Source organism: Styela clava, chromosome 14 (genome assembly GCF_964204865.1).
Source record: "Styela clava chromosome 14, kaStyClav1.hap1.2, whole genome shotgun sequence".
Taxonomy (NCBI): Eukaryota; Metazoa; Chordata; class Ascidiacea; order Stolidobranchia; family Styelidae; genus Styela; species Styela clava.
The window spans coordinates 17,154,877-17,226,965 of NC_135263.1; the positions used below are offsets into that span (position 1 = coordinate 17,154,877).

At 33.0% G+C, this 72,089-nt stretch overlaps 3 long non-coding RNA genes across 4 annotated transcripts; all 3 read left to right on the forward strand.

The window, feature by feature from the left end:
- Positions 1-12,773: 12,773 nt before the first annotated feature.
- Positions 12,774-30,081, forward strand: LOC144432156 (uncharacterized). Its single transcript, XR_013480423.1, has 12 exons — positions 12,774-12,875; positions 13,436-13,490; positions 14,471-14,597; positions 15,449-15,510; positions 16,499-16,625; positions 17,459-17,520; positions 18,300-18,388; positions 19,746-19,872; positions 24,939-25,028; positions 26,495-26,621; positions 28,451-28,540; positions 30,007-30,081. It is a non-coding gene; the product is annotated as an uncharacterized LOC144432156 (long non-coding RNA).
- Positions 30,082-35,471: 5,390 nt separating this feature from the next.
- Positions 35,472-40,687, forward strand: LOC144431946 (uncharacterized). The gene is made up of 4 exons (XR_013480290.1): positions 35,472-35,564; positions 37,031-37,157; positions 39,004-39,093; positions 40,560-40,687. It is a non-coding gene; the product is annotated as an uncharacterized LOC144431946 (long non-coding RNA).
- Positions 40,688-43,978: 3,291 nt separating this feature from the next.
- Positions 43,979-63,252, forward strand: LOC144432157 (uncharacterized). Of its 2 annotated transcripts, XR_013480426.1 has the most exons (7): positions 43,979-44,103; positions 48,235-48,296; positions 50,033-50,121; positions 51,489-51,584; positions 58,133-58,171; positions 58,949-59,063; positions 62,981-63,252. It is a non-coding gene; the product is annotated as an uncharacterized LOC144432157 (long non-coding RNA). The 2 variants fall into 2 exon arrangements; XR_013480425.1 differs by lacking the exons at positions 48,235-48,296; positions 50,033-50,121; positions 51,489-51,584 and having other exon boundaries at positions 44,020-44,103.
- The last annotated feature ends 8,837 nt before the right edge of the window (positions 63,253-72,089 follow it).

The window sequence follows — 72,089 nt, forward strand, 5'->3', positions numbered from 1 at the left end:
ATCTCAAACCAGACATATTGAAATGAAAGCAACTTCAAAAAATTCCCAATTATCAGAGAGGGAAAGAATAGTTAATGTGATAATAGTATTCGTTTATTCAAACGTGGATTTGCTACACACCTCAGATATGCAGCAATGCCTTGGCCGCACTTTAAGCCATGTTGTTTAATTTGGAACGACGTTACGCTCATATTCGATAGTGCCCCGCAGATAATTTTTTTTTCCCGGCATTCGAAGCATCGTTTAAAAGATATGATGATAAGGAATAGAAGTAGGTGTTAGCATATATACGGAAATTCCTTATGCCAACATTATAGCGGTTAGGAAGTGCCTGTTGAATGTATAGCTAACTGTACAAGAAGGATATGAGATATTTCAATGATAATGTTTAGATCGGAATCATAGCGCATGTTTGTAATTTAAAGTTATTTCTACGCTTAAAAGACGAGAGTTGTTGCAATTGTTTAAAAATACGAATGCTAATTCATTTCCATCCATTCTGTGTTACGGGAATGCGCGATAATGCGAATGATAAATTAGGATTCAATCTGTCAAGTCTGCAATTATGAACTCGTTGGGAATTTAAATTAAACGATTTTATGTCTGAAGAAAGGGGAAGCCTGTGGTGAACCCATTTCTTTATATTAGGTCACTCTGTGAAAAATGAAATAGCATGCTAAGTTTCCGCAATCAAAAGTCGTAAAGCTTTTGTTTTGCCCTTTTTCACACTACTTGGTCATGTGCTATAATGTGAATGATTAGAAATTAGAATTCAATCCGTCAAGTCTGCGAATGCGAAATCGTTAGGAATTTCAATTAAACGATTTTATGTCTAAAGAAAAGGGAAGCCCTGTGGTGAAGCCATTGTTTTATATTAGATCGTTATGTGAAAAATAAAATTGCATGCTGAGTTTACTCAATCAAAAGTCGTAAAGTTTTTGTTTTGCCCTTTTTCACACTACTTGTTCACAGTTCGACATAATTGATCGTGAGGCGTGGACATCGGTATATATATTGTGATTTAGTACTGTTTGGAAGTATAGTGTTTGTTTAAAACTGGAAAAGGAATGTCTGGTACTAGTTGCGCAGGTATCCCTATTAACCGTTATTTAGAAGAATAAGTATAGGTGTATTAAAATAAAAATCTTATCAGATTCCAAGCAAATATTGAGCATCGGTGGTAGAGTAGTGTATTTTTGGTACTTTGTTTTAATTAATATGTTTCAGATTTTTGGTTCAAGTAAGGCACTGCAAATAATATTAATGCAATCAGTGTACCTCAAATGTATATTATATTACTTACTTTTTTTATGTACGTTTCGTTTTGCGATATTATAATCCTTGTTACGTAGTTTTGAACGACAAATTTAGCGTGAGAAATTCTCATAAGAGTTTGTTTTATTGAATCAAAGTTGATGGAAGAAACACACGATCGGAGTAACATTTCATTTTAATTTGAAGTCGTCGATTGTTAATAAATCTGGTTGAATCTCTATTCAATTGCAAATTCACCAAAAATGTTATCATTACAGTTGGTTGAAAACCTCTCTATCTATTATAACGGAAAAGAGTAAGTGAAGTACATAATTTTGGGCAGTCATAGTTTGTTTAATTGAAATAATATATTTTGAATATAATTAAATAGTACAACCAGCTATGAGTAAGAACAATTTGTGCTGCGAGTGAGTTTCATTTAAACTTGAATGAACGTTTTAAGATTTTGTAGTAAGTGATCTAATCTATATTTTGAATATAACTAAGTAATGCAACCAGGAATGAATAATAACAATTCTTGCTGCGAGTGAGTTTCATTTAAATTACAAATAAATGGAATCTTTTCCTTACATATGTACAGATTTGAGAAAAACTTAGAAAGAAAATTGGACGTTTTGAAATTTCAATAATCCGTTAGTAGTAAAGCAAACAAGTGTTGATTTTGTTCGTTGTATTCAGTAGTAAAATCGACACAAGGCTGTAAGCCATGACATATGATATTTAAAATATTAATTATAATCTATTATGTAAAATGGAAGTTTGGCGTGGAATATTCGGAATGGCGGTTTGAGATTATAGTTATAAGCAGTTAAACCCGTTAATGACGGCTATAATTTATTGTCAATACGCAGATAGTGATTTCGATTATGATAAACTGTTAAATAAAAGAATTTTAAAGTGATCGAACTAAATGAGAACGGCGGCGCTGGAATGTGTGTAATCTATTTAATATTCTTATTAAGGCATAAAAGAATATTAGGAGGTCGCGATATTCGATAACATACTGCTATACATACGTCGATCTTTCATTGCAAGTCAATGAAGTATTTTCTTTACATATGTACAGATTTGAAAAATATTTAGAAAATAAATTGAGCGTTTTAAAATTTAATAAACCGTTAGTATGAAATTCAGCATGTGTTTATTGCGTTTATAAAATACTTTTAAAATGCTCAAACAAAATGAGGACGGCGGCGCTAGAATGCGTGTAAGCTATTCGGTATTCTTATTAAGGCTTGAAGGGTTATTCGAAGGTCGCGATATTCGATTACATTCTGCTATACCTACGTCGATCTTCCATCAGAAATAAATGAAATATTTTTTTTAGATATGTACAGATTTGAAAGAAATTTTGCAAAAAAAAATTCAACGTTTCAAAATTTTAATAATCCGGTGGTAGAAAATTGAACAATTGTTAATAGCGTTCATTGTCTTTAGTGACGAAGTTTAATAAGATAACTGAATTTTTACCCGTACCCAAAGCTTTTAAAAACTTTAAATACTTTGGAAAATCCACTCAAGTCTGTCAGTCATAAATATACGAATCGTAAGAAATGTAAATATGAATGACATATTTGGTATAATTGCAATTAGTAGTTTTTTTGATTCCAAACTAATTCTTACTTTGCTCGCGAAACTTTGCGTAAATTCAAAGAAACGACAATGTTATAATGCGATCATCGGATGTATTAAATAACTGAACGTAATTAACAGATGTCCATCCACCAACGATCACTAACTAAACTCGGGGTGAAATCAGTTAATGAGATTTACATGCTGGAAATACATGATAACAATTGCATAATATGTCCGATCATGACGTCTTCGGAGTGCTATAAGTACTTCAAGTAGGCGATGATTTGAACCCGTCAATGTATGCTACTATTTATATCCACGACGCAGATCTGAGGCATAGTTGAAATGTAAAAATAAGCAGTTTTAGTGTGTATTATTAATTTAAAACAGGATGAACATATTTGTCGTTTCTCTTGCTTCCGACCTCGGTAAGACGAAACTTTGCAGAAACACATTAGTTTTAGTGTGCACATAAATTCTGAATTTATTTAACAGAAAATTTCAATAATATGTTGTTTAATTGGATTGAAATCAGTTAAGTATACACATGATCGAAGCATCTTTATGTGTATCTTAAAAGAAGTTTTATGAAGGTTGAAAGTATAACTAAAATAATGGTATTGTATGGCATTCTCAAGAAATGTTCTCATTTGATTTGGCGATTTTGAACTCCTTTAGCTATTTCGGACGGAAGCAGCTATGAAATGGAAAAATTGTAGGAAGTCATAGCATGTGTAAGAAAGAAAATATTTTCACATTACGAATATGAAATCATCACAGTAGCAACATATACTCGTATAGAGAAAATTAAACGAAATCCTAACAAAATTGCGGTTGAAAATGTCTAAGGGACGAAAAGTGGGCGTTGGGAGTGATATATCAACTATTTTTATACTCATTCAGTAAAACAGTACTTTTAATATCTTGGGATAACAGAGTTGTTAGCGTTGTAGTCTACATGAGCTTCATTTACTAGACTTTGTTACATTGTTTTTCATTTCATGTTCGGGGATGCAGGCGGTGTTTTTGACTACTAATAATATTTTATCGTAATTAGACGCAACCGCAGGTGACATTGCACACAACAGAGTTAACCTAATGACCCCTGGTGTTCCTGGGTCATTTTGACACCCTTCTATAATTTTTTTAATATTTCACCAACCAAAAATGCCAAAGACACCATTAATGTGTCCCTGAAAAGCTTATTTTCGTCGCTTTCCACTAAAACGCGCCCACATTACGTGGCGTAAATGCGTCCGACCATATGCCAGTAAGAAGAGAGAAAATTCAAAAAATTTCGAGAAAAAGTTTCTCACTTTTAACGCTGTGGTCGACACGTGATTGATATGCGAGAGAAAGAGTTCTCTTTTAGAAGAGCTATACGTCACCTTCAAGATAAAACAAGACTGGGATTTGTAAGTGAAGTGATATTCGTTTTATCGAAGAGCATTTGATCGCGTGCTGTCTGGTATCTTTGTTTGTTTATTATGAGCCGAAGAACGTTGCTCGCGCGTTCAAAATACTTCGTTTTCAACTAACAATAGATTATTTGGTTATTTTTAAGCTTTGAAATACTCATACAAATAAAATTGACCTTGTTGCAAAATAAAAATTATACATAAAAAAAATATGATGACATCACCGTAATTAAGAACACTCGGATCAAGCATGGGTAATTTAAACTCAAACATTTTGAGTTTTGAAATTGGTTTTGTTCACATGCAGACCACTATGAAATACTATTGACCCCCCAAAATACATTTAATTTAGCCATAAACCCAAATTATGACACAGATCAGCCATTTATGGCCGGGCCGAAACCCTAGAAGAAATATGGCATTTTAAATATATACTCATCGGCTAATGATTGAACATTTGCAAAATGTACTGATTGAGATTTGAACGCCGATACTTTTGTAATGGGGATATTTTGCTTAAAATAATTTTAAGTGCTGAAAGATGAAATCAATTTTTGAAGAATTCAGGAGCGCAAAAAAACGAAAATAATATATTTATGTTTGGCAGTTTATTTATGGTATTTTGGAATAGTAATCTTTCATTTGAGTGATCTTTCATTTGATCTTCAAGACGAATAGCTACGAACGCAATTATATTATTACGCTAATGCATTTCAACTGCCCGCATCGTCATTAGATTGAACTTTTATGCGAATGCGTTTTGTTGATAAATGACGCAGGGCAAACCGCATTCAAATACTCACAACAAACGTGTATTATAATGTGGCTTAGCCTAAGCCCTGATCTTGATATGAAGCTCCGGCTGTAAGACGACACTAACCCGCTAGCATGGGATGTAGTAGGAGCAGATATTAATTCGGTAGGAATGTAAATTCGTCGCATAATAAAATGGCGGTGTCATTTTGCGTAGACTTTTCTGCAATGATATAGGGATTGAAGAAATATTAAGGAAATGTTAGGAAGAAACGTATTTGATTGAAAAATGAAATGCGTACATATAGATCTAGCATTAGGATACGGTTTCAGAGTTGTTTTGATTAAACAGCATTTTGAAAACGCGGTTTCATATCAATAAGGGTTTTGATTTTTTAAAGATATCTTAACAAGTTATGGTGCTGTTAATAATTTTGTAAATTGAAATCTCTTCATTTTGTGGTGTGATAATATGTTATTTTTAATTCATCGATGTAATGTCTCCAGGAGGACATCGTATTAAAAATCGTAGTGAAGTTTGTTCGTATATTCTAGATATGCATACATTTGAATGAGGGAATGAAATAATTTAGCTATAAAATGTTGTCAACCCGCTTTTAAGAAATAAAACCGAATGATGTTAGTAATGTACGACATAAAAGAAATGCATTAAAAATGAACTGAAGTTTTGTAGCTGTCGCACATATTAAAATAATAATAAAAATGTGCATGTTACACCTATAAAAAAAACTAAAGCGCTACATGTCGCGTTCAAACTGAAATAGCTTAATATTATTATAATGACTGGTTTCAGTTAAGAGAAAACGTAAGATTTTCTTGAAAAATCAGAATTAACATATTGTGACACAAAGGAAATAGTGTGTATGTTTACTTATAAATTGATTAGGTTTATAGTATGATATGCGTTAGAAAATATTTTGAATACCCTGGTTAATTAGATGAAGTTGGTCAAAAATATAATTAAATGTTTGCGATATTGACGCTTCATTGAAAGAAAAAGTGAAAGTTTGGCGTGGGAATATTGAGTTCAAAAAGTTTTAATTGCGTCACGGGAATGCGCGATAATGCAAGTGATAAATTAGGATTCAATCCGTCAAGTCTGCAATTATGAAATAGTTAGGAATTTAAATTAAACGATTTTATGTCGATTTTTCTTCAATTAAAATGGAAGCCATGTGATGAAGCCATTGTTTTATATTAGGTCACTCTGTGAAATATAAAATAGCATGCTGAGGTTACTCAATCAAAAGTCGTAAAGTTTTTGTTTAGCCCTTTTTCACACTACTTGTTCACGCGCGATAATGTGAATGATAAATTAGTATTCAATCCGTCAAGTCTGCAATTATGAAATCGTTTCAAATAATATTTCAATTTATCTTAGTTTACATAAGTTGTCGCAAGTCATTCCATTCAATTTCAAAGATAGGTAAATTATAGAAATTGAAAAAGCCACTTGTTTAGAGAAATATTTCAATGAATTTTTCGTCAACTCGACTAATATAAAGCAATGTTTCAATGAATTAACGACCGACCTATTCGTTTATATTTAATTAACGCGGTTTTTGAAATGAAAAGATTTTATAATAATCCAATCAAAATTATGCTAAACTCTTGTCACGATCTCATGTAAGCACGTGTTTGCAATACATTGGCTTAATCGGATAGCAAGAACGTGAAAGGCGATACGATAACTAAAATTCTGACAATTTCAACTTGATCTGCAAAAGGTAACCGACAGCAGAAGCATGGAAATGTATATATAATGTAGGCGAAGAGATACAACATCATGATCAACAAGGTGAAATGGTAAACAGCGAATACTTACATCTTTTGAGTATTGATCTGGATATCAGTGCTGATTGCACTCAATTTTGCCGTGCTCGTCTCTGTCTTCAAAGTCGTTTGTTAACTTATACTATTTTTTCAATAGATTTTCGTGGAAAAACCTAAACAACTTACCTAACTATGTCTGTACTAATTAGAGAGTTGGACGTTAATGACTTTGAGCACTTGCAGCGTATAGTTGAAAACAATTATGAAGAAAAAATGATTGAGGAGATTGAAAATTGCCAAGTGGTTATGGAAGAAGGTTTCAAAATGATAGGAGAACTTCTTCATACAAAGAAACCAAATAGAGCTGCAATGACAACCAATGTTCAAACGAAGAATCTTGGCAAAAGATCGAATCATGGTAACATAACGGTAAATTACTACCGAATGATGTACATCAGATTTGGCACAAGAATGTCAGTGTTAATGGTAGAAGCTAAGATGGAGGCTATTGTTCTGCGATTGGAAAACAGGCTCCAAATGGGACAACATGAAACAGTGATCGATCCAACATGTCGGAGCGAATGGCGAGGTCTGCCCGTCATTAAGACAATACATCCAATCCTACCTGCAACAGCTCCTCAGGTCCCAAATATTATGAAACTGCCAGAAGGGTTACTGGAAACGACCACAATGCAATCATTCTGTTTTGAAGTGGACCACATAAGAGTGGTACACGCCAATTTTGTGGAAAGCTGCGATCACAGGTATTGCGACGGACGTTACGGAATTGAATGTCCAGCCAGTACCGTTGACATGAAAATGTGTGTTGTAAGAATTGGGATTGACATTCCGGGACTTGACGTGGAATGGGAGCCTTACAGTAGCAGAACGATCGCTCTTGCCGTTTTCGATCATTCACTCTTGAAGGTGACTCCAAGTAAATTGAATTATATTGAAATGTTGCGGTTTTTGAAGAATGCATTGCGACTACACAAACGATTCCGTGTATTAGGTTGGTTCAGGCCGGGAAAAAGTGGATCGGACACTCTGACAAGCAGTTTCAAACTGCACATAAGCGAGCTCAAAATACTTGGTGCCGAATTGCCACGGTGGGGAAGCGGAGACCTTGTGTTGTCGGAGGGCCATAATGCGCCTCCCAAAAGAGCACGAACCAATGAACAATCTAGTTCTAGTTCTTAGAAAATGTATGCTTTATTTCTCATTTAAAAATTTTATTTTCTCCGTGTGATTTGTGTCGAATCTACGTATGCCAGCATAATAAAACTTATACAAATTTGTACTTGCATTACTTATATATAAAATAGAAGTGGTTTTATGTGCAAAAAGAGCTTTCGTTATTGATGTGTAATTCGTGACAGTGGACTGGTCTTTTCGTTTTGTGCTAGTGGCGTTTTGAAGTCGTGAGGGAGTAATATTTACAGGTTATTTCCATTGCGACTTTCATTAAGGTACGTCCGAGATTCAAAAAAATTTGAAGTGCCTGACAAGCCAGTTTGACAGCGTTTAAGCATTTCGAGCTATCATTTTTTAATAAGTCTAGAAAATTAAAAAAACGAGTCATACACTGAAAACGCGTTCCATGTTTGGCCTATACAAGGTAATTGAAGTGAAGATCACGACAAAAAATGTTCGTCACGGTGGAGTGAACACGGGCCGTAAAATTGCTAGAAGTCGACATCCATCAAGAATTGTCAGTTTATGATGTGTTATTTGAACTACTTAACGAACTAAAGTGGCTGGGGGCCACGCGCCGGACGAATTTCCGCCATTCGTCCGGCGCAACGACCCTGGTGCTTCCATCAAACTCATAATGAAACATCCGCTTGTTTACACTCAAATCTCTTCCTTACATTTCCCCTCGCGGGTAGCGTAGCGACCTTCCCCTGGGTACCGGTAAAATTTCAAACTACAGTTGTGACTTGTATCCCTTGGTAATTCGATTCACGTTGAGACTGGAGGCATGAATCTTTATGGTCACACTCCCTCAGGATTAGAACTCAACCGATATATCGGTCCGTATTGGGTGTTTGCCGACATATCATATCGGCAGTAATCGGCCGATATTTATATCGGCTATATATAACAGTTAAAAAACCTAAAAATGTTCGTAAAAGTCGTTTTATTTACTGTTGGTTGTGATTATTTTTAATGGATAATAATAACTTATGTGGTTTATTGTTTTTTATAATTAATTTACACACATGAGGGGGCACTAAAGTCTTCGGTACTTGGGGGACCAGAGGTGCATATTCGCCCCTGCACCCACTGTAAGTTTTTCCTGACTACCTTCCTGTGTTTTGGCCACTATGTCTGACCCTGGCCTGCTCTACATGGTTTACAACTACCTTCGTGTGTTTTGGCCAATATGTCTGCGTTCTGCCACTGGCCCTGTCTCTTGCCCACCATAGTACCTGAACTACTCTAACTTTCTTCCCGTGTCATGGCCATTCTGCCTGCTTTCGGCCACTGAACATATCTCTACTACTCTAACACCTACCTGGATTTGAACCCATAGACTTAAGCTGAACGGCACTTAGTCACTACCCCTGCGCTACGGTTGCCGACGAGGATACCACCGTCAAAATATTACTTAATTAGCAGCTTTTCGTCGAGGCTAATTCGGTAATTAACATGCTGCGTTCGTTCGCGCCGTAGCCTATATGATGCACATGAAATACATCCGACCAAGAGTGTAAAATCTTTCAACATCAAAATATATATATATGTTTATTGTATATTATCACTAAAAGTTTGTAAGGAAGGGACAAAATTTCCATATTCATCCCGCGGGGTGATGAAAGCCGAAATGACGGCGTAATCAAACCTGAGTACCACGCCCTCTTGCCAGGTTACCAGTCCGTGTCGGTTATGAGATTAGTAAATCGGTTATGCTGTCCAGTTAGTCTAGTTATCAAACATGGAATCATTTATGAATGCAACCCAGTGATTTTGAATTTTTTTTTATTGGTGAAGCATAAACCCAATAGAACATTTAAGCAGCCCGGGGAATCCGACAGTGCGATTGTTTAGTTGTTTGAATGGTAGGCTAAATATAGCAAATCTAATACTGGAGACACAAAATGATTTTTATCCAAGTGTCGCAAGTTTTATAATAGTGGCAAATCTAATAAGATTACAAGTTGGGTTGCGCGAGACTAACTTACTATATTTCCAACATGTTGTTGACTAGGTCGAGTATATCATGTATTTTCATAGTCTTTCTTGTCAGTTTAGTGTGGTGGCCTGTAACTTTGCTCAGAGATCGGTCTCCTTTATTTCTGATTGAGTGCGCGTGATGTTACCAAGTTAGGCTTTTTCAGCTCATCCTCCCATTGGACACTGAGTGTACATATGGATTGTTACAAGTCAGTGTAATAAATATGCATTATTCAACTGGAGATCCAGAGTCCAGACCTTAGTCGCGCTTGAATGCAGATCCTAACCTAAACTAAAACCATAAAGGCACAAGTAAGCTTTCCTTACTACTCCAACTTAGAATGGGCTGGAATCGCTTCTCTTGTGTTCTTACTTAGCTTATTAAGTTGGGAGAGAGCCTTCAAATGATCAATGAAATTGTGCATGAACAAAATCCAACATTCCATGTTATGATTGACACGCATCATCCAACTGAGCAAAGTTTGGCCAATTTTCCCAACCAGTAAAAGCTAGACTAGCCCTACTCGTGGCCACAGTTATGAAGTTGAGACGTTGAGCCCTAGTTTTGTGGAGCTGATGACTTTATGTAAATGTTTAATCTATGGCTGCAAAAATGATATATCATAAGCTTTTTTCGCCGGTGATGGGAAAGCCTGCAAGAAAGACATCTCTTTCATGTGGCGTTCGCTTAGGGCTAAATTGGTCTACATGTCAATCACGCCATCATAAAGTTGTCCCCCAACTAACGACCGTTGAATATTGCGTCACCGTCGGCCTAAAGCTGACTAACTTTTTGCGGGTGGTGGCATTTTCGTTAACCGTCGGCCTACCTTTTTGATTGACGTTCAATATCAAATTTACAGCTTTTGGTTTTGCTGTAGGCAAACATGTAGGCCTGAAGAATAATGGCAAAAGGTCAACTTTTCTTCCTCCACCTCTGCCTGGTTTTACTCTAAAATGCGGAAAAAATTACTCATGCTTGCTCAACTCGATTCAGCAGATAAATAATAATAAATAGAGCAGATAAATAAACATAAAGTACTTCATTGTTACGTGACATTAAAGGCGAACACTACACAATGAAAAGTAATCGACATAGAAAGGTAAAATGAATTTGTTGATTCATATACCCAGCATTTAAACTAAAAAATAACAAAAAAAATATCCAATCATATTTTAGGTATGTTTAACACAATTATGTTAGTTTTCGCGGCTCAATTGGCAACTCGCGTCATTACGTCGTTTTTCTTTATCAATTTCATTTTTGGTGTTCCGCGAGGCGACATAAAAAGTGCAAGTGTTCCGTGGCGAAAAAAGTTTTATAAACGCTGGCTTAGGATAGAGAGGAAGTCGTCAGCAATCCTCTGTTACTAAATTATCCCTTACGGTATTTGAACCTGCGAATCCAAGCGGGGTAAGAAATCAAGCGTATTACTAATGCTTAGAACGACGCGCCACGCAACTCGAACGTAGTCAGCTGCAGTGCACTGGCTGACATAGATACTAAATGCATTAAAATACGTGTATACCCTTCCCTGGATCAGGGGTGGGCAACTTCTCTAGTCGGCGGGCCAGATGTGAGAAGTCCTCGGTAGGACGGATTATTCCAAAAAATACTTCGGTATCCAATCTTTGTTAAATGCTCGACACCTTCTGTCAACTTTACTTATCTTGGGATATTCCATGGTTAATAAAGTGCTTCATACGAACATAGGGTCTACGCGATCTATTCGTTTACTCAAAATGGCATTATTTACATTTAAGAAGCAGCAAATACATCCGAGTTATCAAATATAGTAGTTTCAATTCACTCATTAATATTGAGCGGTAAGTAACAATTTGTTTTTGTTACGTTCTTATTGTTGGGCTACGTCAATAACAGTCTACCTCTTCACGAGCTCAATAGCACCAAATATTTGAATGGTCTCGAATAAATGATCTATATATTATCAGTTATTTTCGTCGGTATGCTCTTGTCTTGAGCAGTCAATTATTTACTTCACATAGAACCGTGATGCTGTTGCTGATGTTGTCTCCGCCGTTTGGTTTGGGCGAAGAAATTACTAACAACGTCACATTATGACCTCCCTTTAAACGACATCGCCGGCACGTTAATGTACGAAAACTTAAAATTATTCTTGGCTGCACGAGTCAATGAGCTAAGATTTGTACGCCAATGCAGAGAATGCATTGATATTACGCTAAACTTGTACGCGCCGTTATTCTTTCATTGAGTTGTGGGAGGGTTACATTTTTGATGGCATTCACGTGCGCGTTTACTCTACAAATATAAACAGACAAATATGATTTCTGGATTCTTTGTACTAAGCTTCGTCACTGATGCAATAATGTGTGATCTGAGATAAACACGCCTGTCACGTTTTAAGATAAAAAATAAGTAATTATGCTGTTAGGGTTTTGGGTTAGAAACGATTTAAAAATTTGAATTTCCGGCTGAATCTGCATCCCTCACCTTAACTGAATATTTACTATTTCTATTTAATTCGAGCGCTGGCGGGGTGTTGTTTTGGGTCGGGGCTTGGTACAAAAGATCCTGAAAATATTACTGTGAACTAGGTATTATACGATGTATGAAGCAAAGCCCAACCGTCATTTGCATTCTGCATCTTTGAGATCACGCGTCAGAAGCGTGGTCGGTCGGATCGTAACGACAACCTGGAATAATTAAAGTAATTAGTTAATAACATTTGATTGCAAACAATCAGTTAGCTTTTTTCGTCAAATATTTTTGCGCGGGAAGCCACAAGCGACATCGCTTTTGGTCAGTCACAAATGTTCGTGGTAAGATGAGGTATGATTTTGTGTAGGATGTATGGATAGGCTGACTGTGGGTTATGACAGTGAGTTCGAAGCAATATTCAGGTGAGCTAAATGTTCTTTATACCTATTGTTTTTATTGCTATTATATTGCTTTCATTTTACTATTATATAAGTGGTAAATTAGAGGTTTTCGGGTCTATACGAATTGGAGTTCTTAACCAAATACAGAAGTCTAGATTGATGGATGATTCTCTTTTGTATCAAACTCACTAACAGCGGGTTCCATCGTTTCCTCACAAATAGGCCAAACTTTAAAGCTATATGGCAATACATAAACTTATCATATTTAGAAAGTTAAACGTAATGCACTGATCTACGTAACTACGTAAGCTGCATTCAACATGGTGCGCGTTACATGAATGTAATGCATAACTTTTAAAACTTTTGCAAATGTAGCGCAAAATCCATGGTTTAATATAGATTCGTCATAGCCTTTTAACTTTAATATATTATTGTGCATAGATTGGATCTTTGTACAAAGACCCTACCACCGTTCAAAATAAGAGAATTAGTAATTATCCAGTTTAAGTCCCACTGTCCATTGAATATGCTAGCTACAGTTCTGCGACAGTATATTTATCAATATCTCCCATTTTTTCCAGGTGCAGAAATATTAAAGATTCAAAGACACAAAGTAACGAACGAGGAATATTACAAGTAAATATTATTTGAACATTTTATTTGACTTTCGACGTCTATTGATTCCTGTATACCACTGTTTTTGTTTAAAATGTTAAACAATTCGATGCGAGCGCACCGCGTCTCGGGTCTTGCGATCAGATTCAGCATTGTTATGCCACTTATTTGATCGCGTGTTTTCGCTCGAACTTGTAACATTTAGATTTTGCACAAGTTAATTGTATTTCGAAGCAGAAGTCCAAAACAGTACTATAAATATAATACCTTGTATCAAATTGGTGTACTCTTTGCGACCCCTAAAATTCGTTGCGCGCTTCCCTGCTTGATAGCGTTCCCCAGTTTGCGATCCCAACCGTGAACAATGTGATAATGCTACAAGTTACTGATCAGAGGTAATTAGTCATATACTCCATGAAACAGTTATAAAACTACATTGGGTATTTTATTGTTATTTTAATATTTGCAATTTGAAAACTACACCTGATATGTTATAAAGTATATATTTGAAATTTAATGGCAATCGCTGAAAAAATTTTCTAAGTTTTGGATTTTATAAAATTAGATGTCGAAATTTACCCGTTACTACGGTAGCACCCTAAATTTTGCGATTTGTAATGTTTTATAAAGCGGTATTAATCGGTCTAGGACAATCATAAAACAAAACTTATGGTGCTATCCGTTTTATTTTTAGTATTTTGTATTGCCGCTTTTCAATTTAGAAAATTTGGGTTGCCACCATTGACACCTACCAGTAATAAAAAATTATTTTTGTTGTTCGAACTCGCGAACTCGAAGACGGACTCATTTGAGACCGCGGACTCGGGTTGGGAAACACTATTCTAAAGTATAAGCATAGCTTCTCTGCTTCTGTCAAATTACATTTTCTGTAACTTATAAACTTGAAAACCTAATAATGACAGAGTTCGAACAACTATATATAATTCAAATCAATATTATTCAAAGTTTACCTACATTTTATCCTTTCATATAAATTTCAGCTTTCTGAAACACTTCTTGAAAGCGGGAAAGACAATTTATCAGCATGCTGAGGCTAAAGATATGCTGGAGGCATTTGTCCGATTATGAATCACTGAGAGAGGTGGCTGCCTCGAGTCTAAAGAGCAAGTATGTTATCATAATCTTTTGAATTTTCCTTATTTACATTCATCACCATTATTCACAGATCCCCACAATAAATTTTGAAATTGTTATCTAGTACTATTCCTAAGTAAGTTAAAATTACTTTACTTCATTTAAATGGTAAACATTTTTGATAGGCTTAATACCAGACATGAATAAATTAAATTTCATAGATAAATTAAATATATTAGGGCTGTAAACTCAGCAAACATAATATCAAATTTGAGGTCGAACACCCTTTTGGTGTTTTTGGAATACTGAAAAAGTTCTTTTGGCATTTTGGTAGTATCGCCGATAGTTTTCATCAGCGTAACTTGTTTTTATTTAACAATTATGCGCTTATTCTCTCTGAATCACAAATTTTCCTTGGCATATGCATGTATTGTTCCACGAGGCCGACGATAACTTTTTTTTTCTTGTGTGGAATTATGAGTTCAGTGTACGAAACAAGTTAGAATACTATATTATAAAAATCGGTGAAGAGAAGCTAAGAAAAAATGATAAAGAGATGAATCCGCAAACCAATTTCTTGATTGAAAAGCGGCATCAAAAAATATTGAAACTAAAATCTAAAACGAAAGATTTCACCATAAGTTTTGTTTTAGCAGTCTCGTAGCAGATTGAAAACGATTTTTAGACTTTTAGATTTATATTTTTAAATTTTTTTTTTTTGGATCGCGCTTTCTAATCCCAAATGGATAATTACTAATATGTCATTTTAAAACGTGGCGGCAGCTTTGTGCAAAAGATCCGATAGATTCAGTCCCACTGTCCATTGAATAGGCTAGCTACAGTTCTGCGACAGTTTATTTATCAATATCTCCCCTTTTTTCCAGGTGCAGAAATATTGAAGGTTAAAGATTCAAAGACACAAAGTAACGAACGAGGAATATTACAAGTAAATATTATCTGAACATTTTATTTGACTTTCGACGTCTATTGATTCCTGTATACCACTGTTTTTGTTTTTTGAATGTTAAACTATTCGATGCGAGCGCACGCGTCTCGGGTCTTGCGATCAGAGTCAGCATTGTTATGCCACTTATTTGATCGCGTGTTTTCTCTCAAAATTGTAAGATTTAGATTTTGTACAAGTTTCAATAATTGTATTTCGAAGCAGAAGTCCGAAACAGTACTATAAATATAATACATTGTATCAAATGGGTGTATTCTTTGCGACCCCTAAAATTCGTTGCCGCTTCCCTGTTTGATAGCGATCCCCAGTTTGCGATCCCAACCGTGAACAATGTGATAATGCTACAAGTTACTGATCAGAGGTAATTATTAGTCATATACTCCATGAAACAGATATAAAACAACATTGGGTGTTTTATTGTTATTTTAATATTTGCAATTTGAAAACTACACCTGATATGTTATAAAGTATATATTTGAAATTTAATGGCAATCGCTGAAAAAATTTTCTAAGTTTTGGATTTTATAAAATTAGATGTCGAAATTTACCCGTTACTACGGTAGCACCCTAAATTTTGCGATTTGTAATGTTTTATAAAGCGGTATTAATCGGTATAGGACGATCATAAAACAAAACTTATGATGCTATCCGTTTTATTTTTAGTATTTTGTATTGCCGCTTTTCAATTTAGAATATTTGGGTTGCCACCATTGACACCTACCAGGAATAAAAAATTATTTTTGTTGTTCGAACTCGCAAACTCGAAGACGGACTCATTTGAGACCGCGGACTCGGGTTGGGAAACACTATTCTAAAGTATAAGCATAGCTTCTCTGCTTCTGTCAAATTACATTTTCTGTAACTTATAAACTTGAAAACCTAATAATGACAGAGTTCGAACAACTATATATAATTCAAATCAATATTATTCAAAATTTACCTACATTTTATCATTTCATATAAATTTCAGCTTTCTGAAACACTTCTTGAAAGCGGGAAAGACAATTTATCAGCATGCTGAGGCTAAAGACATGCTGGAGGCATTTGTCCGATTATGAATCACTGAGAGAGGTGGCTGCCTCGAGTCTAAAGAGCAAGTATGTTATCATACCCTTTTGAATTTTCCTAATTTACATTCATCACCATTATTCACAGATCCCCACAATAAATTTTGAAATTGTTATCTAGTACTATTCCTAAGTAAGTTAAAATTACTTTACTTCATTTAAATGGTAAACATTTTTGATAGGCTTAATACCAGACATGAATAAATTAAATTTCATAGATAAATTAAATATATTAAGGCTGTAAACTCAGCAAACATAATATCAAATTTGAAGTCGAACACCCTTTTGGTGTTTTTGGAATACTGAAAAAGTTCTTTTGGCATTTTGGTAGTATCGCCGATAGTTTTCATCAGCGTAACTTGTTTTTATTTAACAATTATGCGCTTATTCTCTCTGAATCACAAATTTTCCTTGGAATATGCATGTATTGTTCCACGAGGCCGACGAGAACTTTTTTTTTCTTGTGTGGAATTATGAGTTCAGTGTACGAAACAAGTTAGAATACTATATAATAAAAATCGGTGAAGAGAAGCTAAGAATAAATGATAAAGAGGTGAACCCGCAAACCAATTTCTTGATTGAAAAGCGGCATCAAAAAATATTGAAACTAAAATCTAAAACGAAAGATTCCACCATAAGTTTTGTTTTAGCAGTCTCGTAGCAGATTGAAAACGATTTTTAGACTTTTAGATTTATATTTTTAGATTTTTTTTTTTTTGGATTGCGATTTCTAATCCCAAATGGATAATTACTAATATGTCATTTTAAAACGTGGCGGGAGCTTTGTGCAAAAGATCCGATAGATTCAGTCCCACTGTCCATTGAATAGGTGCAGGTCCATTGAATAGGTCCATTTTTTCCAGGTGCAGAAATATTGAAGGTTAAAGATTCAAAGACACAAAGTAACGAACGAGGAATATTACAAGTAAATATTATTTGAACATTTTATTTGACTTTCGACGTCTATTGATTCCTGTATACCACTGTTTTTATTTTTTATTTTCAAACAATTCGATGCGAGCGCACGCGTCTCGGGTCTTGCGATCAGAGTCAGCATTGTTATGCCACTTATTTGATCGCGTGTTTTCTCTCAAAATTGTAAGATTTAGATTTTGTACAAGTTGCGACCCCTAAAATTCGTTGCCGCTTCCCTGTTTGATAGCGATCCCCAGTTTGCGATCCCAACCGTGAACAATGTGATAATGCTACAAGTTACTGATCAGAGGTAATTATTAGTCATATACTCCATGAAACAGTCATAAAACTACATTGGGAATTTTATTGTTATTTTAATATTTTCAATTTGAAAACTACACCTGATATGCTATAAAGTATATATTTGAAATTAATGTCAATCGCTGAAGAAATTTTCTTCGTCTAAATTTTCTAAGTTTTGGATTTTATAAAATTAGATGTCGAAATTTACCCGTTACGTATTTTATTAAAACGTACGTATATTTTTGAAGAAAATATTCAGAAATGAGTGTTACTTTAAGAATACAAAATGAGGTACAATATGATACACTAACTAACCTATCATTTTAACTAACTCTCATTTTAACATAAGCATAGCTTTGCAGTGTCTCTGTCAAATAACATTTGTGTGAATTAACTACCTGAAAATGCCATAGTTCAATAAAATTTAGTTTATTTCAAATTTAGAATTGGCTTACACAAAATCACGACATATATATTGATTTTCAGCGTTTTAAAACAGGACACCAAAAGAAATTCGTCAAGTGCCAGGTTTTCATCACTGAGTGAGATGGAGGCCTATCAAGTCTGAAGAGCAAGTATGTAACCAAATCATTTAAAATCTTTCAATTTACCTGTCTATAAATAAATGATATATTGCATTTATTTCGGGAAATCTACAGACAAATAATTACTTTTAATATATTGAGTATAAGCTTAGTTTTGTTTCGTCTGGCAAATGAAATTTTCTATAAATTACAACCTCAAAATTTCATCCTAACATGATTCGCACAACTACCGTTATATTCTAGCTATTGAGTCTGCCGAGTGAATAAGGCGGGGGTCATTTTTTAGAAATAAAATTTGGCTTTTTTCGTTCCCACCCAATAGTCGAGACACAATGTTGCATTACATCAAATATGTAGTATATCATATATGTAGTATTTAGTATAATGGCTATTTCTGTCACACAATATTCAGTCCATGACAACGACAAGAATTTAAAATGTCTTTCTATTTTAATTTAATTGTGTTCATGGTAACTCGCGGTTGCGTCGACTTACGACAAGATGAAAGCATTACTTTTTTAAAATTCCACGGCAATCGGCGAACATAATAATGTGCGAATATATTGCCCGATTATATTTAGTTTCGATACATTTTTTTTGCGATCTTGCGAATATGTTATCGCCGTTAAGGAAATCCTACTTTCTGCTATAAAGTTCCAGAAAGTACAACTTGATTTAGTACATATTTAAAAGATATTCAAAGTTTATTAGTAAATCAAAAATACATATTCATCGTCTTGCTTTACTATTAAGTTAATTGTGATGATTTTAATCTGCAATTGTGTTGACGAAATAAAAGCAATACTACTCAGAAAATATCAAAGTGGTAAGTTCCCGATTATATTTTTGATTTTGATTCGTATTTTTGTGAATTCGTCAAATCTGAGCTGTTCGTACAACACCTACGGCGCTCCAGTACTGTACGTACCAATGTAGGGCAAAGAATCCTAAGAAAAAATGCCCTGGTACGTACGTATACTACGGTAGCACCCTAAATTTTGCGATTTGCAATGTCTGAAAAAGCGTTAATAATCGGTCTAGGGCGATCATAAAACAAAACTTATGGTGCTATCCGTTTTATTTTTAGTATTTTGTATTTTCAATTTAGAAAATTTGGGTTGCCACCATTGACACCTAACAGAAATAAAAAATTATTTTTGTTGTTCGAACTCTCGAACTCGAAGACGGACTCATTTGAGACCGCGGACTTGGGTTGGGAAACACTATTCTAAAGTATAAGCATAGCTTCTCTGCTTCTGTCAAATTACATTTTCTGTAACTTATAAACTTGAAAACCTATTAATGACAGAGTTCGAACAACTATATATAATTCAAATCAATATTATTCAAAATTTACCTACATTTTATCATTTCATATAAATTTCAGCTTTCTGAAACACTTCTTGAAAGCGGGAAAGACAATTTATCAGCATGCTGAGGCTAAAGACATGCTGGAGGCATTTGTCCGATTATGCATCACTGAGAGAGGTGGCTGCCTCGAGTCTAAAGAGCAAGTATGTTATCATAATCTTTTGAATTTTCCTAATTTACATTCATCATCATTATTCACAAATCCCCACAATAAATTTTGAAATTGTTGTCTATTACTATTCCTAAGTAAGTTAAAATTACTTTACTTAATTTAAAGGGTAAACATTTTTGATAGGCCTAATACCAGACCTAAATAAATCTAAATTTCATAGATAAATTAAATATTTTAAGGCTGTAAACTCAACAAACATAATATCAAATTTGAGGTCAAACACCCTTTTGGTGTTTTTGGAATACTGAAAAAGTTCTAATAACGTACGCGATGGCATTTTGGTAGTATCGCAGATAGTTTTCCTCAGCGTGACGTGTTTTTATTTAACAATTTATGTGCTTATTCTCTCTGAATCACAAATTTTCCTTGGCATATGCATGTATTGTTCCACGAGGCGACGATAACTTTTTTTTCTTGTGCGGAATTATGAGTACAGTGTACGAAACAAGTTAGAATACTATATTATAAAAATCGGTGAAGAGAAGCTAAGAATAAATGATAAAGAGGTGAATCTGCAAACCAATTTCTTGATTGAAAAGCGGCATCATAAAATATTGAAACTAAAATCTAAAACGAAAGATTTCACCATAAGTTTTGTTTTAGCAGTCTCGTAGCAGATTGAAAACGCTTTTTAGACATTGTAAATTTCTGGTATGCTAGGATTTCTTTAAAATATGTACACCTATACAATATAGTAACTGAAATCGAAACACAGTAAATTGTTCGCGCAATGTACCTTTTGTCTATTTTAATACTAACGATGGAGCCCAATACGACTTTTTCTCGGTAAGTGACAATATATAAGATAATTAATTCAAAATATGTCGATCAATTTTTTTTTGCAATATTTTAAATTACAATCGTTCGTATTTTGTCCATATCTTTAGAATAATTTTGAGTGCCGAAAAAACAAATCAAATTTGACTCACCTCAAAATACGATTCCGGTCCACTTATATTTACCGGACGTATTTTATGCAGTTTTTAAATAGTGATTTTTCATTTTATTAATCGTAAAAGTTTTCTCGACTAAAATTCGAGTAACGAAGAACACCATTAAATTACTATGAAATTACTATGATAAGACATTTTAAATGCTTGCACCGGCTATGAATTGAATATGTTACTCGAAAAAGACTTTTTATCCACTAAGATCTAACTCATGTCATATTAGAATTTACGCTCGTTCTCCTATTTCGACGCTACTGATGTCAAATTTTGTTAATGATGTTATTACTTCTTTTGACAGTCACAAAATTAGCCAAGTCATTATTTTAATAAGGAATCGAATGGCTCGCGGAGCCCCAAGTTTCTCTCACGGAGCACTTTGAGAACCTCTGCACTAATAGACCAAGGAAGAAATTTTCGTAAGAGTGTTTGAAGTATTGTTGTACATGTTTAATAGCTGCGTTTTAGGCAGAATATTGTACAATTTTAGCATCTCTTTGAAAATTGGCTGTTTGCATCTAATATTTAAATATTCACTCCAGCTTACCATATTAGGATTTTGTGGCAACGCTCCCAAATGGCCAAAAACTTAATATGGATACGCTTATCGCGATAGTTACCTTATGCCTGGTTTTAATCTAAAATGCGGAAAAAATTACTCATGCTTGCTAAACTCGATTCAGCAGATAAATAATAATAAATAGAGCAGATAAATAAGCATAAAGTACTTCATTGTTACGTAACATTAAAGGCAAACACTACGCAATGAAAAGTAATCGACATAGAAAGGTAAAATGAATTTGTTGATTCATTAACCCAGCATTTAAATTGAAAAAAAATATATATATCCAATCATATTTTAGGTATGTTTAACACAATTCTGTTAGTTTTCGCGGCGCATTTGGCAACTCGCTTCATTACATCGTTTTTCTTTATCAATTTCATTTTTGGTGTTCCGCGAGGCGACATAAAAAGTGCAAGTGTTCCGTGGCGAAAAAAGTTTGGTAAACGCTGGCTTAGGATAGAGAGGAAGTCGTCAGCAATCCTCTGGTACTAAATTATTCCTTACGGTATTTGAACCTGCGAATCCAAGCGGGGTAATAAATCAAGCGTATTACTAAGGCTTAGAACGACGCGCCACTCAACTCGAACGTAGTCAGCTGCAGTGCACTGGCTGACATAGATACTAAATGCATTAAAATACGTGTATACCCTTCCCTGGATCAGGGGTAGGCAACATCTCGGCGGGCCAGATGTGAGAAAATGAAATCCTCGGTAGGACGGATTATTCCAAAAAATACTTCGGTATCCAATCTTTGTTAAATGCTCGACACCCTCTGTGTCAACTTTACTTATCATGGGATATTCCATGGTTAATAAAGTGCTTCATACGGACATAGGGTCTCCGCGATCTATTCGTTTACTCAAAAAGGCATTATTTACATTTAAGAAGCAGCAAATACATCCGAGTTATCAAATATAGTAGTTTCAATTCACTCATTAATATTGATCGGTAAGTAACAATTTGATTTTGTTACGTTCTTATTGTGGGGCTACGTCAATAACAGTCCACCTCTTCACGAGCTCCATAACACCAAATATTTGAATGGTCTCGAATAGTTGATCTATATATTATCAGTTATTTTCGTCGGTATGCTCTTGTCTTGAGCAGTCAATTATTTACTTCACATAGAACCGCTAATGTTATGTCTCCGCCGTTTGGTTTGGGCGAAGAAATTACTATACAGTAGGCATCGAAACAACGTCACATTTTGACCTCCCTTCAAACGACATCGCCGGCACGTTAATGTACGAAAACTTAAAACTATTCTTGGCTGCGCAAGTCAATGAGCTAAGATTTGTACGCCAATGCAGAGAATGCATTGAAATTACGCTAAACTTGTACACGCCGTTATTCTTTCATTGAGTTGTGGGAGGGTTACATTTTTGATGGCATTCACGTGCGCGTTAACTCTACAAATATAAACAGACAAATATGATTGAATTGCTGGATTCTTTGCACTAAGCTCCCGTCACTGATGCAAAAATGTGTGATCTGAGATAAACACGCCTGTCACGTTTTATCTCTCACCTTAACTGAATAATTAATATTTCTATTTAATTCGAGCGTTGGCGGGGTGTTGTTTTGGGGCGGGACTTGGTACAAAAGATCCTGAGAACATTACTGTAAACTAGGTATTATACGATGTATGAAGCAAATCGCAACCGTCATTTGCATTCTGCAACTTTGAGATCACGCGTCAGAAGCGTGATCGGATCGTAACGACAACCTGGAGTAAATAAAGTAATCAGTTAAAGACATTTGTTTGTAAACAATCAGTTAGCTTTTTTGTCAAATATTTGAGCGCGGGAAGCCACAAGCGACATCGCTTTTAGTCAGTCACAATTGTTCGTCGTAAGATGAGGTATGATTTTGTGTGGGATGTATGAATAGGCTGACTGTGGGTTATGACAGTGAGTTCGAAACAATATTCAGGTGAGCTAAATGTTCTTTATACCTATTGTTTTCATTGCTATTATATTGCTTTCATTTTACTATTGTATAAGTGGTAAATTAGAGGTTTTCGGGCCTATACGACTTGGAATTATTAACCAAATACAGAAGTCTAGATTGATGGATGATTCTTTTTTGTATCGAACTCACTAGCAGCGGGTTCCATCGCTTCCTCACAAATAGGCCAAACTTTAAAGCTATATGGCAATACATAAACTTATCATATTAAAAAAGTTAAACGTAATGCACTGATCTACGTAACTACGTAAGCTGCATTTAACATGGTACGCGTTACATGAATGTAATGCATAACTTTCAAAACTTTTAAAAATATAGCGCAAAATCCATGGTTTAATAGAGATTCGCCGTAGCCTTTTAACTTTAATATATTATTGTATATAGATTGGATGTTTGTACAAAGACCCTACCAACGTTCCAAAATAAGAGAATTAGTAATTATCCAGTTTAAGTTACAAATGCAGATTGAGCTGGGAATTCAATTTTTAAATCATTTCTAACCCCAAATGAATAATTACTAATATGTCATTTTGAAACGTGGCGGGAGCTTTGTGCAAAAGATCCGATAGATTCAGTCCCACTGTCCATTGAATATGCTAGCTACAGTTCTGCGACAGTTTATTTATCAATATCTCCCCTTTTTTCCAGGTGCAGAAATATTAAAGGTTAAAGATTCAAAGACACAAAGTAACTAACGAGGAATATTACAAGTAAATATTATTTGAACATTTTATTTGACTTTCGACGTCTATTGATTCCTGTATACCACTGTTTTTGTTTAAAATGTTAAACAATTCGATGCGAGCGCACCGCGTCTCGGGTCTGGCGATCAGATTCAGCATTGTTATGCCACTTATTTGATCGCGTGTTTTCTCTCGAACTTGTAAGATTTAGATTTTGCACAAGTTATTTGTATTTCGAAGCAGAAGTCCAAAACAGTACTATAAATATAATACCTTGTATCAAATTGGTGTACTCTTTGCGACCCCTAAAATTCGTTGCGCGCTACCCTGCTTGATAGCGATCCCCAGTTTGCGATCCCAACCGTGAACAATGTGATAATTCTACAAGTTACTGATCAGAGGTAATTAGTCATATACTCCATGAAACAGTTATAAAACTACATTGGGTATTTTATTGTTATTTTAATATTTGCAATTTGAAAACTACACCTGATGTGTTATAAAGTATATATTTAAAATTTAATGGCAATCGCTGAAGAAATTTTCTTCGTCTAAATTTTCTAAGTTTTGGATTTTATAAAATTAAATGTCGAAATTTACCCGTTACGTATTTTATTAAAACTTACGTATATTTTTGTAGAAAATATTCAGAAAAGAGTCTTACTTTAGGAATACAAAATGAGGTACAATATGATACACTAACCTATCATTTTAACTAACTCTCATTTTAGCATAAGCATAGCTTTGCAGTGTCTCTGTCAAATAACATTTGTGTGAATTAACTACCTGAAAATGCCATAGTTCAATAAAATTTAGTTTAATTCAAATTTAGAATTGCCTTACACAAAATCACGACATATATATTGATTTTCAGCGTTTTAAAACAGGACACCAAAAGAAATTCCGTCAAGTGCCAGGTTTTCATCACTGAGTGAGATGGAGGCCTATCAAGTCTGAAGAGCAAGTATGTAACCAAATCATTTGAAATCTTTCAATTTACATGTCTATAAATAAATGATATATTGTATTTATTTAGGGAAATCTACAAACAAATTACTACTTTTAATATATTGAGTATAAGCTTAGTTTTGTTTCGTCTGTCAAATGAAATTTTCTATAAATTACAAACCTCAAAATTTCATAATAACATGATTCGCACAACTACCGTTTTATTCTGGCTATCGAGTCGGCCGAGTGAATAAGGCGGGGGTCATTTTTTAGAAATAAAATTGGGCTTTTTTCGTTCCCACCCAATAGTCGAGACACAATATTGCATTACATTATATATGTAGTATATTATATATGTAGTATATAGTATAATGGCTGTTTCTGTCACACAATATTCAGTCCATGACAACGACAAGAATTTAAAATGTCTTTCTATTTTAATTTAATTGTGTTCATAGTAACTCGCGGTTGCGTCGACTTACGACAAGATGAAAGCATTACTTTTTTAAAATGCCACGGCAATCGGCGAACATAATAATGTGCGAATATATTGCCCGATTATATTTAGTTCCGATATATATTTTTTGCGATCTTGCGAATTTGTTATCGCCGTTAAGAAAATCCTACTTTCTGCTATAAAGTTCCAGAAAGTACAACTTGATTTAGTACTTATTAAAAAGATATTTAAAGTTTATTAGTAAATCAAAAATACATATTCATCGTCTTGCTTTACTATCAAGTTAATTGTGATGATTTTAATCTGCAATTGTGTTGACGAAATAAAAGCAATACTACTCAGAAAATATCAAAGTGGTTAAGTGCCCGATTATATTTTTGATTTTGATTCGTATTTTTGTGAATTCGTCAAATCTGAGCAGTTCGTACAACACCTACGGCGCTCCAGTACTGTACGTACCAATGTAGGGCAAAGAACCCTAAGAAAAAATGCCCTTGTACGTACGTATACTACGGTAGCACCCTAAATTTTGCGATTTGCAATGTCTGAAAAAGCGTTATTAATCGGTATCGGGCGATCATAAAACAAAACTTATGGTGCTATCCGTTTTATTTTTAGTATTTTGTATTGCCGCTTCTCAATTTAGAAAATTTGGGTTGCCACCATTGACACCTACCAGAAATTAAAAAAAAATTTTGTTGTTCGAACTCGCGAACTCGAAGACGGACTCATTTGAGACCGCGGACTCGGGTTGGGAAACACTATTCTAAAGTATAAGCATAGCTTCTCTGTGCTCCTGTCAAATTACATTTTCTGTAACTTATAAACTTGAAAAACCGCGGACTCGGGTTGGGAAACACTATTCTAAAGTATAAGCATAGCTTCTCTGTGCTCCTGTCAAATTACATTTTCTGTAACTTATAAACTTGAAAACCTAATAATGACAGAGTTCGAACAACTATATATAATTCAAATCAATATTATTCAAAATTTACCTACATTTTATCATTTCATATAAATTTCAGCTTTCTGAAACACTTCTTGAAAGCGGGAAAGACAATTTATCAGCATGCTGAGGCTAAAGACATGCTGGAGGCATTTGTCCGATTATGCATCACTGAGAGAGGTGGCTGCCTCGAGTCTAAAGAGCAAGTATGTTATCATAATCTTTTGAATTTTCCTAATTTACATTCATCATCATTATTCACAGATCCCCACAATAAATTTTGAAATTGTTATCTATTACTTACTTTACTTAATTTAAAGGGTAAACATTTTTGATAGACCTAATACCAGACATAAATAAATTAAATTTCATAGATAAATTAAAAATTTTAAGGCTGTAAACTCAACAAACATAATATCAAATTTGAGGTCAAACACCCTTTTGGTGTTTTTGGAATACTGAAAAATTTCTAATAACGTACGCGATGGCATTTTGGTAGTATCGCCGATAGTTTTCGTCAGCGTAACGTGTTGTTATTTAACAACTTATGCGCTTATTCTCTCTGAATCACAAATTTTCCTTGGCATATGCATGTATTGTTGTTCCACGAGGCCGACGATAACTTTTTTTTCTTGTGCGGAATTATGAGTACAGTGTACGAAACAAGTTAGAATACTATATTATAAAAATCGGTGAAGAGAAGCTAAGAATAAATGATAAAGAGGTGAATCTGCAAACCAATTTCTTGATTGAAAAGCGGCATCATAAAATATTGAAACTAAAATCTAAAACGAAAGATTTCACCATAAGTTTTGTTTTAGCAGTCTCGTAGCAGATTGAAAACGCTTTTTAGACATTGTAAATTTCTGGTATGTTAGGCTTTCTTTTAAATGTGTACAACTATACAATATAGTAACTGAAATCGAAACACAGTAAATTGTGTGCGCAATGTACCTTTTGTCTATTTTGATACTAACGATGGAGCCCAATACGACCTTTTCTCGGTAAGTGACAATATATAAGATAATTAATTCAAAATATGTCGATCAATTTTTTTTTGCAATATTTTAAATTACAATCGTTCGTATTTTGTCCATATCTTTAGAATAATTTTGAGTGCCGAAAAAACAAATCAAATTTGACTCACCTCAAAATACGATTCCGGTCCACCTATCTTTATCGGACGTATTTTATGCAGTTTTTAAATAGTGATTTTTCATTTTATTAATCGTAAAAGTTTTCTCGACTAAAATTCGAGTAACGAAGAACACCATTCAATTACTATGAAATTACTATGATAAGACATTTTAAATACTTGCACCGGCTATGAATTGAATTTGTTACTCGAAAAAGACTTTTTATCCACTAAGATCTAACTCATGTCATATTAGAATTTACGCTCGTTCTCATATTTCGACGCTACTGATGTCAAATTTTATTAATGATTGGTGTGCTCTTTGCGACCCCTAAAATCAGTTGCGCGCTTCCCTGCTTGATAGCGATCCCCAGTTTGCGATCCCAACCGTGAACAATGTGATAATTCTACAAGTTACTGATCAGAGGTAATTAGTCATATACTCCATGAAACAGTTATAAAACTACATTGGGTATTTTATTGTTATTTTAATATTTGCAATTTGAAAACTACACCTGATATGTTATAAAGTATATATTTGAAATTTAATGGCAATCGCTGAAGAAATTTTCTTCGTCTAAATTTTCTAAGTTTTGGATTTTATAAAATTAATTGTCGAAATTTACCCGTTACGTATTTTATTAAAACTTACGTATATTTTTGTAGAAAATATTCAGAAAAGAGTCTTACTTTAGGAATACAAAATGAGGTACAATATGATACACTAACCTATCATTTTAACTAACTATCATTTTAACATAAGCATAGCTTTGCATTGTCTCTGTCAAATAACATTTGTGTGAATTAACTACCTGAAAATGCCATAGTTCAATAAAATTTAGTTTAATTCAAATTTAGAATTGCCTTACACAAAATCACGACATATATATTGATTTTCAGCGTTTTAAAACAGGACACCAAAAGAAATTCCGTCAAGTGCCAGGTTTTCATCAATGAGTGAGATGGAGGCCTATCAAGTCTGGAGAGCAAGTATGTAACCAAATCATTTGAAATCTTCCAATTTACATGTCTATAAATAAATGATATATTGTATTTATTTAGGGAAATCTACAACCAAATTACTACTTTTAATATATTGAGTATAAGCTTAGTTTTGTTTCGTCTGTCAAATGAAATTTTCTATAAATTACAAACCTCAAAATTTCATAATAACATGATTCGCACAACTACCGTTTTATTCTGGCTATCGAGTCGGCCGAGTGAATAAGGCGGGGGTCATTTTTTAGAAATAAAATTGGGCTTTTTTCGTTCCCACCCAATAGTCGAGACACAATATTGCATTACATTATATATGTAGTATATTATATATGTAGTATATAGTATAATGACTGTTTCTGTCACACAATATTCAGTTCATGACAACGACAAGAATTTAAAATGTCTTTCTATTGTAATTTAATTGTGTTCATAGTAACTCGCGGTTGCGTCGACTTACGACAAGATGAAAGCATTACTTTTTTAAAATGCCACGGCAATCGGCGAACATAATAATGTGCGAATATATTGCCCGATTATATTTAGTTCCGATATATATTTTTTGCGATCTTGCGAATTTGTTATCGCCGTTAAGAAAATCCTACTTTCTGCTATAAAGTTCCAGAAAGTACAACTTGATTTAGTACTTATTAAAAAGATATTTAAAGTTTATTAGTAAATCAAAAATACATATTCATCGTCTTGCTTTACTATCAAGTTAATTGTGATGATTTTAATCTGCAATTGTGTTGACGAAATAAAAGCAATACTACTCAGAAAATATCAAAGTGGTTAAGTGCCCGATTATATTTTTGATTTTGATTCGTATTTTTGTGAATTCGTCAAATCTGAGCTGTTCGTACAACACCTACGGCGCTCCAGTACTGTACGTACCAATGTAGGGCAAAGAACCCTAAGAAAAAATGCCCTTGTACGTACGTATACCACGGTAGCACCCTAAATTTTGCGATTTGCAATGTCTGAAAAAGCGTTATTAATCGGTATCGGGCGATCATAAAACAAAACTTATGGTGCTATCCGTTTTATTTTTAGTATTTTGTATTGCCGCTTTTCAATTTAGAAAATTTGGGTTGCCACCATTGACACCTACCAGAAATAAAAAAAAAATTTTGTTGTTCGAACTCGCGAACTCGAAGACGGACTCATTTGAGACCACGGACTCGGGTTGGGAAACACTATTCTAAAGTATAAGCATAGCTTCTCTGTGCTCCTGTCAAATTACATTTTCTGTAACTTATAAACTTGAAAAACCGCGGACTCAGGTTGGGAAACACTATTCTAAAGTATAAGCATAGCTTCTCTATGCTCCTGTCAAATTACATTTTCTGTAACTTATAAACTTGAAAACCTAATAATGACAGAGTTCGAACAACTATATATAATTCAAATCAATATTATTCAAAATTTACCTACATTTTATCATTTCATATAAATTTCAGCTTTCTGAAACACTTCTTGAAAGCGGGAAAGACAATTTATCAGCATGCTGAGGCTAAAGACATGCTGGAGGCATTTGTCCGATTATGCATCACTGAGAGAGGTGGCTGGCTCGAGTCTAAAGAGCAAGTATGTTATCATAATCTTTTGAATTTTCCTAATTTACATTCATCATCATTATTCACAGATCCCCACAATAAATTTTGAAATTGTTATCTATTACTATTCCTAAGTTTAAGTTAAAATTACTTTACTTAATTTAAAGGGTAAACATTTTTGATAGACCTAATACCAGACATAAATAAATTAAATTTCATAGATAAATTAAAAATTTTAAGGCTGTAAACTCAACAAACATAATATCAAATTTGAGGTCAAACACCCTTTTGGTGTTTTTGGAATACTGAAAAAGTTCAAATAACGTACGCGATGGCATTTTGGTAGTATCGCCGATAGTTTTCGTCAGCGTAACGTGTTGTTATTTAACAACTTATGCGCTTATTCTCTCTGAATCACAAATTTTCCTTGGCATATGCATGTATTGTTCCACGAGGCCGACGATAACTTTTTTTTCTTGTGCGGAATTATGAGTACAGTGTACGAAACAAGTTAGAATACTATATTATAAAAATCGGTGAAGAGAAGCTAAGAATAAATGATAAAGAGGTGAATCTGCAAACCAATTTCTTGATTGAAAAGCGGCATCATAAAATATTGAAACTAAAATCTAAAACGAAAGATTTCACCATAAGTTTTGTTTTAGCAGTCTCGTAGCAGATTGAAAACGCTCTTTAGACATTGTAAATTTCTGGTATGTTAGGCTTTCTTTTAAATGTGTACAACTATACAATATAGTAACTGAAATCGAAACACAGTAAATTGTTCGCGCAATGTACCTTTTGTCTATTTTGATACTAACGATGGAGCCCAATACGACCTTTTCTCGGTAAGTGACAATATATAAGATAATTAATTCAAAATATGTCGATCAATTTTTTTTTGCAATATTTTAAATTACAATCGTTCGTATTTTGTCCATATCTTTAGAATAATTTTGAGTGCCGAAAAAACAAATCAAATTTGACTCACCTCAAAATACGATTCCGGTCCACTTATATTTATCGGACGTATTTTATGCAGTTTTTAAATAGTGATTTTTCATTTTATTAATCGTAAAAGTTTTCTCGACTAAAATTCGAGTAACGAAGAACACCATTCAATTACTATGAAATTACTATGATAAGACATTATGAATTGAATTTGTTACTCGAAAAAGACTTTTTATCCACTAAGATCTAACTCATGTCATATTAGAATTTACGCTCGTTCTCATATTTCGACGCTACTGATGTCAAATTTTATTAATGATTGGTGTGCTCTTTGCGACCCCTAAAATCAGTTGCGCGCTTCCCTGCTTGATAGCGATCCCCAGTTTGCGATCCCAACCGTGAACAATGTGATAATTCTACAAGTTACTGATCAGAGGTAATTAGTCATATACTCCATGAAACAGTTATAAAACTACATTGGGTATTTTATTGTTATTTTAATATTTGCAATTTGAAAACTACACCTGATATGTTATAAAGTATATATTTGAAATTTAATGGCAATCGCTGAAGAAATTTTCTTCGTCTAAATTTTCTAAGTTTTGGATTTTATAAAATTAATTGTCGAAATTTACCCGTTACGTATTTTATTAAAACTTACGTATATTTTTGTAGAAAATATTCAGAAAAGAGTCTTACTTTAGGAATACAAAATGAGGTACAATATGATACACTAACCTATCATTTTAACTAACTATCATTTTAACATAAGCATAGCTTTGCATTGTCTCTGTCAAATAACATTTGTGTGAATTAACTACCTGAAAATGCCATAGTTCAATAAAATTTAGTTTAATTCAAATTTAGAATTGCCTTACACAAAATCACGACATATATATTGATTTTCAGCGTTTTAAAACAGGACACCAAAAGAAATTCCGTCAAGTGCCAGGTTTTCATCAATGAGTGAGATGGAGGCCTATCAAGTCTGGAGAGCAAGTATGTAACCAAATCATTTGAAATCTTCCAATTTACATGTCTATAAATAAATGATATATTGTATTTATTTAGGGAAATCTACAACCAAATTACTACTTTTAATATATTGAGTATAAGCTTAGTTTTGTTTCGTCTGTCAAATGAAATTTTCTATAAATTACAAACCTCAAAATTTCATAATAACATGATTCGCACAACTACCGTTTTATTCTGGCTATCGAGTCGGCCGAGTGAATAAGGCGGGGGTCATTTTTTAGAAATAAAATTGGGCTTTTTTCGTTCCCACCCAATAGTCGAGACACAATATTGCATTACATTATATATGTAGTATATTATATATGTAGTATATAGTATAATGACTGTTTCTGTCACACAATATTCAGTTCATGACAACGACAAGAATTTAAAATGTCTTTCTATTGTAATTTAATTGTGTTCATAGTAACTCGCGGTTGCGTCGACTTACGACAAGATGAAAGCATTACTTTTTTAAAATGCCACGGCAATCGGCGAACATAATAATGTGCGAATATATTGCCCGATTATATTTAGTTCCGATATATATTTTTTGCGATCTTGCGAATTTGTTATCGCCGTTAAGAAAATCCTACTTTCTGCTATAAAGTTCCAGAAAGTACAACTTGATTTAGTACTTATTAAAAAGATATTTAAAGTTTATTAGTAAATCAAAAATACATATTCATCGTCTTGCTTTACTATCAAGTTAATTGTGATGATTTTAATCTGCAATTGTGTTGACGAAATAAAAGCAATACTACTCAGAAAATATCAAAGTGGTTAAGTGCCCGATTATATTTTTGATTTTGATTCGTATTTTTGTGAATTCGTCAAATCTGAGCTGTTCGTACAACACCTACGGCGCTCCAGTACTGTACGTACCAATGTAGGGCAAAGAACCCTAAGAAAAAATGCCCTTGTACGTACGTATACCACGGTAGCACCCTAAATTTTGCGATTTGCAATGTCTGAAAAAGCGTTATTAATCGGTATCGGGCGATCATAAAACAAAACTTATGGTGCTATCCGTTTTATTTTTAGTATTTTGTATTGCCGCTTTTCAATTTAGAAAATTTGGGTTGCCACCATTGACACCTACCAGAAATAAAAAAAAAATTTTGTTGTTCGAACTCGCGAACTCGAAGACGGACTCATTTGAGACCACGGACTCGGGTTGGGAAACACTATTCTAAAGTATAAGCATAGCTTCTCTGTGCTCCTGTCAAATTACATTTTCTGTAACTTATAAACTTGAAAAACCGCGGACTCAGGTTGGGAAACACTATTCTAAAGTATAAGCATAGCTTCTCTATGCTCCTGTCAAATTACATTTTCTGTAACTTATAAACTTGAAAACCTAATAATGACAGAGTTCGAACAACTATATATAATTCAAATCAATATTATTCAAAATTTACCTACATTTTATCATTTCATATAAATTTCAGCTTTCTGAAACACTTCTTGAAAGCGGGAAAGACAATTTATCAGCATGCTGAGGCTAAAGACATGCTGGAGGCATTTGTCCGATTATGCATCACTGAGAGAGGTGGCTGGCTCGAGTCTAAAGAGCAAGTATGTTATCATAATCTTTTGAATTTTCCTAATTTACATTCATCATCATTATTCACAGATCCCCACAATAAATTTTGAAATTGTTATCTATTACTATTCCTAAGTTTAAGTTAAAATTACTTTACTTAATTTAAAGGGTAAACATTTTTGATAGACCTAATACCAGACATAAATAAATTAAATTTCATAGATAAATTAAAAATTTTAAGGCTGTAAACTCAACAAACATAATATCAAATTTGAGGTCAAACACCCTTTTGGTGTTTTTGGAATACTGAAAAAGTTCAAATAACGTACGCGATGGCATTTTGGTAGTATCGCCGATAGTTTTCGTCAGCGTAACGTGTTGTTATTTAACAACTTATGCGCTTATTCTCTCTGAATCACAAATTTTCCTTGGCATATGCATGTATTGTTCCACGAGGCCGACGATAACTTTTTTTTCTTGTGCGGAATTATGAGTACAGTGTACGAAACAAGTTAGAATACTATATTATAAAAATCGGTGAAGAGAAGCTAAGAATAAATGATAAAGAGGTGAATCTGCAAACCAATTTCTTGATTGAAAAGCGGCATCATAAAATATTGAAACTAAAATCTAAAACGAAAGATTTCACCATAAGTTTTGTTTTAGCAGTCTCGTAGCAGATTGAAAACGCTCTTTAGACATTGTAAATTTCTGGTATGTTAGGCTTTCTTTTAAATGTGTACAACTATACAATATAGTAACTGAAATCGAAACACAGTAAATTGTTCGCGCAATGTACCTTTTGTCTATTTTGATACTAACGATGGAGCCCAATACGACCTTTTCTCGGTAAGTGACAATATATAAGATAATTAATTTAAAATATGTCGATCAATTTTTTTTTGCAATATTTTAAATTACAATCGTTCGTATTTTGTCCATATCTTTAGAATAATTTTGAGTGCCGAAAAAACAAATCAAATTTGACTCACCTCAAAATACGATTCCGGTCCACTTATATTTATCGGACGTATTTTATGCAGTTTTTAAATAGTGATTTTTCATTTTATTAATCGTAAAAGTTTTCTCGACTAAAATTCGAGTAACGAAGAACACCATTCAATTACTATGAAATTACTATGATAAGACATTATGAATTGAATTTGTTACTCGAAAAAGACTTTTTATCCACTAAGATCTAACTCATGTCATATTAGAATTTACGCTCGTTCTCATATTTCGACGCTACTGATGTCAAATTTTATTAATGATTGGTGTGCTCTTTGCGACCCCTAAAATCAGTTGCGCGCTTCCCTGCTTGATAGCGATCCCCAGTTTGCGATCCCAACCGTGAACAATGTGATAATTCTACAAGTTACTGATCAGAGGTAATTAGTCATATACTCCATGAAACAGTTATAAAACTACATTGGGTATTTTATTGTTATTTTAATATTTGCAATTTGAAAACTACACCTGATATGTTATAAAGTATATATTTGAAATTTAATGGCAATCGCTGAAGAAATTTTCTTCGTCTAAATTTTCTAAGTTTTGGATTTTATAAAATTAATTGTCGAAATTTACCCGTTACGTATTTTATTAAAACTTACGTATATTTTTGTAGAAAATATTCAGAAAAGAGTCTTACTTTAGGAATACAAAATGAGGTACAATATGATACACTAACCTATCATTTTAACTAACTATCATTTTAACATAAGCATAGCTTTGCATTGTCTCTGTCAAATAACATTTGTGTGAATTAACTACCTGAAAATGCCATAGTTCAATAAAATTTAGTTTAATTCAAATTTAGAATTGCCTTACACAAAATCACGACATATATATTGATTTTCAGCGTTTTAAAACAGGACACCAAAAGAAATTCCGTCAAGTGCCAGGTTTTCATCAATGAGTGAGATGGAGGCCTATCAAGTCTGGAGAGCAAGTATGTAACCAAATCATTTGAAATCTTCCAATTTACATGTCTATAAATAAATGATATATTGTATTTATTTAGGGAAATCTACAACCAAATTACTACTTTTAATATATTGAGTATAAGCTTAGTTTTGTTTCGTCTGTCAAATGAAATTTTCTATAAATTACAAACCTCAAAATTTCATAATAACATGATTCGCACAACTACCGTTTTATTCTGGCTATCGAGTCGGCCGAGTGAATAAGGCGGGGGTCATTTTTTAGAAATAAAATTGGGCTTTTTTCGTTCCCACCCAATAGTCGAGACACAATATTGCATTACATTATATATGTAGTATATTATATATGTAGTATATAGTATAATGGCTGTTTCTGTCACACAATATTCAGTCCATGACAACGACAAGAATTTAAAATGTCTTTCTATTTTAATTTAATTGTGTTCATAGTAACTCGCGGTTGCGTCGACTTACGACAAGATGAAAGCATTACTTTTTTAAAATGCCACGGCAATCGGCGAACATAATAATGTGCGAATATATTGCCCGATTATATTTAGTTCCGATATATATTTTTTGCGATCTTGCGAATTTGTTATCGCCGTTAAGAAAATCCTACTTTCTGCTATAAAGTTCCAGAAAGTACAACTTGATTTAGTACTTATTAAAAAGATATTTAAAGTTTATTAGTAAATCAAAAATACATATTCATCGTCTTGCTTTACTATCAAGTTAATTGTGATGATTTTAATCTGCAATTGTGTTGACGAAATAAAAGCAATACTACTCAGAAAATATCAAAGTGGTTAAGTGCCCGATTATATTTTTGATTTTGATTCGTATTTTTGTGAATTCGTCAAATCTGAGCAGTTCGTACAACACCTACGGCGCTCCAGTACTGTACGTACCAATGTAGGGCAAAGAACCCTAAGAAAAAATGCCCTTGTACGTACGTATACTACGGTAGCACCCTAAATTTTGCGATTTGCAATGTCTGAAAAAGCGTTATTAATCGGTATCGGGCGATCATAAAACAAAACTTATGGTGCTATCCGTTTTATTTTTAGTATTTTGTATTGCCGCTTCTCAATTTAGAAAATTTGGGTTGCCACCATTGACACCTACCAGAAATAAAAAAAAAATTTTGTTGTTCGAACTCGCGAACTCGAAGACGGACTCATTTGAGACCGCGGACTCGGGTTGGGAAACACTATTCTAAAGTATAAGCATAGCTTCTCTGTGCTCCTGTCAAATTACATTTTCTGTAACTTATAAACTTGAAAAACCGCGGACTCGGGTTGGGAAACACTATTCTAAAGTATAAGCATAGCTTCTCTGTGCTCCTGTCAAATTACATTTTCTGTAACTTATAAACTTGAAAACCTAATAATGACAGAGTTCGAACAACTATATATAATTCAAATCAATATTATTCAAAATTTACCTACATTTTATCATTTCATATAAATTTCAGCTTTCTGAAACACTTCTTGAAAGCGGGAAAGACAATTTATCAGCATGCTGAGGCTAAAGACATGCTGGAGGCATTTGTCCGATTATGCATCACTGAGAGAGGTGGCTGCCTCGAGTCTAAAGAGCAAGTATGTTATCATAATCTTTTGAATTTTCCTAATTTACATTCATCATCATTATTCACAGATCCCCACAATAAATTTTGAAATTGTTATCTATTACTATTCCTAAGTAAGTTAAAATTACTTTACTTAATTTAAAGGGTAAACATTTTTGATAGACCTAATACCAGACATAAATAAATTAAATTTCATAGATAAATTAAAAATTTTAAGGCTGTAAACTCAACAAACATAATATCAAATTTGAGGTCAAACACCCTTTTGGTGTTTTTGGAATACTGAAAAAGTTCTAATAACGTACGCGATGGCATTTTGGTAGTATCGCCGATAGTTTTCGTCAGCGTAACGTGTTGTTATTTAACAACTTATGCGCTTATTCTCTCTGAATCACAAATTTTCCTTGGCATATGCATGTATTGTTCCACGAGGCCGACGATAACTTTTTTTTCTTGTGCGGAATTATGAGTACAGTGTACGAAACAAGTTAGAATACTATATTATAAAAATCGGTGAAGAGAAGCTAAGAATAAATGATAAAGAGGTGAATCTGCAAACCAATTTCTTGATTGAAAAGCGGCATCATAAAATATTGAAACTAAAATCTAAAACGAAAGATTTCACCATAAGTTTTGTTTTAGCAGTCTCGTAGCAGATTGAAAACGCTTTTTAGACATTGTAAATTTCTGGTATGTTAGGCTTTCTTTTAAATATGTACAACTATACAATATAGTAACTGAAATCGAAACACAGTAAATTGTTCGCGCAATGTACCTTTTGTCTATTTTGATACTAACGATGGAGCCCAATACGACCTTTTCTCGGTAAGTGACAATATATAAGATAATTAATTCAAAATATGTCGATCAATTTTTTTTTGCAATATTTTAAATTACAATCGTTCGTATTTTGTCCATATCTTTAGAATAATTTTGAGTGCCGAAAAAACAAATCAAATTTGACTCACCTCAAAATACGATTCCGGTCCACTTATATTTATCGGACGTATTTTATGCAGTTTTTAAATAGTGATTTTTCATTTTATTAATCGTAAAAGTTTTCTCGACTAAAATTCGAGTAACGAAGAACACCATTCAATTACTATGAAATTACTATGATAAGACATTTTAAATACTTGCACCGGCTATGAATTGAATTTGTTACTCGAAAAAGACTTTTTATCCACTAAGATCTAACTCATGTCATATTAGAATTTACGCTCGTTCTCATATTTCGACGCTACTGATGTCGAATTTTATTAATGATTGGTGTGCTCTTTGCGACCCCTAAAATCAGTTGCGCGCTTCCCTGCTTGATAGCGATCCCCAGTTTGCGATCCCAACCGTGAACAATGTGATAATTCTACAAGTTACTGATCAGAGGTAATTAGTCATATACTCCATGAAACAGTTATAAAACTACATTGGGTATTTTATTGTTATTTTAATATTTGCAATTTGAAAACTACACCTGATATGTTATAAAGTATATATTTGAAATTTAATGGCAATCGCTGAAGAAATTTTCTTCGTCTAAATTTTCTAAGTTTTGGATTTTATAAAATTAATTGTCGAAATTTACCCGTTACGTATTTTATTAAAACTTACGTATATTTTTGTAGAAAATATTCAGAAAAGAGTCTTACTTTGGGAATACAAAATGAGGTACAATATGATACACTAACCTATCATTTTAACTAACTATCATTTTAACATAAGCATAGCTTTGCATTGTCTCTGTCAAATAACATTTGTGTGAATTAACTACCTGAAAATGCCATAGTTCAATAAAATTTAGTTTAATTCAAATTTAGAATTGCCTTACACAAAATCACGACATATATATTGATTTTCAGCGTTTTAAAACAGGACACCAAAAGAAATTCCGTCAAGTGCCAGGTTTTCATCAATGAGTGAGATGGAGGCCTATCAAGTCTGGAGAGCAAGTATGTAACCAAATCATTTGAAATCTTCCAATTTACATGTCTATAAATAAATGATATATTGTATTTATTTAGGGAAATCTACAACCAAATTACTACTTTTAATATATTGAGTATAAGCTTAGTTTTGTTTCGTCTGTCAAATGAAATTTTCTATAAATTACAAACCTCAAAATTTCATAATAACATGATTCGCACAACTACCGTTTTATTCTGGCTATCGAGTCGGCCGAGTGGATAAGGCGGGGGTCATTTTTTAGAAATAAAATTGGGCTTTTTTCGTTCCCACCCAATAGTCGAGACACAATATTGCATTACATTATATATGTAGTATATTATATATGTAGTATATAGTATAATGGCTGTTTCTGTCACACAATATTCAGTCCATGACAACGACAAGAATTTAAAATGTCTTTCTATTTTAATTTAATTGTGTTCATAGTAACTCGCGGTTGCGTCGACTTACGACAAGATGAAAGCATTACTTTTTTAAAATGCCACGGCAATCGGCGAACATAATAATGTGCGAATATATTGCCCGATTATATTTAGTTCCGATATATATTTTTTGCGATCTTGCGAATTTGTTATCGCCGTTAAGAAAATCCTACTTTCTGCTATAAAGTTCCAGAAAGTACAACTTGATTTAGTACTTATTAAAAAGATATTTAAAGTTTATTAGTAAATCAAAAATACATATTCATCGTCTTGCTTTACTATCAAGTTAATTGTGATGATTTTAATCTGCAATTGTGTTGACGAAATAAAAGCAATACTACTCAGAAAATATCAAAGTGGTTAAGTGCCCGATTATATTTTTGATTTTGATTCGTATTTTTGTGAATTCGTCAAATCTGAGCTGTTCGTACAACACCTACGGCGCTCCAGTACTGTACGTACCAATGTAGGGCAAAGAACCCTAAGAAAAAATGCCCTTGTACGTACGTATACCACGGTAGCACCCTAAATTTTGCGATTTGCAATGTCTGAAAAAGCGTTATTAATCGGTATCGGGCGATCATAAAACAAAACTTATGGTGCCATCCGTTTTATTTTTAGTATTTTGTATTGCCGCTTTTCAATTTAGAAAATTTGGGTTGCCACCATTGACACCTACCAGAAATAAAAAAAAAATTTTGTTGTTCGAACTCGCGAACTCGAAGACGGACTCATTTGAGACCGCGGACTCGGGTTGGGAAACACTATTCTAAAGTATAAGCATAGCTTCTCTGTGCTCCTGTCAAATTACATTTTCTGTAACTTATAAACTTGAAAAACCGCGGACTCAGGTTGGGAAACACTATTCTAAAGTATAAGCATAGCTTCTCTGTGCTCCTGTCAAATTACATTTTCTGTAACTTATAAACTTGAAAACCTAACAATGACAGAGTTCGAGCAACTATATATAATTCAAATCAATATTATTCAAAATTTACCTACATTTTATCATTTCATATAAATTTCAGCTTTCTGAAACACTTCTTGAAAGCGGGAAAGACAATTTATCAGCATGCTGAGGCTAAAGACATGCTGGAGGCATTTGTCCGATTATGCATCACTGAGAGAGGTGGCTGCCTCGAGTCTAAAGAGCAAGCATGTTATCATAATCTTTTGAATTTTCCTAATTTACATTCATCATCATTATTCACAGATCCCCACAATAAATTTTGAAATTGTTATCTATTACTATTCCTAAGTAAGTTAAAATTACTTTACTTAATTTAAAGGGTAAAGATTTTTGATAGACTTAATACCAGACATAAATTAATTAAATTTCATAGATAAATTAAATATTTTAAGGCTGTAAACTCAACAAACATAATATCAAATTTGAGGTCAAACACCCTTTTGGTGATTTTGGAATACTGAAAAAGTTCTAATAACGTACGCGATGGCATTTTGGTAGTATCGCCGATAGTTTTCGTCAGCGTAACGTGTTTTTATTTAACAACTTATGCGCTTATTCTCTCTGAATCACAAATTTTCCTTGGCATATGCATGTATTGTTCCACGAGGCCGACGATAACTTTTTTTTCTTGTGCGGAATTATTAGTACAGTGTACGAAACAAGTTAGAATACTATATTATAAAAATCGGTGAAGAGAAGCTAAGAATAAATGATAAAGAGGTGAATCTGCAAACCAATTTCTTGATTGAAAAGCGGCATCATAAAATATTGAAACTAAAATCTAAAACGAAAGATTTCACCATAAGTTTTGTTTTAGCAGTCTCGTAGCAGATTGAAAACGCTTTTTAGACATTGTAAATTTCTGGTATGTTAGGCTTTCTTTTAAATATGTACAACTATACAATATAGTAACTGAAATCGAAACACAGTAAATTGTTCGCGCAATGTACCTTTTGTCTATTTTGATACTAACGATGAAGCCCAATACGACCTTTTCTCGGTAAGTGACAATATATAAGATAATTAATTCAAAATATGTCGATCAATTTTTTTTTGCAATATTTTAAATTACAATCGTTCGTATTTTGTCCATATCTTTAGAATAATTTTGAGTGCCGAAAAAACAAATCAAATTTGACTCGCCTCAAAATACGATTCCGGTCCACTTATATTTACCGGACGTATTTTATGCAGTTTTTAAATAGTGATTTTTCATTTTATTAATCGTAAAAGTTTTCTCGACTAAAATTCGAGTAACGAAGAACACCATTCAATTACTATGAAATTACTATGATAAGACATTTTAAATGCTTGCACCGGCTATGAATTGAATTTGTTACTCGAAAAAGACTTTTTATCCACTAAGATCTAACTCATGTCATATTAGAAATTACGCTCGTTCTCATATTTCGACGCTACTGATGTCAAATTTTATTAATGATTGGTGTGCTCTTTGCGACCCCTAAAATTAGTTGCGCGCTTCCCTGCTTGATAGCGATCCCCAGTTTGCGATCCCAACCGTGAACAATGTGATAATTCTACAAGTTACTGATCAGAGGTAATTAGTCATATACTCCATGAAACAGTTATAAAACTACATTGGGTATTTTATTGTTATTTAATATTTGCAATTTGAAAACTACACCTGATATGTTATAAAGTATATATTTGAAATTTAATGGCAATCGCTGAAGAAGTTTTCTTCGTCTAAATTTTCTAAGTTTTGGATTTTATAAAATTAATTGTCGAAATTTACCCGTTACGTATTTTATTAAAACTTACGTATATTTTTGTAGAAAATATTCAGAAAAGAGTCTTACTTTAGGAATACAAAATGAGGTACAATATGATACACTAACCTATCATTTTAACTAACTATCATTTTAACATAAGCATAGCTTTGCATTGTCTCTGTCAAATAACATTTGTGTGAATTAACTACCTGAAAATGCGATAGTTCAATAAAATTTAGTTTAATTCAAATTTAGAATTGCCTTACACAAAATCACGACATATATATTGATTTTCAGCGTTTTAAAACAGGACACCAAAAGGAATTCCGTCAAGTGCCAGGTTTTCATCACTGAGTGAGATGGAGGCCTATCAAGTCTGAAGAGCAAGTATGTAACCAAATCATTTGAAATCTTTCAATTTACATGTCTATTAATAAATGATATATTGTATTCATTTAGGGAAATCTACTAACAAATTACTACTTTTAATATATTGAGTATAAGCTTAGTTTTGTTTCGTCTGTCAAATAAATTTTCTATAAATTACAAACCTCAAAACTTCATAATAACATGATTCGCACAACTACCGTTTTATTCTGGCTATCGAGTCGGCCGAGTGAATAAGGCGGGGGTCATTTTTTAGAAATAAAATTGGGCTTTTTTCGTTCCCATCCAATAGTCGAGACACAATATTGCATTACATTATATATGTAGTATATTATATATGTAGTATATAGTATAATGGCTGTTTCTGTCACACAATATTCAGTCCATGACAACGACAAGAATTTAAAATGTCTTTCTATTTTAATTTAATTGTGTTCTTGGTAACTCGCGGTTGCGCCGACTTACGACAAGATGAAAGCATTACTTTTTTGAAATGCCACGGCAATCGGCGAACATAATAATGTGCGAATATATTGCCCGATTATATTTAGTTCCGATACATATTTTTTGCGATCTTGCGAATTTGTTATCGCCGTTAAGAAAATCCTACTTTCTGCTATAAAGTTCCAGAAAGTACAACTTGATTTAGTATATATAAAAAGATATTTAAAGTTTATTAGTAAATCAAAAATGCATATTCATCGTCTTGCTTTACTATTAAGTTAATTGTGATGATTTTAATCTGCAATTGTGTTGACGAAATAAAAGCAATACTACTCAGAAAATATCAAAGTGGTTAAGTGCCCGATTATATTTTTGATTTTGATTCGTATTTTTGTGAATTCGTCAAATATGAGCTGTTCGTACAACACCTACGGCGCTCCAGTACTGTACGTACCAATGTAGGGCAAAGAACCCTAAGAAAAAATGCCCTTGTACGTACGTATACTACGGTAGCACCCTAAATTTTGCGATTTGTAATGTTTTATAAAGCGTTATTATTCGGTCTGATCATAAAACAAGACTTATATGGCTATCCGTTTTATTTTTAGTATTTTGTTTTGCCGCTTTTCAATTTAGAAAATTTGGGTTGCCACCATTGACACCTACCAGGAATAAAACATTATTTTTCGTTGTTCGAACTCGCGAACTCGAAGACGGACTCATTTGAGACCGCGGACTCGGGTTGGGAAGCACTATTCTAAAGTATAAGCATAGCTTCTCTGCTTCTGTCAAATTACATTTTCTGTAACTTATAAACTTGAAAACCTAATAATGACAGAGTTCGAACAACTATATTTAATTCAAATCAATATTATTCAAAATTTACCTACATTTTATCATTTCCTATAAATTTCAGCTTTCTGAAACACTTCTTGAAAGCGGGAAAGACAATTTATCATTATATCTAAAGACATGCTGGAGGCATTTGTCCGATTATGCATCACTGAGAGAGGTGGCTGCCTCGAGTCTAAAGAGCAAGTATGTTATCATAATCTTTTGAATTTTCCTAATTTACATTCATCATCATTATTCACAGATCCCCACAGTAAATTTTGAAATTGTTATCTATTACTATTCCTAAGTAAGTTAAAATTACTTTACTTCATTTAAAGGGTAAAGATTTTTGATAGGCTTAATACCAGACATAAATAAATTAAATTTCATAGATAAATTAAATATATTAAGGCTGTAAACTCAACAAACATAATACCAAATTTGAGGTCGAACACCCTTTTGGTGTTTTTGGAATACTGAAAAAGTTCTTTTGGAATTTTGGTAGTATCGCCGATAGTTTTCGTCAGCGTAACGTGTTTTTATTTAACAACTTATGCGCTTATTCTCTCTGAATCACAAATTTTTCTTGGCATATGCATGTATTGTTCCACGAGGCCGACGATAACCTTTTTTTTCTTGTGCGGAATTATGAGTTCAGTGTACGAAACAGGTTAGAATACTATATTATAAAAATCGGTGAAGAGAAGCTAAGAATAAATGATAAAGAGGTGAATCCGCAAACCAATTTCTTGATTGAAAAGCGGCATCATAAAATATTGAAACTGAAATCTAAAACGAAAGATTTCACCATAAGTTTTGTTTTAGCAATCTCGTAGCAGATTGAAAACGATTTTTAGACATTGTAAATTTCTGGTATGTTAGAATTTCTTTAAAATGTGTACAACTATACAATATAGTAACTGAAATCGAAACACAGTAGTAAGTTGTTCGCGCAATGTACCTTTTGTCTATTTTAATACTAACGCTGGAGCCCAATACGACTTTTTCTCGGTAAGTGACGATATATAAGATAATTAATTCAAAATATGTCGATCAATTTTTTTTTGCAATATTTTAAATTACAATCGTTCGTATTTTGTCCATATCTTTAGAATAATTTTGAGTGCCGAAAAAACAAATCAAATTTGACTCACCTCAATATACGATTCCGGTCCACTTATATTTACCGGACGTATTTTATGCAGTTTTTAAATAGTGATTTTTCATTTTATTAATCGTAAAAGTTATCTCGACTAAAATTCGAGTAACGAAGAACATCATTAAATCACTATGATAAGACATTTTAAATGCTTGCACCGGCTATGAATTGAATATGTTACTCGAAAAAGACTTTTTATCCACTAAGATCTAACTCATGTCATATTGGAATTTACGCTCGTTCTCATATTTCGACGCTACTGATGTCAAATTTTGTTAATGATGTTATTACTTCTTTTGACAGTCACAAAATTAGCCAAGTCATTATTTTAATAAGTAATCGAATGGCTCGCGGAACCCCAAGTTTCTCTCACGGAGCACTTTGAGAACCTCTGCACTAATAGACCAAGGAAGAAATTTTCGTAGGAGTGTTTGAAGTATCGTTGTACATGTTTAATAGCTGCGTTTTAGGCAGAATATTGTACAAGTTTAGCATCTCTTTGAAAATTGGCTGTTTGCATCTAATATTTAAATATTCACTCCAGCTTACCATATTAGGATTTTGTGTCAACGCTCCCAAACGGCCAAAAACTTAATATGGATACGCTTATCGCGATATTTACCCTATGCCTGGTTTTACTCTAAAAAGCGGAAAAAATTACTCATGCTTGCTAAACTCAATTCAGCAGATAAATAATAATAAACAGAGCAGATAAATAAACATAAAGTACTTCATTGTTACGTAACATTAAAGGCAAACACTACGCAATGAAAAGTAATCGGCATAGAAAGGTAAAATGAATTTGTTGATTTATATACCCAACATTTAAATTTAAAAAAAAAATCCAATCATATTTTAGGTATGTTTAACACAATTCTGTTAGTTTTCGCGGCGCATTTGGCAACTCGCTTCATTACATCGTTTTTCTTTATCAATTTCATATTTAGTGTTCCGCGAGGCGACATAAAAAGTGCAAGTGTTCCGTGGCGGAAAAAGTTTGGTAAACGCTGGCTTAGGATAGAGTGGAAGTCGTCAGCAATCCTCTGGTACTAAATTATTCCTTACGGTATTTGAACCCTCGAATCCAAGCGGGGTAAGAAATCAAGCGTATTACTAAGGCTTAGAACGACGCGCCACTCAACTCGAACGTAGTCAGCTGCAGTGCACTGGCTGACATAGATACTAAATGCATTGAAATACGTGTATACCCTTACCTGGATCAGGGGTGGGCAACTTCTCTAGTCGGCGGGCCGGATGTGAGCAAATGAAATCCTCGGTAGGACGGATTAATACAAAAAATACTTCGGTATCCAATCTTTGTTAAATGCTCGACACCCTCTGTCAACTTTACTTATCTTGGGATATTCCATGGTTAATAAAGTGCTTCATACGGACATAGAGTCTCCGCGATCTATTCGTTTACTCCAAATGGCATTAATAAAATTTAAGAAGCACCAAATACATCCGAGTTATCAAATATAGTAGTTTCAATTCACTCATTAATATTGATTGGTAAGTAACAATTTGATTTTGTTACGTTCTTATTGTGGGGCTACGTCAATAACACTTCTTCACGAGCTCCATAACACCAAATATTTGAATGGTCTCGAATAGATGATCTATATACTATCAGTTGTTTTTGTCGGTATGCTCTTGTATTGAGCAGTCAATTATTTACTTCAAATAGAACCGCTAATGTTATGTCTCCGCCGTTTGGTTTGGGGGAAGAAATTACTATACAGTAGGCATTGAAACAACGTCACATTATGACCTCCCTTCAAACGACATCGCCGGCACGTTAATGTACGAAAACTTAAAATTATTCTTGGCTGCGCAAGTCAATGAGCTAAGATTTGTACGCCAATGCAGAGAATGCATTGATATTACGCTAAACTTGTACACGCCGTTATTCTTTCATTGAGTTGTGGGAGGGTTACATTTTTGATGGCATTCACGTGCGCGTTTACTCTACAAATATAAACAGACAAATATGATTGAATTGCTGGATTCTTTGCACTAAGCTCCCGTCACTGATGCAAAAATGTGTGATCTGAGATAAACACGCCTGTCACGTTTTATCTCTCACCTTAACTGAATAATTAATATTTCTATTTAATTCGAGCGTTGGCGGGGTGTTGTTTTGGGGCGGGACTTGGTACAAAAGATTCTGAGAACATTACTGTGAACTAGGTATTATACTATGTATGAAGCAAATCGCAACCGTCATTTGCATTCTGCAACTTTGAGATCACGCGTCAGAAGCGTGATCGGATCGTAACGACAACCTGGAGTAATTAAAGTAATCAGTTAAAAACATTTGTTTGTAAACGACCAGTTAGCTTTTTTCGTCAAATATTTGTGCGCGGGAAGCCACAAGCGACATCGCTTTTAGTCGGTCACAAATGTTCGTCGTAAGATGAGGTATGATTTTGTGTGGGATGTATGGATAGGCTGACTGTGGGTTATGACAGTGAGTTCGAAACAATATTCAGGTGAGCTAAATGTTCTTTATACCTATTGCTTTCATTGCTATTATATTGCTTTCATTTTACTATTGTATAAGTGGTAAATTAGAGGTTTTCGGGCCTATACGAATTGGAGTTCTTAACCAAATACAGAAGTCTAGATTGTTGGATGATTCTCTTTTGTATCAAACTCACTAACAGCGGGTTCCATCGTTTCCTCACAAATAGGCCAAACTTTAAAGCTATATGGCAATACATAAACTTATCATATTAAGAAAGTTAAACGTAATGCACTGATCTACGTAACTACGTAAGCTGCATTCAACATGGTACGCGTTACATGGATGTAATGCATAACTTTCAAAACTTTTGCAAATGTAGCGCAAAATCCATGGTTTAATAGAGATTCGCCGTAGCCTTTTAACTTTAATATATTATTGTATATAGATTGGATGTTTGTACAAAGACCCTACCAACGTGCAACATAAGAGAATTAGTAATTATCCAGTTTAAGTTAGGAATGCAGATTGAGCTGGGAATTCAAATTTTTAAATCATTTCTAACCCCAAATGGATAATTACTAATATGTCATTTTGAAACGTGGCGGGAGCTTTGTGCAAAAGATCCGATAGATTCAGTCCCACTGTCCATTGAATAATCTAGCTACAGTTCTGCGACAGTTTATTAATCAATATCTCTAATTTTTTCCAGGTGCAGAAATATTAAAGGTTTAAGATTCAAAGACACAAAATAACGAACGAGGAATATTACAAGTAAATATTATTTGAACATTTTATTTGACTTTCGACGTCTATTGATTCCTGTATACCACTGTTTTTGTTCAAAATGTTAAACAATTCGATGCGAGCGCACCGCGTCTCGGGTCTTGCGATCAGATTCAGCATTGCTATGCCACTTATTTGATCGCGTGTTTTCTCTCGAACTTGTAAGATTTGGATTTTGCACAAGTTAATTGTATTTCGAAGCAGAAGTTCAAAACAGTACTATAAATATAATACCTTGTATCAAATTGGTGTACTCTTTGCGACCCCTAAAATTCGTTGCACGCTTCCCTGCTTGATAGCGTTCCCCAGTTTGCGATCCCAACCGTGAACAATGTGATAATTCTACAAGTTACTGATCAGAGGTAATTAGTCATATACTCCAAGAAACAGTTATAAAACTACATTGGGTATTTTATTGTTATTTTAATATTTGCAATTTGAAAACTACACCTGATATGTTATAAAGTATATATTTGAAATTTAATGGCAATCGCTGAAGAAATTTTCTTCGTCTAAATTTTCTAAGTTTTGGATTTTATAAAATTAAATGTCGAAATTTACCCGTTACGTATTTTATTAAAACTTACGTATATTTTTAAAGAAAATATTCAGAAAAGAGTCTTACTTTAAGAATACAAAATGAGGTAGGCCTACAATATGATACACTAACCCAGGGATGGCGAACCTTTTTCAATGAATGGGTCAAAAATTATATTTTTATCGCGGAACAGAAGAGAATGGGTCACAGATATATGATCAATGTTTGTATCTATAAGAAACTTCTGAAACAAATCTTTTAGGCTTCTGTTGGTGTAGTTTCAGGCTTTACTTATGAAGCACTTCTATCAGGGACTTTTTATGGCTCTAGATTTTATGAAATTAGAGTGCAAAAATACGCATATGATTTACCATAAACGGTTAGGATGATGCGGTAAATTTTTTTACGGTTCCAAAGAGTTTGGAGGGAATCCCACCCTGACAGTGTTCTATTTTTTGATCAACTTTCAACCTCATTAAGGCACTTTTACACTGTCCCATTGTTATTTCAGATTTCTAGGATTTTATTTCCAGTCTGGAAGATTTTGTTCTTTTAACGGTATTGTGGGCGAGAAACTAATAAAATACAAAGTAGCATCTAGTTCTCGCATAACCCCTAAAACAGTCTGCAGATAAACTTCCGAAAGAGACCAGACGTAGCGACAAATTAACTTATCAGTTGCATTGTTATGTCATAAACGATGTCAGAGCCAATAGCTGAATAATGGTTCACAGCGGTGCAGACAGGCGTCCAAGATTAGGGGTTTTGAAAATTACCATACCAGCCCGAAAAAGTACCAATTTGAATATGAGCCCTCGCGGCCCTGACTGCCCAACTGACGGTAGATTATAATAGTTTAGGTATTGTTAAATTAATTTAAGGCCGGTTTTATCAATTTTTATCACTGATATGTTAGCATTTTATTATTATTTTATTCGTGCCTTGGCGGGTCACGAATAAAGCGCGGTTGGTCACTTTGTGACCCGCGGGTCAGTGGTTCGCCATCCCTGCCTAACCTATCATTTTAACTAATTATCATTTTAACATAAGCATAGCTTTGCAGTGTCTCTGTCAAATAACATTTGTGTGAATTAACTACCTGAAAATGCCATAGTGCAATAAAATTTAGTTTAATTCAAATTTAGAATTGCCTTACACAAAATCACGACGATATATTGATTTTCAGCGTTTTAAAACAGGACACCAAAAGAAATTCGTCAAGTGCCAGGTTTTCATCACTGAGTGAGATGGAGGCCTATCAAGTCTGAAGAGCAAGTATGTAACCAAATCATTTTAAATCTTCCAATTTACATGTCTTTAAATAAATGTTATATTTTATTTATTTAGGGAAATCTACAAACAAATTACTACTTTTAATATATTGAGTATAAGCTTAGTTTTGTTTCGTCTGTCAAATGAAATTTTCTATAAATTACAACCTCAAAATTTTATAATAACATGATTCGCACAACTACCGTTTTATTCTGGCTATCGAGTCGGCCGAGTGAATAAGGCGGGGGTCATTTTTTAGAAATAAAATTGGGCTTTTTTCGTTCCCATCCAATAGTCGAGACACAATATTGCATTACATTATATATGTAGTATATTATATATGTAGTATGTAGTATAATAGCTGTTTCTGTCACACAATATTCAGTCCATGACAACGACAAGAATTTAAAATGTCTTTCTATTTTAATTTAATTGTGTTCATGGTGACTCGCGGTTGCGTCGACTTACAACAAGATGAAAGCATTACTTTTTTGAAATGCCACGGCAATCGGCGAACATAATAATGTGCGAATATATTGCCCGATTATATTTAGTTTTGATACATATTTTTGCGATCTTGCGAATTTGTTATCGCCGTTAAGAAAATCCTACTTTCTGCTATAAAGTTCCAGAAAGTACAACTTGATTTAGTATATATTAAAAAGATATTTAAAGTTTATTAGTAAATCAAAAATACATATTCATCGTCTTGCTTTACTATTAAGTTAATCGTGATGATTTTAATCTGCAATTGTGTTGACGAAATAAAAGCAATACTACTCAGAAAATATCAAAGTGGTTAAGTGCCCGATTATATTTTTGATTTTGATTCGTGTTTTTGTGAATTCGTAATATCTGAGCTATTCGTACAACATCTACGGCGCTCCAGTACTGTACGTACCAATGTAGGGCAAAGAACCCTAAGAAAAAATGCCCTGGTGGTACGTAGGTATATACTACGGTAGCACCCTAAATTTTGCGATTTGTAATGTCTAATAAAGCGTTATTAATCGGTCTAGGACGATCATAAAACAAAACTTATGGTGCTATCCGTTTTATTTTTAGTATTTTGTATTGCCGCTTTTCAATTTAGAAAATTTGGGTTGCCAACATTGACACCTACCAGAAATAAAAATTTATTTTTCGATGTTCGAACTCGCGAACTCGAAGACGGACTCATTTGAGACCGCGGACTCGGGTTGGGAAACACTATTCTAAAGTATAAGCATAGCTTCTCTGTTCTCAAATTACATTTTCTGTAACTTATAAACTTGAAAACCTATTAATGACAGAGTTCGAACAACGATATTTAATTCAAATCAATATTATTCAAAATTTACCTACATTTTATCATTTCATATAAATTTCAGCTTTCTGAAACACTTCTTGAAAGCGGGAAAGACAATTTATCATTATATCTAAAGACATGCTGGAGGCATTTGTCCGATTATGCATCACTGAGAGAAGTGAGTAAAAATTACTTTACTTATTATAACGGTAAACATTTTTGATAGGCTTAATACCAGACATAAATAAATTAAATTTCATAGATAAATTAAATATATTAGGGCTGTAAACTCAACAAACATAATATCAAATTTGAGGTCGAACACCCTTTTGGTGTGTTTGGAATACTGAAAAAGTTCTTTTGGCATTTTGGTAGTATCGCCGTTTTCGTCAGCGTGACGTGTTTTTATTTAACAACTTATGTGCTTATTCTCTCTGAATCACAAATTTTCCTTGGCGTATGCATGTATTGTTCCACGAGGCCGACGATAACTTTTTTTTTCTTGTGCGGAATTATGAGTTCAGTGTACGAAACAAGTTAGAATACTATATTATAAAAATCGGTGAAGAGATGCTAAAGATAAATGATAAAGAGGTGAATCCGCAAACCAATTTCTTGATTGATAAGCGGCATCATAAAATAATGAAACTAAAATCTAAAACGAACGATTTCACCATAAGTTTTGTTTTAGCAGTCTCGTAGCAGATTGAAAACGCTTTTTAGTCATTGTAAAGTTCTGGTATGTTAGGATTTCTTTAAAATGTGTACAACTATACAATATAGTAACTGAAATCGAAACACAGTAAATTGTTCGCGCAATGTACCTTTTGTCTATTTTAATACTAACGATGGAGCCCAATAAGACTTTTTCTCGCTAAGTGACGATATATAAGATAATTAATTCAAAATATGTCGATCAATTTTTTTTTGCAATATTTCAAATTACAATCGTTTGTATTTTGTCCATATCTTTAGAATAATTTTGAGTGCCGAAAAAACAAATCGAATTTGACTAACCTCAAATACGATTCCGGTCCACTTATATTTACCGGACATATTTTATGCAGTTTTTTAATAGTGATTTTCATTTTATTAATCGTAAAAGTTTTCTCGACTAAAATTCGAGTAACGAAGAACACCATTAAATTACTATGAAATTACTATGATAGGACATTTTAAATGCTTGCACCGGCTATGAATTGAATATTTTACTCGAAAAAAGACTTTTCATCCACTAAGATTCAACTCATGTCATATTAGAATTTACGCTCGTTCTCATATTTCGACGCTACTGATGTCAAATTTTATTATTGATGTTATTACTCCTTTTGACAGTGACAAAATTAGCCAAGTCAATATTTTAATAAGAAATCGAATGGCTCACGGAGCCCCAGGTTACTCCCACGGAGCACTTTGAGAACCTCTGCACTAATAGAACAAGGAAGAAATTTTCGTAAGAGTGTTTGAAGTATTGTTGTACATGTTTAATAGCGGAGTTTTAGGCAGAATATTGTACAATTTTAGCATCTCTTTGAAAATTGGCTGTTTGCATCTAATATTTAAATATTCACTCCAGCTTACCATATCAGGATTTTGTGGCAACGCTCCCAAATGGCCATAAACCTAATATGAATACGCTTATCGCGATAGTTACCTTATGTCTTGGCTTGTCCATGGGACGTCCCATGGGATGGGATGGGTCAACACACATTTGTATTTCCCATGGGACACGTGGGACACGAAAACCATATGACTTTCGGGAAAATAATGGTAAAAAAATTCATTGTGGATTCCGTGCCCATATATTTGAGCATAACCCTCTTGTTAGTTATAAAGAGCAAAACATATACAGCATTAAAAATATACTTCGTGAAGGGGCTGGCACATGTATAATAGTTATGAATATAAAGTCCGTAAATATTGTTGTTTTGCATGTCTCTTCTTACATATAGCCCTATTTATTAGACGCTAAACCTAAATCTAACAATTTTTATTGAATTTTATTCCAATGGGAATCCCATGGAATGGGATGGGACAATGATAATTGCTATGGGATGGGAATGGGACAAAAAAACAGGATCCATGGACAAGCCTGCTTTTGTCTATATTTATTAGCATGTGTCGCCTAGTCATATAATGTTATTTATTTTGTTAAATGCAATTTGAAACTGATTTGTTTTTTCAATCGTGTGAATTACTTGTATATCTATCAATCAATATTATTTGTAATTTTTTCTGGAAACCTGCAGACAAAGTAATATTTTCATTATATTGAGTGTAAGTTCATCTTTGGTTTGTCTGTCAAAAAAAATGGAAAATCCCCTAAATATTTGTAATAACATGATTTGCACAACTATCGTTTTTTTTTTTCTGGCTAATAAGCGAATAAGACGAGAATAAATTTTAACAATAAAAAATCGTGTTTTTGTAATATTACCGCCCAATATTCGGGTTAAAAATTGCATCACTTTGTTCCAAATTTTGTCAGATTTTTGTCATTCCTGGGAAGGAACTTTTTCCCTTGTGTTTGCAGTAATGATGTTAGTTTAGGCACCAATGCGCGCTCATAATTTTATATGGCAAAGTCTTTAGAACCGGACCCGTGTTCATTTCTTCGTCCGCATGACATTTAATATTCTACCCCAAAAAACTGTAATTTAGCATTAAAAAGGTATCAGCAAATATTCACTGGGGCAATGGTTCTCAAACGGTGGGGCGCGCCTTGCAAAAGGGGCGTAGACAATTTTTGAGGGGGCATGTAGCTAATTAAATCATTTTTTGAATATTTACATTCCAACCCCGTATTTTTTTAAGGTATTTTTGAATGAAACATACTATTTGTTATTTGTAGCTTATTGCTAGCTAGTTATTCTTGAAGTGTGGCGAGCATTCTCATTACAAGAGTTACATTGTAATCACCACAATTCGTAAAACTTTTCATAGCTATATTATACTTATGAAATGTTTTCTTCTACTTAAGATATAATTACCAGTACTTCTTTATTGATTTCTCCATTGAAGCCTTCCTCGAAAACGTCTAGCTAACTGCTAGAACAGCATTGTATCAATAATAATATATAGGAGAAATCATTATTCTAAAACATGGCAACTCATTTCTATGTATATTGAATTAAATTGAGTATACACTAGTTTTGCGGATACAAGGATGTCTATATATCCTGTGTCATATTTATACCTATATTGCCTTCTTCATTGATAGCATAGTCATTATTATACTGCATAGGATTTATTAATTTTACTTTATGAGCCAATCTGGCTAATTTCATATATGTAATTTGAAATTATCATGGTCTATGACCATGGTACTAACCAGTTAACCGTGTCATTCGTGTTCCAAGTCAGAATTACATTAGCTTTTCAATAACGATGTTATATGAGTACGTCCAACCGAGTGTATCAATGTGAATTCTATACCATTTGGCGGCACTGGTTAACCACGCCATGCAATCCCCAAACTAAAATATCGTTTCCAGTGGCGATACTGTAACGCAGTGGTTCTCAAACTTCTTCGTATTGTGACGGCCTCCAAAAATATGCTCAAGTTGCGACTCTCCGTGAAAACCGCCCTAATACCTTTCCATAAAGGATCTTTATTGCAATTAGTTTTCAAAGTCAGTGAAATTGCATTTAATGGGATAGGAATAATTGCGACTTTTACAATTGTCACTGAACCTTGGTAAGAATTGTGAGAGCCGCACGCATTTCACTCTCAACATTTACTCGAGATCGATATTTTGTGTGTATTACGGCCATGGTTGAAAAACCTACTTCACAGGAACACGAAGTCCCAAAAGGGATCAAAGTGCACAACGCACTTGTTATAGCAAGATTTCGGCAGGTGAAACATGTTATCTAATAAGCCCAAACGGCATTTAGTAACATTGCATCCCCAGTTGCAACAAAAACCACGGAGCTTTACTACTTGAACGATCTGAAGTCAATGTAGCCTACGTCATACTTGTATTTTCAGACATCTCGTATAGTATCGTTTCCACGCTTGTAATATTACTTTTTCTATGCGCCAAAAAAAAATTCCGCAAAAAAAGAAAAAATTTTCGCGACGCCCAATTGAAACGACGCTCACTTTGGCAACCACTGCTGTAACGTATCAATATAGCCGTAAATCCTATTGGTAATAGACCGTTCATGTTCATAATTGTCTGTATTTAAAAATGTATTTCATATTGCTATATCGTTGATTGCTGGTACTAATATGTTAGGTTATTATGTGTATACATCTATATATATGATAAAATAAAATAAATACACGGGTACGGATACAAGCATGTCTATATTTCTTATGTTTTATTTATACAGGTATTACGTTATTGATAAAATGGTCCTTATTATTCTGTGTAGAATTTACATTTTTAATATTATGAGCAAAACTTGTTTTTACCACAAAATAGTATCATACTATAAAGAAGAATCCCACTAAGCTCAGAAATGTAACTGTGATTATCATGGTCTATACCAGTGGTTCTCAAACTTTTTAGTCGCAGTAATATATACAGTAAAATATACTTCATCGCCTCTCCGTTTACAAAAGCATTTGAGGTCAGAAACGAATATAATACAGAACAAAAGGAACAAGATAAATCATAGTTTATAGTGTTTTTATTGAGATATATAAGCTTAGTGATCTTCCAGAGAGTTATTTTTTTTTTAATTTTTGGTGACATTTCTGTCAGCCACAATCTCAAATCGCCCCGTTTACTAATCGAATGACGATTTCTTTGTTTTGATAGCACTTGTTTTGTTACAAACCTCTTCTCCACCATAAAAGAAATCGTAAATGAAGGAATCCAGGTTTCTGCCTTCTGCCTTTTTTGCATTGTTTGTCAAATTATGAAAGATTTTCATTAAAAAGATGCATCTTCATAAAAATCACGCATTGATGCATTTGTCGAATATAACATATGAATTTTATTTCCTCATTTCATTGCATTTCAAGAAGCATTGTAAAGTAGCAGTTAAATATTTTCTGTGGTATTGAACCCATGCACAGTGGACTCAGCATCAACTTTTTGCGTGTTATCATTCGTCTAATTATATTTAAATTGTAAACGTCGTTAAACGATTATCTGATTTATACAACCTGGTAGTAAACAGTTAATAACCGTGCCATTCATGTTGCCAATCCAGAACCGCAATCAATTTTCAATACTGGTAATATTGGAGTGAGTCTAATCAAGTACATTGATATAACCGTGGATCTTACTACCTTCGGTGCTGGTTAACCATGTACTTCGTGTCCCAAACTGAAATTTTTAATATGGATAATATATAAATTAGGCCAACTGCACCAATGTAGACGTAAATCCCCTACGCCCGACTTATACTTCCCTTGGTAGTCCCAGTAACCAATAACCATACGTTACATGTTGATATGTGTTCGAAGCTGGCAATCTTTGGTACGATTCATATTGATAAGTGTTCAAAGTTGGCAATTTTTGGTAGTCCGAGAAACCACGCGTTTCATATTGATAGGCGTTCGAAGCTGGCAATTCTTGGTAATCCAAGTAACCATACGATTCATATTGATAAGTGTTCGAAGCTGGCAATCCTCGGTAGTCCAAGTAACCATTCGGTTTATATGGATAAGTGTTCAAAGCTGGCAATCCTTGGTAGTCCAAGTAACCATACGATTCATATTGATAAGTGTTCAAAGCTGGCAATCCTTGGTAGTCCTAGAAACCACGCGTTTCATATTTATAAGTGTTCGAAGCTGGCAATCCTTGGTAGTCCAAGTAACCATACGATTCATATTGATAAGTGTTCGAAGCTGGCAATCCTTGGTAAAGTAAATATACGATTCATATTGATAAGTGTTCGAACCTGGCAATCCTTGGTAGTCCAAGTAACCTTACGGTTTAGGTTGATGAGTGTTCAAAGCTGACAATTCTTGGTAGTCCAAGTAACCATACGGTTCATATTGATAAGTGTTAGAAGCAGGTAATCCTTGGTAGTCACTGTAATCATATGTTTCACGTTGATAAGTGCTGACAATATTCCCAATGCGCTGTTATTAAGTGCGAGTATTCATATATTATATTAATGCGTGTATGTATCTATGTATGACGCTGTATTAATGCGAATATTATGACTCTAAAATTGTTTATCATGAGGTACCTATGCTAACATGTCTAACTTCGTTACAAGCATAGTCATTCTTATCATTCTGTATACCATATCATATACCCTTTTTTTAATAATCTTGAAACCCGTTTTCACCACAAATGGTAAGTCACGCGCAGTACCATACTATGTAAGTGGATCGGATAGAGGGTATTAATGTAGTTGTTAACCCCCTTGTCTGTCGATACCCTTATTGATATTCTGTTGAGCGTTGGAAGTTGAACTGTATTTCAAATAACGATAACATATAAGTGTATTAATATAACCTTAAATCTCACACCCATTGGTACTGGTTTAACCACATGGTTCGTGTCCTAAAATTAAATTTCCTATAATTTACTATAGCCGTAAAGACCTTATAGCTAGTATAGACCTTCATTGGTAGTGTTCCTAGGTCCCATGCCTTCATGTTTATAAGGTTTCAAATCTAGAAATATGTTCCCTATTTCTTCATAGTTTATTTCAAGTATTAATATAATATGTTTCCTATAATGAATGTATAATATCTACAATCCCTGTGGCTAATGTAACTTACTGAAAATTATTTGATGAAATATATATTTTTAGTTGTTGGGAAGAAAAAGAAGAGAGGACCTGAATATTAAGGTAAATATAACGCACAATGCCTGTGGTACACAAAAATTTTAATTTAGACGCCCAATTTTGGAATTTCTCAAGTCTCGCGCTAACTATTAACAATGTTCTACAAAAACACAGATAGTTAGGACGGAAGTTTTCGTCAATAAGCAGATTGCAAATACGTGGATGGAACTTAAATAATGAAATAAATTAGGAAAATAAGGCGGACAAGATTTTAGGCTTTTTTAAGTTTCATCAATCAGTTTCACGTCCCTAAAATGTTTACGTTCCCTTGTGAAGCGCGCCCCACCGTTTGAAAACCACTCACCTAGTAAATAATTGACTGGTCAATATTTATATGATTAAATACAATATAATGCACGGACAGATCATTCAAATTAAGTACAAATTGTAATTTTCGTGGAAATCAGCAAATAATTTTAGAATAAACGAAAAATTATTAATTTATTTTTTTAAACTTCTAGTATAAGCTTAGCTTCTCTGTGTCCCTGTTAATTACAATTCTAAAGATTGATAATGACATAGTTTGAACGACTATATCTCTTCACTGTATTTCTGTCAAATAGCATTTTTTGTGATTTAAATAACTTGATAGTGTCTTAGGTCAACGAAATTTAGTTTCACCTAAAGTTAGATAGACTCGGTATACACATGATCATGACATTAAATTGATTTTTTTATGTAGTTTTAATATAAGCTTACCTTTGCTTCACCTCTGCCAAACAGCATTTTTGTGATTTTTAAATTCAATACTTGATAATGAAACTATATATTTATTTTCAGTTTTCTAAAACACTGCTTGAAAGAGTCATTGCATCAAACGGAATCGACATTGTTAATAGTCTGGTGCATCACGGAGTGATATGGAAGTCTATATAGTCTAAAGAGTAAAGAGCAAGTATGTGATCTTATAAATCTTTCAATTCATATTTTGCCAGGTATAAACTGATATATCATGTTAAATCCCGCTAGTCAGGAAGAGCTGCAAATATTTAAATTCTCCTAACGAGATGTCCAAAATATTTTGCCCAATTTTATAGATATAATTTCGTAAAGTCATGTAATGCAATGGTTTCCACGCGCTAGTTCACATGCTGGTGTTCAGTTTTTAGCCCGTATGCTACAAATTTTGCTGCTTTGTTAATTTCGTATACCTAATTTCCGAAAGGACGCGTGTTATGTTTCTTTTTGGGCATCCTGCTATCGATGGCGAGTATCGAAGTATGTATGTGCCAGTCGCCAGCGATGGGGCGTTTGCGGCTGCATTCATACAATTGGTCGGGCCTCATTTTATAGTATTTATTATATTCATATTTTATGGGTTCGTTTCTTCGCCATAGGGTTTTGTCAGTTTTTCAATAGTCTAGATTAGAACAGTAGTTTTAACCAGGGTTCAATCGAGTTTTTGGTGTTCGTTGGAGCTGTTCCGGAGTTTCGACGAAGGTCCTTTAAATTAAAACAGTTTTTTATTGTGGCACTTTTCTATCACATCGTCGTCAAATTATGCAAATTTAACTAGAGTTAATCTCAGATATTTGAACTTACACGTTCAACAACTAATAAATTAGCGTTGCTGTTTGTATAGTGTGCGCAGTTGTACGTTTTAGTGAACCCGTCATCTCCACGGATGTCGCGCGCTTGGGTGTTTGTGCTTATATGATAGTGCCCTTAGATGCTTTCTGCTTATGACTTTGAAACATCCAGGGTTGTTATGGAAAACCTAAGATTTCCATAATGAATCTTTTAATTTTCTATAACCTTGCACGAAATTAGGCTTCCCCTATATAAAGTTAGAATTGGGCTCCTAATTTCAACTGTTCAATACAATGGGGTTTGGCGAGAGCTTTCAGAATAGCGCAGGGGCTCGACAGGCTCGGAAAGATTAAGGTTAATTAGAATTTGAAAAATCACACAACGTTACGTAGTATTATTATTTTTTTAATGTTGCCATTTCGCGAGAGTAGAAACAGACAGGTACAAATAAATTTGATGAAATATATATCCAATTCATATCGAATTATATTTTCTGTCATTCATAAACCCAAAACTTGACATAGTTCATATAGTTCACATAATGACATAATTTGAAAAATTACCTGTACATTCAAATTTTAACCCCCAAGTCGAAATTAGATTGAAATAATTAAATATTCTTCTGAAATTAATCAATTTTTGTAAAATTTACCGTCTTCGAATACCACATTGTGCCAGCACAACTTTTTGTTGAATAAGTATATTAGTGCTCAATTTATTGGAATATTCAAATCATTTTCCGCTAAGTCGGAAAAGTTCGAAATAGTTCTATATTTTTGAAAAAACTTATTGTGTTTCAAGTATAATACCACAATTGAGAATGTTTCTTAAGAAAAATGAGAGATTTGGGAAAACACCCCCGCCATCTTCAAAATGACAAAATATTAGTTGTCCAGCTTGGGGTGGGATTCGGGTTAAGAATGATTTAAAAATTTGAAATCTGCATTCGTTTTTTTTTAAATCAATGAAATGGTCACTTCTAACTCTTTGATAAAGCGTAATAAATTGATAGATTTGATAAATTTTTTAGATCTTGATTTTGTCGTAACGATACGGATCAGTTTGTTCTTCATTAGGGCTTGTGTGTACTTTTGCAGAACAATGCTGTATTACACAATGGTATTTTGCGAAAATCTTAAGCTATGTGGTGAAGCGAGAAAAATGAACTGCAAAATTCTTGTTTCCTCATGTTCCATAGAAAACAGTTCCAAACAGGCTGGCAAGCCAGAAAATATCCAATTTACACTGCACACATGCCGAGTCATATTAATAAGGCCTTCGCTTAATCGTTTGTTCTTCTATTTTAGCTGATCCTCTGCTAATAGGTGGACATTTATAAATTTGTTTTGGTATCCCGAAGACATGACACTGTAATGTCGTTGTACCATACGTAGTTTGTCAAATAGCCGCGTTTTTATTACTTCAACTTGGTTCCAGTTTTAATGCTTGATTCAAATAAGCATAATTTTAAGTTGAAACACGTTCAAATATTAACTGAGGACAGCTAAACTAACCCAATATGCTAGGTTCATTTTGCAATAATATCGTCTGGATTAAATATTAATTTTTAACAAATGTTCATATTACTATCGTGTATTGTTTACTTGTTTTATTTTATCATTAATTGCGGTATATTGGATTTTCATTTATTTCAATTTCGGTTTGGAATGGTTAAAATGAGTTTTCTACCTTCTGCTTAAAACAAACATCAATGTCGTTGTACAGTCAGAGCTGGTCAAACAAAATTAAAAGGCTTTCGGAAAAAGGTATCGGGTATCGGTAATATCGGCAAAATATTTGGTATCGGTATTCGTATCGATATCAGCTAGATGTAGACTGATATTTCCAAGATAATTAACTTTTTAATCAATCCCAGAAAAAAAAAAGTAGGTTGAAATACTGATATGAAAATTATTTTTGGCTTCTCACTGTATTAGCCTCGTAAAGTATGAGCAATGCTGCTTCCCGACCGCGCGAATAGAAACGAGAATAGGCTACCCACAGTAGCCAAACCCGGTGAGTTTTCTAACCGAACACCGATATTATTAGCGTCAGTGTGCAATGTATTTAAACTAAATACGTATCTGGACCCAAAACATTAATTTCTTATTATCTAAAATATGTTTTTTTCAATCTCAAAAATTGTGTGGCATGAATAATGCTTGCAAACTGTTACTTTACTTAGTTTGGACTGCACACTTGAGATAATAATTACATAGCATGTAAACCTTGGCAATTTCTGCTTTAAAATATTGATATCGGCGTTTTATCGTTGTTGTCGAATCGGTATCGGCGACAAGTAGTATTGGTACATCCCTCATGTTGGAATCTCTAGTATAATGTAATAAACGTCAGTGTATTGTTTTAAATTGATATCCACCGCATGTGTTATTGTATCAAATGATATGTTGTAAAACGATGTACTCTCTTACTGCAAACATTAAAAACTCGTATGATATCAAATAGCATCTCTTATTAGGCCATCTTAAGCGTGTAATTGGTTACACATACTACTACTGAGATTCATTTCCTCATCTACAGACAAAGTTTAATTGTTTTATTCCGCATATATATTTGACCCCGGGTTATTTTGAAAGTTATCGGGCATTGTACTTTTGGTGAATGACCGCTCATAGACTACTCTCTTTGAGGCAATTTCATCTTCTGTTCGTGGGAAGAAAATAGGCATGTCGACGTAAACAAAATCTTGTATCCTCTCATATTCTTGTTTGTTTATTATTATTTCGGTATTTCGGATCATTGCGAGTCTGCTATTTAAGAGTTAATTCCCATTAGAATTTTGTCGTTTTAGTAGTGTTAATTCAATTGCCGTAATAAATTGATTGTTGGCTTGTATTATATTTTGGTTAAATGGGTTCAATAATATTGCATAAATTTATGTTGCTATTGTTTGCATCTTTCGGAATTAAGTATGTTGTCGACCTACTTAGGTTGGTCGTAAACTTTAGCAACCCTATACATTAATAGTTTGGCTTCTACATTATGCGTTTCACACATATTATATGTTTTTTCGTACTTTGTTTATGTAGACTGTATATTTCATTGCCAGTAATAAACTCCCAATCATATTCAAAGTTGTGAAGTTGTTAATATCGAGAAAACTGGCAGGTTATAAGTCTAAGGTAGTTGATGACGCGCAGCGTCACCGTCCAACACGTTATAGGCGTCTTGTAGAGCCTCATCATACGGAATAAGTTGCTCATAATTTACTTCCTTTACTATAAAAATTCATAATAACTAAATGTATATATATTTTTACAGGATTCCTCAATTAAGAAACTTGACGACTCTTTCTGTTTTTCAAAATAAAATAAAACTCAATTATTCAAATAGGAAGAAGAGTTTTATTAAAGATAACTAAGATATGCTAACCAACAAATGCATTGAGTCCACACACAAGACTTTGATATAAAAAAGTCACTGTTTGTTTGAGACTGTATCCCATTGCCATACGTACTTTAAGCTCATATGCATGTGCACGGATTACCAATATGTGGTAGCAAACAAATGCATTGGGCAGCACACGCAAATGCCTTTATATCAAATAAGAATGTTGTTTAAAGCTATACCAAAATGCCATACACACTGTAAAAGGATTATATGCGAAAGTTTAACATGTGTCAACTCGTAAGGAACTAACTATTCTGAATAATTGCAAACGGATTCTTGATTGTATATTTATTAATGAATTGAATCATAGCTCAGAAAACTAAAAACAGTTATTATTTGTATTTTAACATCCTGCAATGTAATCCTGTATTTGATGTACTGGTATGAAAAATTTAAAATAATTCTTTCGTTTTACGTTATTCTTATATTTTTATTACTGTTATTATATGTTACTGATTTGTGATTTATATTATTGTTTATCACTGATATTGTATATTTTTTGATAAGCTTTTTTGTAATATGCTGTTTCCATATTTCGCTATCTTTTTTGCCGTAGTCATTATTCTCTATTGTATTTTTTGAGATATTTTCAACAGGAAAACAAGATATCGTGACAACGACAAAGGAAGAAAAATATTAACAGGGATTGCCATGGCCTTTTTTAATATTTTTTTCATCATAGATAGATTTAGACCCATCCCCGCCATTAGGGATAATAGGGATTTTATTAGGCTTAGATATTTTTAATGTTATTCTAGTTTCTCAGGCACAGAACTATGAAGACACTGGAAAAATTGAGAAAATACGGATACAAGGAAAATCCACAAACTACATGTAAATATTTTTTCGAATTTTATCAGGCTTGGATATTTTGAATGTTATTCTAGCTTCTCAGGCACACAACTATGAACCCACTGGGAAAATCAAGAATAGACGGATAGAAGGAAAATCTACAAATTACATGTAAATATTTTTCGAATTTTATGAGGCTTAGATATTTCAATGGTATTCTAGCTTCTCAGGCACAGAATTATGAAGAAGTAAGAAAAGACTGAAACAAGGAAACAATGAAGAAATTAGGAAAAGACTGAAACAAGGAAAATCTACAAATTAAATGTAAATATTTTTACAAATTTTATCAGGTTTAGATATTGTTAATACTATCTTGGCTTCTCAGGCTCAGAATTTTGAGGACACTAAGGAAATTGCAAGGAGACGGAACCAGAGACAAATCTAAAATACCGGTAAATATGTTACATTTGACAGGCTTACTCCTTCCATCTAGTGTTCATTTTGATTTTAGTTCGATATAATATTTTTCTGATTATATTAATACTGATACAATAATGCACCAAGTATTATGTTTATTGCTGGCATTTAATATTTATTAATAAAGCTCTTTTAGTAATATGTTGTATCCATACATGCCTATCTTATTTGTCATAATCATTGTTTTCTCTTCTATTTTTGAGATATTTTCAACTGGAAACGATATCGTGACACCGACAAAAGAAGAAAAGTATTAACAGGGCTCGCCATGGCTTTTTTGTTTTCAATATTTTATTTGTTATGATAGATTTAGATTCATTCCCCCCATTAGGAATACCCGCCCTTAGGAATAATAGAGTTTTTATTAGGCTTAGATATTTTTAATGTTATTCTAGCTTCTCAGGCACACAACTATGAAGACACTGGGAAAATCAAGAAAAGACGGATAGAAGGAAAATCTACAAATTACATGTAAATATTTTTCGAATTTTATGAGGTCTAGATATTTTTAATGGTATTCTAGCTTCTCAGGCACAGAATTATGAAAAAGTAAGAAAAAGACTGATACAAGGAAACAATGAAGAAATTAGGAAAAGACTTAAACAAGGAAAATCTACAAATTGAATGTAAATATTTTTCGAATTTTATGAGGCTTAGATATTTTTTATGGTATTCTAGCTTCTCAGGCACAGAATTATGAAGAAGTAATAAAGAGACTGATACAAGGAAACAATTAAGAAATTAGGAGAAGACTGAAACAAGGAAAATCCACAAATTGAATGTAAATATTTTTACAAATTTTAATAGGCTTAGATAATATCATCTTAGCTTCTCAGGCACGAAATTTTGAAGTCACTGAAGAAATTGAAAGAAGACGGTACCAGAGACAAATCTAAAATACCGGTAAATATGTTACATTTGTTTCACTAGGCAGGCTTACTTTATTTTTGTTTTGTTTTCAATATTTTATTTGTTATTAATAGCTTTAGATTCATTCCCCAAATTAGGAATACCCGATAGATTTAGATTCATTCCCCAAATTAGTAATACCCACCATTAGAAATGATAGGGTTTTTATTAGGCTTAGATATTTTTAATGTTATTCTAGCTTCTCAGGCACACAACTATGAAGACACTGAAAAAGTCAAGAAAAGACGGATAGAAGGAAAATCTACAAATTACATGTAAATATTTTTCGAATTGTATGAGGCTTAGATATTTTTAATGGTATTCTAGCTTCTCAGGCACAGAATTATGAAGAAGTAAGAAAAAGACTGATACAAGGAAACAATGAAGAAATTAGGAAAAGACTGAAACAAGGAATATCTACAAATTGAATGTAAATATTTTTACAAATTTTATTAGGCTTAGATAATATTTTCTTAGCTTCTCAGGCACAGAATTATGAAGAAGTAAGAAAAAGACTGATACAAGGAAACAATCACGAAATTAGGAGAAGACTGAAACAAGGAAAATCTACAAATTGAATGTTTTTTTTTTTATAAATTTTATTAGGCTTAGATAATATTATCTTAGCTTCTCAGGCACAAAATTTTGAAGTCACTGAAGAAATTGAAAGAAGATCGAACCAGAGACAAATCTAAAATACCGGTAAATATGTTACATTTGTTTCATTAAGCAGGCTTACTTTATTTTTTTTTATTTTTAATATTTTATTTGTTATGGATAGATTTAGATTCATTCCTCAAATTAGGAATACCAGATAGATTTAGATTCATTCCCCAAATTAGAAATACACGCCATTAGAAATAATAGGGTTTTTATTAGGCTTAGATATTTTTAATGTTTTTCTAGCTTCTCAGGCACACAACTATGAAGACACTGAAAAAGTCAAGAAAAGACGGATAGAAAAAAAATCTACAAATTCCATGTAAACATTTTTCGAATTTTATGAGGCCTAAATATTTTTAATGGTATTCTAGCTTCTCAGGAACGGAATTATGAAGAAGTAAGAAAAGACTGATACAAGGAAACAATGAAGAAATTAGGAAAAGACTGAAACAAGGAAAATCTACAAATTGAATGTAAATATTTTTACAAATTTTATTAGGCTTAGATAATATTATCTTAGCTTCTCAGGCACAGAATTTTGAAGGCACTGAAGAAAGTGAAAGAAGACGGAACCAGAGAAAAATCTAAAATACCGGTAAAAATGTTACGTTTGTTTCATTAGGCAGGCTTACTTTTTTATTTAATGTTCATTTCGATTTTAATTGGATATAATATTCTTTTCTAATTATATTATTACTGATATAATAATGCACCAAGTATCATGTTTATTGCTGGCATATAATATTTAATAATGAAGCTCATTTTAATACTACGCTGTATCCATACTTGCCTATCTTATTTGTCATAATCATTATTTTCTCTTCTATTTTTGAGATATTTTCAACTGGAAACGATATCGTGACACCGACAAAAGAAGAAAAGTATTAACAGGGCTCGCCATGGCTTTTTTGTTTTTAATATTTCATTTGTTATAGATAGATTTAGAATTCTTTACCCCCATTAGGAATACCCGCCATTAAGAAGAATAGGGTTTTTATTAGGCTTAGATATTTTTAATGGTATTCTAGCTTCTCAGGCACACAACTATGAAGACACTGGAAAAAATCAAGAGAAGACGGATAGAAGGAAAATCTACAAATTACATGTAAATATTTTTCAAATTTTATGAGGCTTAGATATTTTTTATGGTATTCTAGCTTCTCAGGCACAGAATTATGAAGAAGTAAGAAAAGACTGATACAAGGAAACAATCAAGAAATTAGGAGATGACTGAAACAAGGAAAATGTTGAATGTAATATTTTTGAATGTAAATATTTTTACAAATTTTCTTAGGCTTAGATAAAATTATCTTAGCTTCTCAGGCACGAAATTTTGAAGTCACTGAAGAAATTGAAAGAAGACGGAACCAGAGACAAATCTTAAATACCGGTAAATATGTTACATTTGTCTCACTAGGCGGCTTACTTTATTTTTGTTTTGTTTTTAATATTTTATTTGTTATAGATAGCTTTAGATTCATTCCCCAAATTATTAATACCCGCCATTAGAAATGATAGGGTTTTTATTAGGCTTAGATATTTTTAATGTTATTCTAGCTTCTCAGGCACACAACTATGAAGACACTGAAAAGTCAAGAAAAGACGGATAGAAGGAAAATCTACAAATTACATGTAAATATTTTTCGAATTTTATGAGGCTTAGATATTTTTAATGGTATACTAGCTTCTCAGGCACGGAATTATGAAGAAGTAAGAAAAGATTGATACAAGGAAACAATGAAGAAATTAGGAAAAGACTGAAACAAGGAAAATCTACAAATTGAATGTAAATATTTTTACAAATTTTATTAGACTTAGATATTGTTAATATTTTCTTAGCTTCTCAGGCACAGAACTTTGAAGGCACTGAAGAAAGTGAAAGAAGACGGAACCAGAGAAAAATCTAAAATACCGGTAAATGTGTTACATTTGCTTCATTAGGCATCATTAGGCAAGCTAACTTTTTCATTTAGTGTTCATTTCGATTTTAATTGGATATAATGTTTTTTCTAATTATATTATTACTGATACAATAATGCACCAAGTATCGTGTTTATTGCTGGCAATTATTTAATAATAAAGCTCTTTTTATTACTATGCTGTATCCATACTTGCCTATCTTATTTGTCATAATCATTATTTTCTCTTCTATTTTTGAGATATTTTCAACTGGAAACGATATCGTGACACCGACAAAAGAAGAAAAGTATTAACAGGGCTAGCCATGGCTTTTTTGTTTTTAATATTTTATTTGTTATAGATAGATTTAGATTCTTTACCCTCATTAGGAATACCCGCCATTAGGAAGAATAGGGTTTTTATTAGGCTTAGATATTTTTAATGGTATTCTAGCTTCTCAGGCACAAAACTATGAAGACACTGGAAAAATGAAGAAAAGACCGATAGAAGAAAAATCTACAAATTACATGTAAATATTTTTCGAATTTTATGAGGCTTAGATATTTTTAATGGTATTCTAGCTTCTCAGGCACAGAATTATGAAGAAGTAAGAAAAAGACTGATACAAGGAAACAATGAAGAAATTAGGAAAAGACAAGGAAAATCTACAAATTGAATGTAAATATTTTTACAAATTTTATTAGGCCTAGATATTGTTAATATTATCTTAGCTTCTCAGGCACAGAATTTTGAAGGCACTTAAGAAAGTGAAAGAAGACGAAACCAGAGACAAATCTAAAATACCGGTAAATATGTTACATTTGTTTCATTAGACAGGCTTACTTTTTCCATTTAGTGTTCATTTCGATTTTAATTGGATATAATATTTTTTCTAACAATATTATTACTTATACAATAATGTACCAAGTATTATGTTTATTGCTGGCATTTAATATGTATTAATAAAGCTCTTTTTAGTACTATGCTGTATCCATACTTGCCTATCTTATTTGTCATAATCATTATTTTCTCTTCTATTCTTGAGATATTTTCAACTGGAAACGATATCGTGACACCGACAAAAGAAGAAAAGTATTGACAGGGCTAGCCATGGCTTTTTTGTTTTTAATATTTTATTTGGTATAGATAGATTTAGAATCTTTACCCCCATTAGGAATACCCGTCATTAGGAAGAAAAGGGTTTTTATTAGACTTAGATATTTTTAATGGTATTCTAGCTTCTCAGGCACAAAACTATGAAGACACTGGAAAAATCAGGAAAAGACGGATAGAAGGAAAATCTACAAATTACATGTAAATATTTTTCGAATTTTATGAGGCTTAGATATTTTTAATGGTATTCTAGCTTTTCAGGCACAGAATTATGAAGAAGTAAGAAAAGACTGATACAAGGAAACAATGAAGAAATTAGGAAAAGACTGAAACAAGGAAAATCTACAAATTGAATGTAAATATTTTTACAAATTTTATTAGACCTAGATAATATTATCTTAGCTTCTCGGGCACAAAATTTTGAAGTCACTGAAGAAATTGAAAGAAGACCGAACCAGAGACAAATCTAAAATACCGGTAAATATGTTACATTTGTTTCATTAAGCAGGCTTACTTTATTTTTTTTTTGTTTTTAATATTTTATTTGTTATAGATAGATTTAGATTCATTCCTCAAATTAGGAATACCCGATAGATTTAGATTCATTCCCCAAATTAGAAATACCCGCCATTAGAAATAATAGGGTTTTTATTAGGCTTAGATATTTTAATGTTTTTCTAGCTTCTCAGGCACACAACCATGAAGACACTGAAAAAGTCAAGAAAAGACGGATAGAAGGAAAATCTACAAATTACATGTAAATATTTTTCGATTTTTATGAGGCTTAAATATTTTTAATGGTATTCCAGCTTCTCAGGCACGGAATTATGAAGAAGTAAGAAAAGACTGATACAAGGAAACATTGAAGAAATTAGGAAAAGACTGAAACAAGGAAAATCTACAAATTGAATGTAAATATTTTTACAAATTTTATTAGGCTTAGATAATATTATCTTAGCTTCTCAGGCACAGAATTTTGAAGGCACTGAAGAAAGTGAAAGAAGACGGAACCAGAGAAAAATCTAAAATACCGGTAAATATGTTACATTTGTTTCATTGGGCAGGCTTACTTTTTTATTTAGTGTTCATTTCGATTTTAATTGGATATAATGTTTTTTCTAATTATATTAATACTGACACAATAATTCACCAAGTATTTTGTTTATTGCTGGCATTTATTATTTAATAATAAAGCTCTTTTTAGTACTATACTGTATCCATACTTGCCTATCTTATTTGTCATAATCTTTATTTTCTCTTCTATTTCTGAGATATTTTCAACTGGAAACGATATCGTGTCACCGACAAAAGAAGAAAAGTATTAACAGGGCTAGCCATGGCTTTTTTGTTTTTAATATTTCATTTGTTATAGATAGATTTAGATTCTTTACCCCCATTAGGAATACCCGCCATTAGGAAGAATAGGGTTTTTATTAGGCTTAGGTATTTTTAATGGTATTCTAGCTTTTCAGGCACAAAACTATGAAGACACTGAAAAAATCAGGAAAAGACGGATAGAAGGAAAATCTACAAATTATATGTAAATATTTTTCGAATTTTATGAGGCTCAGATATTTTTAATGGTATTTTAGCTTTTCAGGCACAGAATTATGAAGAAGTAAGAAAAGACTGATTCAAGGAAACGATGAAGAAATTAGGAAAAGACTGAAACAAGGAAAATCTACAAATTGAATGTAAATATTTTTACAAATTTTATTAGGCCTAGATAATATTATCTTAGCTTCCCAGGCACAAAATTTTGAAGTCACTGAAGAAATTGAAAGAAGACCGAACCAGAGACAAATCTAAAATACCGGTAAATATGTTACATTTGTTTCATTAAGCAGGCTTACTTCATTTTTTTTTTTGTTTTTAATATTTTATTTGTTATAGATAGATTTAGATTCATTCCCCAAATTAGAAATACCCGCCATTAGAAATAATAGGGTTTTTATTAGGCTTAGATATTTTAATGTTTTTCTAGCTTCTCAGGCACACAACCATGAAGACACTGAAAAAGTCAAGAAAAGACGGATAGAAGGAAAATCTACAAATTACATGTAAATATTTTTCGATTTTTATGAGGTTTAAATATTTTTAATGGTATTCTAGCTTCTCAGGCACGGAATTATGAAGAAGTAAGAAAAGACTGATACAAGGGAACAATGAAGAAATTAGGAAAAGACTGAAACAAGGAAAATCTACGAATTGAATGTAAATATTTTTACTAATTTTATTAGGCTTAGATAATATTATCTTAGCTTCTCAGGCACAGAATTTTGAAGGCACTGAAGAAAGTGAAAGAAGACGGAACCAGAGAAAAATCTAAAATACCGGTAAATATGTTACATTTGTTTCATTGGGCAGGCTCACTTTTTTATTTAGTGTTCATTTCGATTTTAATTGGATATAATGTTTCTCTAATTATATTATTACTGACACAATAATGCACCAAGTATTATGTTTATTGCTGGCATTTAATATTTAATAATAAAGCTCTTTTTAGTACTATACTGTATCCATACTTGCCTATCTTATTTGTCATAATCATTATTTTCTCTTCTATTTTTGAGATATTTTCAACTGGAAACGATATCGTGTCACCGACAAAAGAAGAAAAGTATTAACAGGGCTAACCATGGCTTTTCTTGTTTTTATTATTTTATTTGTTATAGATAGATTTTGATTCTTACCCCCATTAGGAATACCCGCCATTAGGAAGAATAGGGTTTTTCTTAGGCTTAGATATTTTTAATGGTATTCTAGCTTCTCAGGCACAAAACTATGAAGACACTGGAAAAATCAGAAAAAGACGGATAGAAGGAAAATCTACAAATTACATGTAAATATTTTTCGAATTTTATGAGGCTTAGATATTTTTTATGGTATTCTAGCTTCTCAGGCACAGAATTATGAAGAAGTAAGAAAAAACTGATACAAGGAAACAATGAAGAAATTAGAAGACTGAAACAAGGAAAATCCACAAATTGAATGTAAATATTTTTACAAATTTTATTAGGCTTAGATAATATTATCTTAGCTTCTCAGGCACAGAATTTTGAAGGCACTGAAGAAATTGAAAGAAGACTGAACCAGAGACAAATCTAAAATACCGGTAAATATGTTA